Source organism: Aegilops tauschii, chromosome 7 (assembly GCF_002575655.3).
Source record: "Aegilops tauschii subsp. strangulata cultivar AL8/78 chromosome 7, Aet v6.0, whole genome shotgun sequence".
Taxonomy (NCBI): domain Eukaryota; kingdom Viridiplantae; phylum Streptophyta; class Magnoliopsida; order Poales; family Poaceae; genus Aegilops; species Aegilops tauschii.
Window position 1 is genome coordinate 388,189,819 of NC_053041.3, and position 72,089 is coordinate 388,261,907.

Here is a 72,089-nt window from a genome sequence, read left to right on the forward strand (position 1 = left end):
GTAGTAAACTGTGTTCTTGTTTGGAACAATGAATACCAATATACAGCGATTGCTACATATTAAGAAAGCCATGAACTTACGAATGATGTCAAAATCTGAAAGACAATCAGTGTATGCGTGGTTGTTTACTTCACTTACCCTTCATGATATGGCCAGAGAAATGATTCTGCATGGGACGTGTTTTCGAAGATACGGACGACCGTGTTAATGACCCAGTCCCGTCGGACCTTTTCATGTAATGTTGTGCCATTTGCTAATGCAGGATCTATGAAATACACACTCTCACTTTGTCTTCTCTGCGCGTTCAATCCCCTGAGAGGAATAAAATGTAGTTGGTTGTTTATCATTTACAGCCTTGTATGGAGAAGTTGATCAGGGTTTGTTAAGTACTTACAAAATCACGCATCTAACAAGAGTGGCATCGAGCACGTTGAAGTTGAAGAAGAGATGTAAGTCCTCGAAACTCACAATGATGGAACCAACATCGTGTCGGAAATGATCTCTGTTGTAGTGGACTAGCAAATGGTGATGACCTTCTGACATTTGATCCATGCAATATTCATGTAACTCGCGGCAACTGGAGCTGCACTCATCAAAGTATTCGCCAACAAGAAATGGATGGCCATGGACGTAGTTGCGTGCTTCAAGTACGTCTGCTTTTCTTTAGCAAGCAACAATTCTACTTGTTCATCATCCATGGCGTCAGAAATAATATTACTCCCCGGTTCGAACAAGCTGCTATTAATTTGGTTCTGGGTGATGAGTGCTTTAAGTAAGAGGCAATCGTTCTCTTTCCTCTTCACTTTCCCGTTGCGCTTCCTCGTGGTCGTGGGTGTAGACTTTTTAGCCACTTCCTTCTTGGTACTTGAAGCATTTCTGGCAGAATGTCTGGTTGTCTGCACGGTAGACTGCCGAGCAGACGGTGAAGCTTGGACGGACTTCTTAGCAGACTATTTATCTATGCCGGACCGCTGAGCTAGCGGTGCTCCAGTGACGGACTGTTGGGCTGTAGGAGCAGAGGCATCGGACTGCGGACCATGCGTTGAAGCTATGTGTTTCTGCGCAGGTGGTGCCAACTTGTCGGTGTGCTGAGGAGGCCGTGCCAACGCGTTGGTTGCTGAGCAGGAAGTGCTGACGCATTGGTATGCTGATCACGCGCCTGCGGACCGACGGACTGATGAGCAGTCGGTTCTGGACCTACAGACTACCTAGCAGGCGGTTCCGAAGCATCAGACTACTTAGCAGTCTGTTCCACCAGGTTGGTCTGTTGAGCATGTGCTGCAGCTGGGTCTCCCCCCGCTGCTTCAGCGGCCGGCAACTGAACCAGTGGTGCATCATCAGCAGTTGTAGGCCTTGCCACTGGCTGCTTTGGGGCGGAGGATGACATGGCCTGTACGCCACAAAGTCGGTCCGACTGATCACAGGTTGATGCATCAGCCCGCGAGAGCTGCTCTAGCAAGGAGAGCGTCACCAGTTGAGGGGCGATAGTGGTTGCTCTTGGCGGGGCTTCAGGAATCTCATCGATGAACTCTATTTCCTTTCGTGGCCACTGGATGTGATGTAATAGTGTTTCTCCCAAGGTCCTTTGCTCATCGAAGTCTCCTAGGACATTCTTCAGGGCAAATTCATTGAATCCAGGCTTTACTTCAGTCACGTAGCACTTCACACAGCCCGACTTCAATGGCACATTGTCCAAGAAGAGGCCATCTTCCAAGAAGGGTGGGCAAACCCAGGCTGTTGCACATTTTTAGCTGCAGTCTCAGTGTCGCTGGGGTGAGCTGATGCACAGCTACTCTTGTGTAGTGTTGTCGCACAATAAGCTGCATCATCCATGCCCGCCTCCCCTCCCATCTCCTGGCTATCTGTCAGTGCTAGAGTCTTTTGCATCATCATCATTGACTCCTCAACATCCTTTCAAACAGCCGGATAAATCTCCTTCTTCAACTTTTCAAACAATGCATTCTGCTTCATTTCACTCCTTGCTTTTTTCATGATGAGCCTCTCTTCTTTGCTGAGTGTGAAAGCCCTCTTATGTGGGACATTAACGCATATACCCCTTGCACGGCCAGGGGGCTCTTTTGTGTCCAAAGCAATGGACAGAATGTCACATGGCCCTGAGCTCCTGTAGAACCTTCCAGGGATCTTGGAAGCCTCTACCATCACTTCATACAGTTTGGCGTCACGTGCATTTTCAAAGTAATAAGTTCCGTCATCACGCCTCTTTGCACGTGCCCGCAAGTAGTCTCTGGCACGTTCGCCCTTGATTTCACTAAAGGTCGGACTCCCACCCGCCGCTACTGCTTCTTTGTCCTCTTGTTCCCATATCAGTTTCATGCTGTAGTATCCTGCCACACCCATATGGTGGGGGTGTATGTTCTTCTTCTGAAGTTCCGATTGCTTGAAACTCTTTGCAGCAAACTCTGGAGTTGCCCTGACCCTTTTGAATTCTGCCCAGTCTGCCTTTGTAATTTGGGGGTATGCGGGGATTGGGTCCTTGCCTTCACTCAAGTACTTCTTGTACAACACGTGCTTCCAGTTTCTCCAAGCATTCCTAGCCTTCTTCAGTGCAGCGTGTTCCACCTGCATTCTCCACTGCTTTGGAACGTTGAAGTGATCCATGATCTCCTGGACTATCCTTCGCCGTGTTTCTGTGTCAGCCTTCCGAAACCCCGGCAGATTAATGTTGAGCCTTGCCCTGCCAACAAATCCACACACACTCCTGAACCTCATGCGTGCTTTATCTAGTTTAGTTGGAGCCCAGGACTTTAAACTAATCTCGGTTACTTCATATACACCTTTAGTCTGGTGTGTGGGCTTCCTTGGAGCGTTCCTTCGTGTCCTCACCGGAAGGGTAATTGCTCCAGCTCTATCCCGTTCAAGACTACTGGATCCCTCACAAGCTGCTGAAGACCTAGGGTTGTCCGAATCAGATGAAGATACATGGCCTGAATGAGTGCTATCGCTGCTACTCGGCATCTACAGAGAACACATGCGAAACTCAGGAAAGGATGATAAGCATAAAACTAACAACTTGGTATCAAGCTTTCTAAACATGTCATGCAATAATTTAGAAAATGTACGGCTAATTTGTTAAGTTTGTGTGACTCGGGCGCCCGCGATCTGTAAATAGGCAGTAACTTATTGGAACAAATACAACTTATATGTAGTAAGGAAGGTAGATAATGAGCATATATACGCTCTCCGTTATTTTATAGCCAATTTGGGAACATACGGAACAAAATTGGAAGAGGGATTGCAAGGAAATATGCCTCACCGCGATGGAGAGCAGTAACTAATAGGCTTCTTAATGCAAACCTGGCCGGACCACAAGAGAGGCGAGGGTTACTGCATCGATATGCTCGAGGGTGGCTGGCGAGCAAACGAAGACGGCGAGGCGCGGGCCGTCGCGTGTTGGGAACGGCAGTGGAGGTAGGCTTGATGCCGAAGAGCGGGCACACGGTCGGGGTGAGCACGGCGGCACCGGAGAGGGTTCTGCTGTGGATCTGGGGGAGGGGGGAGCTGGCGAAGGATATTGGGTGGACTAGTTGAGTGAAACGCGGGTGAACGGTGGGGGGTGTTGGCGGCCTAGGTGAAAAGGGTGAAAAATATCCCCGGCCGTCGCGTGCGCGGAAAGGCCTATGCAAACGGTTGCCTCTAAGCGCTCGTGTGCACAAACAGAATAATTTCATTTGAAATGAAGACGTACTAATTTTGAAATGAAGACATGAGTTCATCGTTTCTCATCTAAATTTTTCGCACGTAAACCAATCACAATTTTACCACGGGTTTGATTTGCTGGCGCATTTCAGGTCTCGTGTGCTATATGTAAGACATTTTTGGCATTTACCGTGCATGTTTGCATATAAATAAATTCCTAGCTGGACTGCATTTCCTGTCGAAAGGGATGAGGATTGCCATTCGATCTGGGAGCATCCAACGGTGCAGACGTATGATCCGTGGGGTTTGGGTTCTGGCCAATCAGAACGCACGACTCAGATCACACGCGCAGCGAGGGGGGGCATCGGCCGCGGTTTGGTAGGCACACGGCTTTCATGTGTGAACCGTGTGCTATTTGAAAAATATTTTTTTGGTAGGGGCTATTTGAAAACATGTACATGTGTTGTCGAAAGGGATGAGGATAGCCGTTTGATCAAGGAGAATCCAACGGTGTAGATGTACGATCCGTGGGGTTTGGGTTCTGGCCAATCAGAACGCACGACTCAGATCGCACGCGTGGCAGAGGGGTGGGGGTGCATCGGCCACGGTTTAGTGGACACACGGCTTTCGTGAGTGAACTGTGTGCTCTTTGAAAACATTTACATTACCTAACATCATATTTTTGTTCGAATGAAAACATGAGTTCATCATTTCGCCTCCAAATTTTTTCCACGGTAAGAAATCATGAGTATAGTGGAGAGTGTCACATACTAGTATCATGAATATACAGTAGATATGATACTACCTTTAATTAATTATGCGCATAGTATAATACTAGAGTATAGTATATCATATTTACTGCCATGCATGACACAAATTAGCATCGCATTTAACATGATACGGTATCTACCTACTATATGTTACTCTATCCCTCTTTATATATATTTAATTCTTTGCCACATCAGCATATATACTTGCTATTTCTGAGTGCATGACATCGTTGGCTATGATACCACCACTATGGCCAGCCTTATATAAGGAGTATCATATAGTACTATATATATATATATATATATATATATATATATATATATATATATATATATATATATATATATATATATATATATATATATATATATAGTATCATGCATATGATACTAGTGTATGATACTACGTATGTACCTTCATAGTGCATATATAGTATCATAGAGTAGTACTAGCTCCCTCTGTAAACTAATATAAGAGCGTTTAGATTACTAAATAGTGACCTAAACGCTCTTATATTAGTTTACGGAGGGAGTATATATCATAGATGACCGTATTTATGGCCATGCATGACACAAAGTAGCATAGCATTTATTTTATATATATATATATGTTACGGTATCTACCTATGTTACTGCTTCTTTGCCACATCATCATATTTTCTATTCTCGGGTGCATGATACCGGCTATGAGATACCCCCACTATGGCCACCCTAATAAGGTTGGTCGTAATATTGGAGTATCAAGCGGTATGATGCATGCCAACTAGACTTTTTGGATGATGTGGCACACAGTTAAATGATGAAAGAGAGGGTGTGTGGTATCATATCATGATATTGTATCATATTAAATGTTGTACTACTTTGTGTCATGCATGGTAATTAATAAGGAACCTAAGATACTAACTCATGATACTATGCATGCGCGCATTACGGAGGTATTGCCGATCATATACTAGTAGCATGCATATATACTCCCTCCTTTCCGGTTTATAGGCTTATCTCAAAAATTTAGTTTTTCCATTTTATAAGGCTCAATTTGGTTGTTCCCTATCACATGTCCAGATTCCAAGGTGCATTAAATCATTGCATGCAAGTATTAAGAGAAAGTTGACCAATGCATGTACTTTATATATGCATGCATGCATTGCAATTAATACATTGGAAAACATAAATTTTTGAGGAAAACAAAAGCATTAATTGGGTGTTCTTGCAAACTACAAAAGGTATTCCACCACTCACCATCTACCTTGGTTGGTGAGATTTTTGAATTGAGCCCTATAAGGCTGGCCATAGTGGGGGTAACATAAGTAGTATCATGCACTTGGGACTCGCAAACATGCTTATGTGGCAGGCAATTAAAGAAGAGAGAGATGGTTATAGTAACATAGGTAGATACTGGAACATAATATGTGATGCTACTATGTGTCATGCATGGCAATAAATGAGACCACCTATGATACTAATATATGATACTATGCACTATAGAGGTAGTAACATAGACTAGTAACATATGCATGTTACTAGTCTAAGTTACTCACCACTATGACCAGCCTAAGGCTGGTTGTAATGGGGAGTATCATATATATACTAGTAGTATCATGCATATATATGATAGTGTAGCTAGGATACTAGCTACTTCCGTAATGCATAGTATCATAAGTTAACATCTTAGGTTGCCTTACTAATCACATAAAGTAGTAGTACAACATTTAATATGACACGGTATCACGATATGATACCACATCCTCTCTTGTGTGTCACATCATCCAGAAAGTCTAGTTGGCATGCATGATACCGCTTATGATAATACCATTACAACCAGCCTAGCTAAACCGGAAAGGAGGGAGTATGAGACTAGCTAACCACAATGGAGAGTAGTACACTGGTAACATACACATATCTCTAGACTATATATGTTACTACCTTCATAGTGGGTAGTAACATAAGTGTAGTGTCATGCAAAGCTTCATTTCTTAGGTTACAGACTCATATTGCATTGGGACATGTGATGCTACAATAACTATCTAAGTTACTGAAACTATCTCTCTCCTCATTAACTTATTGCCACATAAGCAAGTTTGTTGAGTTGGAGTCGGTGTTACTGCTGAAGTTACTCCCACTGTGGCTAGTCTGGTACTAGCTAGTCGTCTATGATATGCTAGCTGCCTCACTAAGAGCATGGTTAACAATACAGCCAAGGGTCGGCTATAAGAAGTTGACATGTCATATACAGCCAACCTCTTAGCGGGTATGTACAATAATAAGTTTTATATACGTACTAGTTTATCAATAGTTGGCCCACCTTACATCCTCACAAAGTGTCTTGGGTCTCCTGTTGCAGCTGGCTCTACTAACCAAGAGCCCGCTTCTCTTCTCTTTCCTCGAACTAATAAGCACATATATATTATTTTATTCCTTATAGCCAGACTACCCACAGTGGGAGTAAAATAGGTAGTAACATCACACATATCTAGATAAAATAGATGATGTGGCAAGCAATAAATGAAGAAATGGAGGAAAGAGGATATGTGTGATGTTACTACCTATGTTACTCCCAGTGTGGGTATAGTCTTACTATAGTATGAGACTACCCACAATGGGAGTAACATAGGTAGTAACATCACACATATCTAGATAAAGTAGATGATGTGGCAAGCAATAAATGAAGAAAGAGAGGAAAGTACTAACATAGCTAGTTAGTAGTAGTATGAGTAATATCACATGTACATATCAAGGCAAGATGTGTCTATAGCCTAATAAATGAAGTGTTGGATGTTACCACACATATATGTTACTCCCCACTATAGAGGTAGTAACATAGACTAGTGTAACACATGGGCATGTTACTAGTCTATGTTACTACCCATTGTGGCTAGTCTGAGTAACATCACACATCTCAAGGCAATATGAGTCTATAGCCTAATAAATGAAGTGTTGCATGTTACTACACATATGTTACTTCCCACTATAGAGGTAGTAACATAGACTAGTAACATTCTATGTTACTACCCATTGTGGCTAGTCTTATGTCACTCTATTGTGTACTTACTTGCTCTAATAATGCATAGTATCATAGAGTAGCTAGTATCATATGGAGTACTTTATTTATATTGTCATGCATGACACATAGTAGCATAACATTTATTATGATACGGTTTCATGATATGATACTTAACCCTCTCTTTCTTCATTTAATTAATTCTATGACAGCTCATCAAAATTGCCTAGTTGGCATGCATGATACTAGCTATGATACCCCCTTACTATCAGCCTAGCAAAGGTGTACAGATCATTTGTGCGTCACTTTGTGAGTTTTCATCCGTTTGTTCGAGAAGCAGGGAGAAGTTTCAAACATTTCGGCCGCGAGGTGCGGCCACTGGCGTAGGCCTAGTTGGTATTTTAATTACAGAAAATTCACATGGAGTTCAGACATCATCAAAATCGATTTATGCCTGTGGCGTGCTCTCGCGACCCCGTGGAAAAAAATGGTAAAGTTTGGCACAAGTTTTGATGACCGCTCCTTCCAAACCGGAGCATCTCACATGAAGGATCATGGTTTTCCAAAAGGAGACGTGTCAATTCAAACTCCTGTGGCTGGTGACTTCATCGTTTGGCCTCATAAAAATTTCGACGGTACGCAATCACCATTATACCACGGGTTTGATTTTCTGGCGCATTTCAGGTATCGTTAGCTATATTTAAGACATTTTTTATATTAACGTGCATTTTGTGCATAAAAATAAAATTACAACCGGAACTGCATGCGCTGTCGAAAGGGATGAGGATTGCCGTTCGATCTGGGAGCATCCAACGGTGCAGACGTACAATCTGTGGGGTTTGGGTTCTGGCCAATCAGAAAGCACGACTCGGATCGTGGGCGGGGTGATGGCGGGGTTTGGTTGGGGCACACGGCTTTCATCAACGAACCGTGTGCTATTCGCAAACCATATTGCATATTTTTGTTCACATATACTGTAGTGAGATCGATTGAGTGTGCTACCTCTATGATATAATAATAATAATAATAATAATAATAATAATAATAATAATAATAATAATAATAATAAACAGTTCATATTCATTGCCTTAGCTGACAGCATATCAAGGTCAACATATTAACGGTTCTTACATCAACAGAAAACCGGGCATAACTCACAAATTCAGTACATGCGACAGTTCTAAATTGAACGAATTAAGTTGTAGGTAGGCATAAAGACTAGTCTTACAGCTTAATTCCCATGTACATGTGGGAACTGGGATCATTAAGTTGACCCCGAATGAACTTGGGGTTTTTGATGATTTGAAACTTCTTCTCTGTTGCACTGGTGCGTGATCCCTTGGCTACAACTCACCAAATTCATCGTACTCGTCCTGATCGGCGACATCGTCGACACCCAGTACCTTCTCTTCCCATGCATCGCTAAATGGCCGTTCCTATGCAAGGGGTCTTCCACAAAGAAAATATGGGTAGCATCGCTGGCAAGAATGAATGGGTCCGCGTGATATGCCATCATTGTCATGTTAACACAGGTCTTCCTAGACTCATCAATCCTTACCTGACCAAAAGGGATCCATGCGCACCTGAATAATGCCACCTTAACTTTCACATAGTCAAGCTCCCAAACCTCTTTGATGGTTCCATAATATACCCTTTTATCAGCTTCATTTACAGTCATGCATTCTATTCGGACAGAGCTGTTCTGATACAAGGTCTTCTTATCACATTCCTCAGTGTAGAACGTGTATCCATTTATGCCATATGCTTGGTACGTCAGCATCGTAGGTGATGGCTTTTGTGCCAACCACGTAGCAATGTCATCGATGGATCCTTGTGCCAAACGATTCTTCAGCCATTCGGCGTAGTTCTTAGTGTGCTCCTTCATCTCCACCTTTGATGAAGGCACCATTAGTAAGAATCTTTGGCGTATCTCCGCCAAGTGTTCTTCGGCATAAGCGATGAGAACTGGGCTGTTAAGCAGTACCGTCAAATGGGCTTTCTCTGCCAATTCTCCGGGTGCAGCCATTTGCGTGCCAGCAAGGACTGGCTTACCTTCCAGCCTTCCCTCGTGGCGAGAGAGGGGCAAACCTATAGGTCTTTGTTTCATGTATTCGGTGCAAAACTCAACCACCTCCTCCAGGGTATAACCTTGTAGGATGCTTGCCTCTGGATGGTTTCGGTTCCGACAAAAGCGCTTCAGGATTCCCATGAACCGCTCGAAGGGATACATGTTGCGAAGAAACATAGGACCACAATACTTTATCTCGTCGACAAGGTGCACAGTGAGATGGACCATGATATCAAAGAATGACGGTGGGAAAAACATCTCTAGGTTGGACAATATTCTTGCAATATAATCTTGCATATGATCCAACTCTTCAGGATCTACAACTTTCTGCCATAGTTGGTTGACGAAATCACAGAGGTCAATGAGTGTGTTTCTTATATCTTTGTCCATCAGATTCTTGATGGCCACCGGGAGGATTTGTGTCAACATTACGTGGCAATCATGTGACTTCGTGTGTCCCAACTTCATTTTACCTGAGCTCACATCCACGAGACTTCTGATGTTTGCGGAGTAGGAAGAGGGATGTCTTAACTGACAACAAATAGGTGAAGAACTGTGTTGCTTCTTTTGTACTGAAATTGTAACTCTGGCGAGCTTTGATGAATTTGCCATCATCTTCTGCTTCACTCTTGCGTTGTGATTGGTCAGCAAGCATATCGAGCCGTGAACCGTCACCATCCTTTCTTTTACCTTTAATTTTGAGCAGAGTACCAAGGATGCTTTCACATACGTTCTTCTCTACGTGCATGGCATCGATGCAGTGACGTACACGTAGAATCTCCCAGTAAGGTAATTTCCAGAACACCGATTTCTTCTTAAACACTTGATCCTTGGGTGTTAGTTTCACCATCAAAGGGTGGTTCTTGCCAAGCACAACATTATTTTTTTAGCCATGTTGTGGACCACCACCCCTTCATAGGGTCTTGGGGCTGCAGCTGCCTCTGCTGTACCATCAAATTCAGCTTTCATCTTTCGGTATGGGTGATTTTTCCGTAAGAACCTACGATGACGCAAATACACTATTTTGTGCGAGTTGGGAAGTCTTCTGCTAGCTGTCCTAACCATGCATGTGACACACCCTACTTCTCCCCTTGTTTTCTGCCCCGATGTGTTGCCTAATGCCGGCATATCTTGAATGGTGTGCACCAGCATGGCATGTAGATCGAAAATCTCCTTTCTGTAAGCATCATAACATTTTACAGCAGGCGCATCTATCCACACTGTCAACAGTTCTTCTACCAGTAGCTGAAAGTAAATGTCGATGTCATTTCCAGCTTCGGGCCTTGGATAATCATTGACATCATAATGTATTTTTTCTTCATACACAACCAAGGAGCTAGGTTATATATGCACCGAAGCACCGGCCATGTGCTGTGGTTGGTGCTCATATCGCCAAAAGGATTCATCCCGTCAGTACACTCCCCGAGCCTTATACTTCTAGGATCCTTGGCAAAATTTTCAAACTTTTTGTCGATTAATTCCCACTGAGCCCCATCTTTCGGGTGCCTCATATACCTATCCGCAATTTGCTCATCATGATGCCACCGCAACCTCTTTGCTTCTCTAGGGTTTGCAAACAAACGCCTCAACCTTGGAATTAAAGGCAAGTACTAAACAACCTTGAACGGGACTCCTGTCTTGATCTCGTCGTCCAATTTGTACTTGTCTTTTGCTCTCCTGCGCTTGTATCGTGCATGCTTGCATGTGGGACATGCACGATAATCTTTGTACTCACCACGGTACAATATACAATCATTCACACAAGCGTGTATCTTCTGTACTTCAAGTTCCAATGGGCAAACAATTTTCTTTGCTTCATTCGTGCTTCTGGGGAGTACATTATCTTACGGATCTTTCAAAAGACCTAACATCTCTGTGAAGCCCTTGTTTGATAGACCGTTTGCTGCTTTAAATCTGGGAAGCGCCAGGGTGGCACTCAACCTGGAATATTTCTTTTTGCAACCTGGATACAATTCTTTCTTGGAGTCTGCATCAATGGTTGGCAGATCCTTGTACCCAATCATATGCTTATCTGGGCCCTTGAAATCTGCAATCATAGCAGCAAAATCTGGCATATCAAGATCGTCGTCATCTGCGTCGACATCTTGGTTTTCCAGTGGCGTTTCGGCTTTCCGGTGTTCCATTGGTAGCTTGACGCCTTTGCCCCAATGTTAGATTCAACATCCATGTGACACTGATCGGGGTTTGGCATCTCGCTGCCCTGGGTATCTTCATCCATGACCTCCTCTTCACCGTGTCTGGTCCAACGTGTATATCCATCCATGAATCCCCTAGAGACTAAGTGCATCTGGACATCTGCAACTTCATCTGACTCTGTATTTGCACAATCAGTACATGGACACAGGATGTAATCCGCATCACCACTCCTCTTTGTACTTTCAGCCAAATTCATGAACTCTGTCACGCCACTGATAAAATCTGCAGTTTTCCGATTCTTCATCCATCGAGATCGTTCCATCCGCAGCACACAAATGGTAATTAAAAACAAAACAACAACAATAATACACGGATTAACTGCTGTCCAAATATGCGTGCATAAATCACAAGGTTTTATTTTAATAATTAATGAGGGCGCTCCATGTTGTTATCCAGACGTGCTATGACAAAAATTAATGGTCAGTCAATTTACACGCAGAGTACTAGTACAACACTACACTTAGGAATTGAATGCCTAAATTTAGCCACTCACGAAAAGAATACCTTAATTAATTAGCCGCGCGGCGACCTCCACCCAGCAGACAGACAAGCGCGATGCGGCGGCACCAGGGCTGTATATGGGCATGTGCAACAGGAGCTTCCGAACAGGGCCCCCAGCACCTGAGGGGTCCCATTTTTTGTTAATCAACGTGTTAACTAAAGCATTAGGTACTAGAGTAATTAGTTGTTTGAAATATTTTACACCATCCCACCCTATGCATCTCTCTAATCACGATCCATCATTTCCTCTCAGCTTTCTCTCAACCTCACAGCTCTTCCAAAACATCATGGTACAAATAAAAAAGCAGATTAAGTACGTGCTATCTACATGCCTTTAAACCTTCTGCTTTCAAATGGTGTAAACTTTTTGTGGAAGACTACACCGGTTGACACTTTTTTTCTTTCATACATAGGGCCTAATTTTGATTTGCACAGGGCCTCCGATTTCCCCGGTACGGCCCTGGCGGCACGCCGAGACAGCAGGGTTGAGGAGCAAAGCTTAGTGTGGCTGCCGCCTGAAGTTCGACCTCCATTATCCCGCCATCGACCGCGATGGATGTGCTTGAATCACGCCACCGCCGACCTCGATGGTTGAGCTCCTCCTATCTCCCGCCACAGAACGAGGATTGACCTCCTATGACACCGCCACCGGCCACCGACCAAGGATTGACCTCTTCTCCGGTAGCCGCTGCCTAGGCCGCCGCCGCCATCTCTATATGCAGAGCGGCTGTTTTTTTGTACGGATATCCGCGGAGCGGCTGTTTACGCGGTATCGCATCGTAACTCAATTATATGGACAGGGTAGTACATCACATATGGTTATGTAACGGCAACCATGTCTAACCTATGTTGTCTTCTCACACGGTTTGGTGCGGAAATCGTGTGTGACATTGTAATACCTAACACAAACGACATGTACAAACAGTGTGCCGTATACAACATATATATAGTGCCATTAGTAGTTCCCGACAGATAGCTTATCTCCATAGTTTCCCCATTTCCCCCAAATCCCTAAATAGCCTCCAAATTCCCTCGCGTGGCGCTGACATTGGGGGAATGCGGACAAGTGGTGCTGATGGTTTCGGTGCGGCTGCTCCTGCTCGTATCGCCGCCACGATGGCGGTCGCCGCCGAGCACTTGCCTAAGGTCATCAGAAGGCAGATGTACTACGGATCCGAATCGTCCTGTCAGGTTCCAATCTATCCCGATCTTTTTTACCATGTCCAAAGTATGGCTCCTTGCTGAATCCGTCCTGAATGACCCCCCAGGAAAGCGATCTGCCGCCGAATCTGGAGCTTGACTCCAGACTCCCGCAACACGAGTTCGACTCCGAGTTTTGCGCCACCGAGAAGTACCAAAAGCTGAGTTGTGTGCACGGGCACACTCCTGCTCGACGTGTATGCACGGAGGGATTCGACATTGGCAGGCGGTTTCTCAGTTGCCCCTTAGAGGTTAGATCTAATTAAGTTCATCATTTTACTTCAGTTAATGCCACTGCTCATCCAGAATACTATTTAACATTGGCAGGGATATGAGGCTTGTGCCTTTGTTAACTGGCTGGATGAAGAATGGCATGGCAGGGCTCGGAGTGTTATCACCAAGCTCGCAGAAGATAACGTAAAGCTGAAGAAGAAACTGGCTGATCTGGAATGTACAATCAGTACGATGAAGCAAGAAATAATCAATCACAAGCAATAGATGAAAGCAAGAGACAAGAAGGAACAAGCATGTGTAGTTGTGGTTGTCGCATTAACCATGTTCTATGCGCTGTTTGCAATGATGATTAGGGGTTTTGTTTGACAGTATTGCTAAAGCAGATCTAGATGTGCTCTAAGTAATGCACATCTAGGTCCTATATATGCCATTGATGTTACGCGAAGATTTGTGCAGATATTTTTCTTTGTCTTTTTTCTTTTCCTTTCTAGTTTGATTATTACTGGCTTTATCAATAAGAAGAGCTCAATGTATTGCTTGCCAACTGTCCTACTCCGTTCGTACCGGTACCGGTGCATAATCCCAAAACTCATTCCTTATTTTTGTCCTGAAAAAGGAAACCAGCCAAATAGCCAATAGGAGTCCTACGCAACCCCGGGAATTTGGAGTGACTGGGTACAAATAATCACGGTTGATTATATCAGCGGTTAGATAATACGTCAACCCCCGCTTGAATCCCCGCTTCAATTGGCAGTTCCTCTTCTCTGCACACCCCGCTTAAGTGTCCACCATCTTCATCGTCCCCGGCAGGCCGCACTACACACTGACACAGACTCTGCAGCCATGTCGAGCGATAGCGAGGATGACAGTTCGGCCAGCAGTCTGGCGCCCGATGATAGGTCAACATAGGAATCATCCCGCTCGTCTTCCATGAGTCCGGCGTCGAGCCCAGACCTCGATTATATCCGGTTTATGGAAGGGACGCAGCCTCCGGAGTCGTCAGACGACAACCAGACGGACGAGGAGCCGTCGGAGGACGAAGAAGAGGATGACGAGGATGAGGAGGAGGAATGGTCGAACAAGGAGGAGGACGACGACGACAGCAACGACGATGATGACGGCGGCGGCGACGAAAAGCCAACGGTCAGCGGCAAGAAGCGTCCTCGCCAAGACGATGGGCCATCCAACAAGAACAACAAGAAGAAGAAGGACTAAATTAAGCAGACTGTATATATCTCTGTTTATCCTATCAATCTCATCGCATGTATTCGACAGAGATCTTCTACATTATCGCCAACAGGTTGGTTTGTTGAACTGCGTGCCCTGACGAGCACACAATTCACAAAAAAAGACCGTATGGGCTGTCTATAATGATCGCACACAATTCTGATTACCGACATGTTTGCCAGGTATCACACACATCTTGTTACGCCGAATCGTTTGTGTTCACCTCACTCATCGCAAACGGTTCATCGGAGTGAACTGTATGCCGTATATCGCACACACCTTGATCTGGCTGCCCGTTTCTGTTGTTCTGTCTCATCGCAAACAGTTCGTACAAATCAACCATATGCCCCTCATCACACACGCAACTATAATCTGAACCGTGTTTGATGTATCATTCATCGCAAATGTTTTGCATCATTTCTGACAGTTGTCATACACCACCGTTTGTGATTGTTGCATTGCACACAGTTTCTCGAAGGGTCTCTGATCGTAGTGTCGCGTTAGCAGCATCCTGCAGTAGTGAGGGCACAGTTGATTGCCGGCAAAACGATGAGATACTTTGTTTTTAAATTCTAGTAAATCCAAAACTCATCTGAAATTCATGAAACTTGGCATGCTATCATGGAATGGCACCTGACATGCTGTGGTATTTTTCGTGTCCATTTTGAGAGAAGGCGCACTCGAATAATAGCCAACAAAGGCATTTTGAAAAAATAGCTGCGACTTTAATATCTCAAACATTTGTATAATTCAAACCGTGTGCGTTCTGTTAACCATTCATGTGACGCCACGTGTCTTGGTTTTAATGGCTATAGGTTTTAATGGCTCTTGATCACAAACGTCTTAGATAGAACACCCATATGTAAAGTGAGAGCAAGATTTGTGCATCTCTTGAACGCAAACGATTCTTTTGGATGACCCGTGTGCAACCACTTACAAACAATTTGGTAAGATTTGCATCTGTCATATTGGGTATGTTCTCATTTGTCAAACTGGAAAGATTGACATTTGTTGATCTAGTAACATTGCCATTTATCAACCTTGTAACACTGTGATTTGTCAAAATATGAAGCTAAAAATCACTAGCAGTATCTAATTTTTGCAACTAAAATTCAGTAATTAAGCATAGATGGAGGCGAGAAGGCATGTTCAGTCGGGCATGCAGTGGGTAGCACAGTACTATTTGATTTGACAGCGGGTGGCGCAGTTCCCGATATGGCTTTAATGCAGACGAGGGAGAGGGTAGCAGTTCCCAAAATGTTGAACGACCAATGATGCATCCTCCTTCAATTAGCATCGTGTGAATGCATGAGGGAAGTAATGGGAGGACGACCAGGAGAAGAGGCAGCACGAAATGAATGCAACGCAGTTTGCACTCATATAAAGGCGCCCCTCCATTCCAATGCATCTACCACATAGTACGCACCTAAGCATTTGCCTAAGCACCTACACTAATAAGCACAAAAGTGCTCACTCCAGACCCATGGCGGCGATGCGCGCGAGAGGCCAGCGGCTGTGCCAGATGGTCCGCGACGCCAGCCTGCGGCATGGCACCGAGGATCGTCTCCAGATGGTGTTGGTGACCGGCTGGTGGATGGTCGCCGTCGACGCCAGCTAGGACTCTCAGTTGGACCAAATGATCGTTGCCACCACCAACAAGTTCACCATCGTCAAGAGGCTCACGGACGACATCGCCGTACTCCTCCAGCCCGCGCGCCCGGGCTCCTCATTGCCTGCCACCCTAATCGGCCTCCATGGTCGGAACCTCTTCCAATCACTGGTGGCCCTGTGACTGCCCGCCAACGCCACGAAGAATGTCCACCTGGAGGTCGCGCTCGCCGCGAGGCGCCTCGCCCTGCAAGAATACGTCGACCTACACATCCACGTGTACGAGCAAATCATGTACATTGGTATCTACAAGGCCAGTGAGGACGCTATGACGTTGGCCTTCTTCAACCGCCTGGAAGCCTTGGATGCCTTTGCTGAGAAGCACCTTGACCTCGCCACAAAAGTCGTCGCTCCTTAGCCGCCAGTCGGTGGCCCGGCGCACTGAGTTGAGAAGGAGGAGGTCGTACGTTGATGGATGCATCTTCCTTCTTGCCTCTTGTAACCACCACTGTGATCGCATCATCGTGGCCTTAATTCTTATTGTTCTATTGCATTCTCGTTCCAGTCAATATAGACATGTGTGATCCCTTTGCTTAATTATATGCATCACTATAACTAGTACTCCATCTGTCAATTTATAAGTTGTGCTGCCAGTGTCTATCTCGTTACTTTTTGATAAAAAATTTTGAACACATGTTGATTGGCTTGAATGAAGGTCTATCCCGTTACTTTACGACATGTTCCCAAAACATGGACCTCCAGGTTAATTCAACTAATAGGACGGAGCACTATATACATTCAACGCAATTAAATGTTATCCAAAAAAAGTGATATGATTTCTGTAAAACTTATAAGTCATGTATGTCAAATTAACCTCTGTGTACTTGTTCTCGAATTGACCTCCGGGCCTTTTTGCCGCGTATCACACACATCTTGTTAAGTTGAACCATTTATGTTCTCTTTCCTAATCGAAAACAGCTCATTCGACTGAACCGTATGCCATATATCACACACACCTTGATCTGGCTGACCGTTTCTGTTGCTTTCCCTAATAGTAAACAGTTCGTCGGAGCAAACTATATGCCGTATATTGCACACACATTGATATGGCAGCCCGTTTCTGTTGGTCTGTCTAATCGCAAACAGTTCATCTGGATCAACCGTATGCCCTGCATCGCACACGCAACTAAAATCTGAACCATGTTTGATGGCTCCGCCATCGCAAACGTTTTGCATCTTTTTTGATGGTTTTTTACACTATCGTTTGCGGTTATTGCTCGCACACAGTTTCGTCGAAGGGTCTCTGATCGTAGTGTCGTGTTAGCAGCATCCTGTAGTAGTGTGTGCCTAGGTGGGCATTGAGAGTCCAGTCGTTGGGCTTCATCCTTTGAGGGGCCGCTAGCTAAAGACCTCGTTGTTTAGCCTACGCAATTTGACTGTATGGTCTTCGTCATTTTCCTTAAGCATCATCATCAACCATTGCATGTTCGGAATAGTTATTGTTAGGATCATTATCAGGATGTCAATGAAAGGGAACATATGAGAAAGTATAGTATCTGCTACTATGAACTATTGTCCTATTGACCTATGTTTAGTGATAAAGCCATTATGTTTGTCTCTTTGTGCAATATTGTCTATCATCATTTTTTTTGCTGCAGCACACATTACTTACAAATTATACCAGGCCAATTGTATGTAAACTAAGATTGCTTATTAATACATCACGGGGCACGTTTTCCATTCATCATGAGGACTAAAGCTTTATACAAAGCTAATTGAATGTAGCTTGCATCTATTGTATGTATTCACTACTTTGTGGAGAAACCACTTACATAACAAACCAATGCAGCTTATGATTAACATCACATTATTTGGCATTTAACGCCAACAATGAATTGCATACAAGATGATCTCCTATGTGGCAGACTTCTGAGTTGCCAAGTTTGACTTTGACACCCGTGGTCGAGCCCGACTCTGACATCCCATGACCGACAGTCCTCCCATGCCCGAGGCATGGCCGAGTTTGACTCTGACACCAATGTTTGAGTTTGACTCCCACAAGTCGAGCCTGCCTTCCATATCCTACTCCGTCTTCCACAGGCCGGGCTCAACTTCCACAGGCCGAGTCTGATTTCCACCGCCTAAGCCTGACTTTATGGAGGCCGAGTACGACTTCCATAGCCCCGTCCGACTTCCCTAGCCTGAGCCCACTTTTCATAGGCCGAGTCCGACTTACACACGCCGAGTACATCTTCCAAACGACGAGTCCGACTTCCACCTCCCAAGCTCGACTTCCATATGCCGAGTCCGACTTACCCAGGTCGGGTCGGACTTCCACGACCCAAGTTCAATTTCTATCGCTAGTCTGACTTCCACATGTCAAGTCCGACTTTCACATCCCGGTTGCGATAAGGAAATGTTGGTCCCCTCTTGCATGCAAGCTATTCATGTGGCTGGCAGTGTAACATCGCCTCTGGACATCTGACAGAAGGACAAGGCACGGACTGCAGGACCAAATCTCGCCATGTTACTTATGTGAGCAAGAAGTAGACACTTTGGATCACATTTTGATCCAATGCTCCTTCGCGAGACAGGTGTGGTTCCGATGTTTTTTGCGGTTGAGGATTGACCTAAGCTTGATCCTGATGTCTACTATGCAACTTTATTCTTGTAGACTCGTGTTGGGCCTCCAAGCGCAGAGTTTTGTAGGACAGTAGCAATTTTCCCTCAAGTGGATGACCTAAGGTTTATAAATCCGTGAGAGGTGTAGGATGAAGATGGTCTCTCTCAAACGACCCTGCAACCAAATACAAGAAATCTCTTGTGTCCCCAACACACCCAATACAATGGCAAATTGTATAGGTGCACTAGTTCGGCGAAGAGATGGTGATAAAAGTGTAATATGGATGGTAGAAATATATTATTATAATCTAAATAAATAAAAACAGCAAGGTAGCAAATAGTAAACAGGCACAAAAACGGTATTGCAATGCTTGAAAACAAGGCCTAGGGTCCGTACTTTCACTAGTGCAACCTCTCAACAATGCTAATATAATTGGAACCACCCCTGAAAGTTCGATGAAGAATCACTCCAAAGTTCCTATCTAGCTGAGAACATAAGAATAAATTGTTTGTAGGGTACGAAACCACCTCAAAGCTATTCTTTCCGTTTGATCTATTCAAGAGTTCGTACTAAAATAACACAAAGTTATTCTTTCCGTTCGATCTATCCTAGAGTTCGTACAAAAATAACACCAAAGCAAATTCATATTGATAATACTCAATCCAACACAAAGAACTTCAAAGAGTGCCCCAAGATTTCTACCGGAGAAACAAAGACAACAACGTGCATCAACCCCTATGCATAGATTACGCCAATGTCACCTCGGGAATCCGCGAGTTGAGTGCCAAAACATATATCAAGTGAATCAATACGATACCCCATTGTCACCACGAGTATTCAATTGCAAGACATATATCAAGTGTTCTCAAATCCATAAAAGTATTCAACCCGATAACAACGAAATCTCAAAGGAAAAAACTCAATTCATCACAACAAGATAGAGAGGGGAAAACTCATATGATCCGACTATATTAACGAAGCCCACGATGCATCAAGATTGTGACATCTCAAGAACACAAGAGAGCGATTAAACACATAGCTACTAGTACTAACTCTCAGCCTCGAGGGTGGACTACTCCCCCCTCATCGTGGTGGCCGCCGGGATGATGAAGATGGCCACCGGAGATGATTCCCCCCTCCGCAGGGTGCCAGAAAGGGTCTAGATTGGTTTTCAGTGGCTACAGAGGCTTGCGGCGGCGGAACTTCTGATCTAGGTTAACCCCGAGGGTTTTCGGAATATTTGAGAATTTATAGGGTAAAGAGGGGGTGCGGGAGGCCACTGAGGTGGGCACAACCCACCTGGGCGCGCCTGGGGCCCCAGGCGCACCCTGGTGGATTGTGCCCCCCTCGGGACACCCCCAGGTGCTGCTCTGGCCCATCCTGGGTGTTCTAGTCCATAAAAAATCTCCAAAAAAATTTGCGGTGTTTGGACTCCGTTTGATATTGATTTCCTGCCATGTAAAAACAAGCAAAAAATAGCAACTGACACTGGGCACTAGGTCAATAGGCTAGTCCCAAAAAATGATATACAGTTGCTATAAAATGATTGTAAAACATCCAAGAATGATAATAAAACAACATGAATACTTCATAAATTATAGATACATTGGAGACATATCAGATCACATCCAATGAGGCCACCATGGAGGGGTGGTGGTGCACTACCTGCAAGCGCGTCCCAAAGGTGCACCGTAAGGGGTTCGACACCATAGTCATACTTATCTGCTGGTGTCTTTGGAAACAACGCAATGCTAGAGTATTCGCGAGTGGCATCATACGCAACGACCGGGACACGATGGACTGGATCTTTCAAGAACTGAGCCTTTGGAAGAAGGCGGGAGCGACAGGAGTGCCAAACTTTAGCGAGTAGTTGCGTGTTTGAGTAGGAGTGGAGGTGGTGTTGCGCGCCGAGCTGTGGTCCGCAACTAACATGTAATGTCTTGTACATATCTTTCTGCCTTCTATAAAGTTAAGGTACGCCTTTGGCGTACTCTCGGAAAAAAAACATGCCGAGTTCAACTTTCACATCCTGGATCCTACTTCCACATACTAGATTTAGAGGAGGCCAAAATTGACCATTTCGATTAGAGGTGCTATCAGGCAATGATTTTCCTTTCAATTGTGGCTCCTTTCTATCTACGTATAATTGTATGAAAATGTTAGATTTAACTCAGCCATGTCTACAAATAAAAATGTGTCAATTTCTTGCCTCACTTCTTAGCTGTGTTTGGACTCTGCGTCATTTGACTCAAGGGGTCATCTAGTTTATCAGAGGATCCCCAGGTCGCGCTATGAAGCAGCAGCCTGATTAAGAGTTAAACTGGTGATAGTTGATAACAGCGAGCAGACGGATTTAAAACGTTGCTACGTGCAATTGGATGGTTGAAGATGTCAAATTGTGAGGGCCTCTTGTAGCTACTGGGTTTTACTATTTTTTAATTCCTCAGCAAAACATTCTTCCGAACTCATTCAAAAATGTCAATCTATTTTTCAGAGAATCTTGTAACTTTAAAAGTTACTAGCAAAAAGGCCCGTGCATTGCAACGGGTGAACAAAAACCTTACATGTACCTAGCGACACATCGGTCTTGCCACTTCTTCCGTTTGTCGATGGTGGTCATGTATATTTCACCTAATCATGGCAAACACTTCTCCAGTTCGTTGATGATGGTCATAATTTCCACCTAATCACGATAAACATGATCAGTTCCGAGGCGATGACATTGGCCATTACACTATAGCATGCTGCATTCACGTGCCCCTTTTTTCAGACTTGTAATTCGGCCGCATGACATGTCCCCTTTAATGTATGCATGAGTACAATTAAAATGTAATATTGTAAGATACACAATTTTACTATTGTTTACTTGCGTATTAATTCTGCACTATGGCTTTAGTATATTACAATCAAATATAAAATAGTTTAGAATCTCTCCTAGAATGGCAAATGCCAGTAGCAAAAGTTTCAAATTTTTCCTAAGAACATCAATAGTCATGTTCGAAATTTAATTTGCCAATCTTAAATACTATATGATGCATCAGACAACTTAAAATCAAATAATAGGCTGGGTCCTTCATCTTTCCCTAATAATAAAGCACCGGTTGAGTCTGTCGGATTCACCGTCGTGGGACTTCTGCAGAAAAGCCCTTATGTTTTCGGGTCATTCAACCCGCAGTCCTTTCTTAAGTGAAAAAACGCTGCGTATAAGAATTTTGCTAACAATGCCCTATAGTTTTCGGTATTTGGTCCGCAGTCCTTTGTAAGGTGAGAGAGCGTTCTCCTCCTCCTCCGCAGCCCCTCTATCATCGTCTCCCACAAATCGCCGCCACCGACCAACTCCTAACTCCCACACCTCGGCGCCGGCCCTCCCCTTCCCCTCCTCTTACCTCGCAGCTTCGGCAGCTGTCGGATCCGCCGAATCCCCCACCGATCCATCCCTCTAGCAGCACATCTCTCCCTCTCTCATGTGACCCCTCGTGTCGCGGCCAACGCCGGCCAATTCCGCCAACGTCCACCACTACGCAACAGACTCATGAGCTGCTCTCCGACCCCTCCGTCTGCCAAGATGGCTGGATCCGCCGCTCCCGGTCACCGGTGCTCGCCCCGCAACACCTCGCCTGTGGCTGGGGTTACAGCCATGGGGTCGCGTACATCACGGGCGTGTCTCCGGTGGTGACTCTCCGTCGGAAAAAGTGCCCCCTCACGCCCTCTCCACCTCTTGGATGGCGCTCCCTAGCTCGGCGCGCTCGCATGCGTTGGACTGGACGCCGGCGATGCGTCCTCCTCTGTCACGTCTCCGGCGCAGCTATGCACATGTGGCGACCTCCTCTGCCTCGCGAAGCCGGTGGCCAACCTTCGCTGCGAGCGCTGCATCGCCTACAAACCGAGCAGAACATGGGTGTTCTGGAGCAGATGCTACTTGGTAGAGCAAGCACAGGCGCCATGAAAGGGGAAGAATAAGAGTTCTTGCACATAACATGTTTGATGAAATACAGGCACCACAAATTGAACTCATCTCCAAGCTATGCTTTATGAGAGGCTACAGATTGTTACATTATTTTGTCCAGTCCATGATGCAAGATTCATTCATTTGTGATTGTTGCAATAACAATTATTGGCCAAAAGCATGGTTGTGTGTGGTTCCTGCTGCTGTACTGTGGTATTGGTTTTCTTCCGCCTGCCTGATGTGGTGATGCTTTGGTGTGCCTATTGTTCGCAGAGATTAACCAATATTTGGGAGATGTGGTGGCTCACCCGATCGGAAACAGAACAAGATGAAGGAGCTTAAGTATAGCCACATCAGGGTGACCTGGGAGGAAGGAAGTTTACGTGTGATAGGAGATGATCGCCATAATCTGGGTGCTAAAGGCCTTTGGAAACAGAACAAGATGAAGGAGCTTAAGTACAGCCACATCAGGGCGACCTGGGAGCAAGGAATTTTACCTGTGATAGGAGATGATCGCCATAATCTGGGTGCCAAAGGCCCAGGGGATTATAACATGGTTTTTTTATAGAAAGGTGACTAAAACTTTTTTTTTACTTTCTGGGTCTAATTTAGTTTTCCTATGTTTATAGTCTCTTGTCTGTATAGAGAGACCAAGTCGAGTAGGCCATCAGTATTGTCTTTATGGTAAAATTAATTAAATGATCATAAGCTCTAATTTTTTGTTCTACGATTCTTATGTGCATCCAGGTTGTGAAAACCTTCCGGCATTGCCACAGGAAGCTTACACATCTGCTCATGTCATAGTGTTCTCTGTTTTTGTTGTTGTTGCTGCATGATGATTATGTTGTAGCTTACAGTACCAGGCAACAATCTTCTGTTGATTACAGTGCCAAAAACTCCAGCAGGCCGCAGGACTACTACGCCGCTGGTGCCTATCAACGTCGCTGCCGATGCCCTGCATCCGATTGGCTGCCAAGGAATCCACCAACACGTCCCAATACACGTCTGTATCCCACATCATGAGCTCCTCGAAGGTGAGCAGCTGGCCCAGCCTCGCCATGTAGCACACGGTCTTGGTAGTGGAGATGTTGTCATTGTCATTGCAGTCGAAGGTGTGGAGCATAGGGCGTGAGCACCGGCATGATGGTGTGCGCCAGCTCGTCGAACTCGGAGGCCCGCTGACATTTGCATCGTGGCCAGCAGCAGAAGGACTCCTCACCCGACGGTCGCAAGCTTAGGGGGTGGAGCGGGGCATCGAGCTTGAGATCTCTTGGCACTTGTCACGTCATCACTGACTCAGACCAGAAGAGTTCTGTTGTGTTCGGTGTCACGCCCTCCACAGCCTGCGATGGTGATCACGATGCCCCTGCGGAACGACGCGCTGATACGTCTCCGTCGTATCTATAATTTTTGATTGTTCCATGCCAATATTCTACAACTTTCATATACTTTTTGGCAACTTTTTATACTATTTTTGGGACTAACATATTGATCCAGTGCCCAGTGCCAGTTCCTGTCTGTTGCATGTTTTTGGTTTCGCAGAATATCCATATCAAACGAAATCCAAACGGGATAAAAATGGACGGAGAATATTTTGGAATATTTGGAGAATTCTGAAAGAAAAATCCATGCGAGATGGTGCCCGAGGTGGCCACGAGGCAGGGGGCGCGCCTGCCCCCCTGGGCGCGCCCCTGACCCTCGTGGGCTACCCGTAAGGCGGTTGATGCCCTTCTTCGACCGCAAGAAAGCTAATTTTTGGTAAAAAAATCACGGCGAAGGTTTCAGTCCAATCCGAGTTACGGATCTCCATATATATACGAAACGGTGAAAGGGCAGCAGAACAGAACGCTGAAACAGAGAGAGACAGAGAGACAGATCCAATTTCGGAGGGGCTCTCGCCCCTCCCATGCCATGGAGGCCAAGGACCAGAGGGGAAACCCTTCTCCCATCTAGGGAGGAGGTCAAGGAAGAAGAGGAAGAAGGGGGCCCCTCTCCCCCTCTCCTTCGGTGACGCCGGAACGCTGCCGTGGCCACCATCATCATCACCGCAATCTTCACCAACACCTCCGCCATCTTCACCAATATCTCCATCACCTTCCCCCCTCTATCTACAGCGGTCCACTCTCTCGCAACCCGTTGTACCCTCTACTTGAACATGGTGCTTTATGCTTCATATTATTATCCAATGATGTGTTGCCATCCTATGATGTCTGAGTAGATTTTCATTGTCCTATCGGTGGTTGATGAATTGCTATGATTGATTTAAATTGCTTGTGGTTATGTTGTTGTCCTTTGGTGCCCATCATATGAGCGCGCGCGTGGATCACACCATAGGGTTAGTTGTATGTTGATAGGACTATGTATTGGAGGGCAAAAGTGACAGAAGCTTCAACCTAGCATAGAAATTGATGCATACGGGATTGAAGGGGGACCAATATATCTTAATGTTATGGTTGGGTTTTACCTTAATGAACGTTAGTAGTTGCGGATGCTTGCTAATAGTTCCAATCATAAATGCATAGGATTCCAAGTAAGGGATGACATGCTAGCAGTGGCCTCTCCCACATAATACTTGCTATCGGTCTAGTAAAGTAGTCAATTGCTTAAGGGAAAATTTCGCAACTCCTACCACCACTTTTCCACACTCACTATATTTACTTTAGTTGTGTTTTTATCTTAGCAGCCCCTAGCTTTTACTTTCGTGCTCTTTACTTTCTTGCAAACCTATCCAAGATCACCTACAAAGTACTTCTAGTTTCATACTTGTTTCCGGTAAAGCGAACGTTAAGCGTGCGTAGAGTTGTATCGGTGGTCGATAGAACTTGAGGGAATATTTGTTCTACCTTTAGCTCCTCGTTGGGTTCGGCACTCTTACTTATCGAAAGAGGCTACAATTGATCCCCTATACTTGTGGATTATCAAGACCTTTTTCTGGCGCCGTTGCCGGGGAGCAATAGCGTGTGGTGAATATTCTCGTGTGTGCTTGTTTGCTTTGTCACTAAGTAATTTTTATTTGTTGTTCTTAGTTGTTCTCTATCTTTAGTTATGGATATGGAACACGAAATACCAAAAAAATTAGGTATGCTTGCTACTCATGGAGATGAGGAACCTCCTAAAACCCTCGATGCTCGCTATGTGACATAAATTATGTACTACTTTGATAATCCTGAGAAAACCCCATTCAATCTAGTAATGGGAGTAACGTTGGATCAACGTGAATACTTTAGGAATTATCGCTTGACTCAATAAGGGAAACTATTATGGGATCAAATTTATATGTTGAAGTGGTATGCTCGGCAAGTATGCTTGAGTTATGATTATACTTGTTGCTCTAGGATGAAGGATCCACACCTTTCCTTTTCATGCAAATTTAATGATAATGAAACCTTAGCTTCTTATGCTAATGGTATATATGATTACTATGATGTGGAACAAATAGAAGAATTTGTTGCTTTTAAGGGTGCTTATGAAATTGAATCTTTGTTTGAAAAGTATGAAGCTTTTGATGATGATCTTTATAGGCCTGAAAATTTTGCTATATTGAAATATTGGTATGATAATTATGAATATAATTCCTATATTGATGCGCTTATTAAGAAAGTCTCCGCTGTCCAAGAAGAGACTAATATTTTGCAGGAATCTATGAAAGAAGAAATTGATGAAACTGTGAGCTCATTGGATGAAAAAGATGAGGAGAAGAGCGGAGAACAAAAGGAGGAAGAGCGGATTGATCACCCGTGCCCACCTTCTAATGAGAGTAACTCTTCAACCCATACATTGTTTAATTTCCCTTCGTGCTTACCGAAGGATGATTGCTGTGATGACTATTATGATCCCGTTGATTCTCTTGAAATATCCCTTTTTGATGATGCTTGCCATGCTTGTGGCCAAGATGCCAATATGAATTATGCTTATGGGGATGGACTTGCTATAGTTCCTTATGTTAAACATGAAATTATTGCTATTGCACCCACACATGATAGTCCTATTATCTTTTTGAATTCTCCAAACTACACTATATCGGAGAAGTTTGTGCTTATTAAGGATTATATTGATGGGTTGCCTTTTACCGTTGCATATGATAATTTTGATGAGTATAATATGCATGTGCTTTCTGCTCCTACTTGCAATTATTATGAGAGGGGAACTATATCTCCACCTCTCTATGTTTCCCACACGATAAAATTGCAAGAAACTGTTTATACTATGCATTAGCCTTTACTATGTGTGCATGAATTGTTCTTTTAGGACATGCCGATGCATAGGAAGAGAGTTAGACTTCGTTATTGCTTGATATATGTTGCTTTGTGCTCACTACTAAATGCCAAATCATTGCTAATTAAAATTGGCTTTGATATACCTTGGGATCCGGGTGGATTCACTACTCGAGCACTATATGCCTAGCTTAATGGCTTTAAAAAAAGCACTGCCAGGGAGACAACCCGGAAGTTTTAGAGAGTCATTTATTTCTGTTGTGTGCTTTTATAAAGTTTAAAATAAAAATAATGTGCTAAGGTTTGCCTTTAGGATGTTTACAATGCTTGTTGGTTTGTACGGTGTAGGACAAAAACTTTGGCTGTAGTGCGCGATTTTACCTTTTTAACTGGAAAGTCAAATGGTTCTGATTATTTTTGCACTGTCTTTCTATACAAATTTTTTATTTTTCCTAATTTTGGCAGAATTTTTAATGTATGATAAGTATGGTGAATGTTCGGATTACTACAGACTGTTCTGTTTTAGACAGATTCTGTTTTTTGATGCATAGTTTGCTTGTTTTGATGAAACTATCGATTTATATCAGTGGATTAAGCCATGAAAAAGTTATACTAAATTAGACACAATGCAAAAACAAAATATGAATTGGTTTGCAACAGTACTTAGAGTAGTGATTTGCTTTATTATACTAACGGATCTTACCGAGTTTTCTGTTGAAGTTTTGTGTGGATGAAGTGTTCGATGATCGAGAAGGTCTCGATGTGAGAAGAAGGAAGAGAGGCAAGAGCTCAAGCTTGGGGATGCCCAAGGCACCCCAAGTAAATATTCAAGGAGACTCAAGCATCTAAGCTTGGGGATGCCCCAGAAGGCATCCCCTCTTTCTTCAACAAGTATCGGTATGTTTTTGGATTCGTTTCGTTCATGCATTATGTGCAAGTCTTGGAGCGTCTTTTGCATTTAGTTTTCACTTTTCTTTTATGCACCATGCTGGTATGAGATAGTCCTTGGTTGATTTATAGAATGCTCTTTACACTTCACTTATATCTTTTGAGTATGGCTTTATAGAATGATTCATGTGCTTCACTTATATCAATTGAGGTTTGGATTGCCTGTTTCTCTTCACTTAGACAACCGCCATTTGTAGAATGCTCTTTTGCTTCACTTATATTTGTTAGAGCATGGGCATATCTTTTGTAGAAAGAATTAAACTCTCTTGCTTCACTTATATCTATTTAGAGAGATGACAGGAACTGGTCATTCACATGGTTAGTCATAAAATCCTACATAAAACTTGTAGATCACTGAATATGATATGTTTGATTCCTTGCAATAGTTTTGCGATATAAAGATGGTGGTATTAGAGTCATGCTAGTGGGTAGTTGTGGATTAGTAGAAATACTTGTGTTGAGGCTTGTGATTCCCGTAGCATGCACATATGGTGAACCGTTATGTAACGAAGTTGGAGCATGATTTATTTATTGATTGTCTTCCTTATGAGTGGCGGTCGGGGACGAGCGATGGTCTTTTCCCACCAATCTATCCCCCTAGGAGCATGTGCGTAGTACTTTGTTTTGGTGACTAATAGATTTTTGCAATAAGTATGTGAGTTCTTTATGACTAATGTTGAGTCCATGGATTATACGCACTCTCATCCTTCCATCATTGCTAGCCTCTTCGGTAGCGTGCATTGCCCTTTCTCACCTCGAGAGTTGGTGCAAACTTCGCCGGTGCATCCAAACCCCGTGATATGATACGCTCTGTCACACATAAGCCTCATTATATCTTCCTCAAAAAAGCCACCATACCTACCTATTATGGCATTTCCATAGCCATTCCGAGATATATGGCCATGCAACTTCCATCATCATCATATACATGACTTGAGCATTTATTGTCATATTGCTTTGCATGATCGTAAGATAGCTAGCATGATGTTTTCATGGCTTGTCTTTTTTTATGTCATTGCTACGCTAGATCATTGCCCATCCCGGTACACCGCCGGAGGCATTCATATAGAGTCATATCTTTGTTCTAGTATCGAGTTGTAATATTGAGTTGTAAGTAAATAGAAGTGTGATGATCATCATTATTAGAACATTGTCCCATGTGAGTTTATCAAAATAAAAGTGGCCAAAGATGCCCCCCCCCCCCAAAAAAAAGAGAGAGAGGCCAAAGAAGCCTACAAAAAAAGAGAAAAAAAGAGAAGGGACAATGTTACTATCCTTTTACCACACTTGTGCTTCAAAGTAGCACCATGTTCTTCATATAGAGAGTCTCTTGAGTTATCACTTTCATATACTAGTGGGAATTTTCATTATAGAACTTGGCTTGTATATTCCAACGATGGGCTTCCTCAAATGCCCTAGGTCTTCATGAGCAAGCAAGTTGGATGCACACCCACTTAGTTTCAGTTTGAGCTTTCATACACTTATAGCTCTAGTGCATCCGTTGCATGGCAATCCCTACTCCTCGCATTGACATCAATTGATGGGCATCTCCATAACCAATTGATTAGCCGCGTCGATGTGAGACTTTCTTCCTTTTTTGTCTTCTCCACATAACCCCCATCATCATATTCTATTCCACCTATAGTGACGTGTCCATGGCTCACGCTCATGTATTGCGTGAAAGTTGAAAAGGTTTGAGAAACATCAAAAGTATGAAACAATTGCTTGGCTTGTCATCGGGGTTGTGCATATGTGAATATTTTATGTGGTGAAGATGGAGCATAGTCAGACTATATGATTTTGTAGGGATAACTTTCTTTGACCTTGTTATTTTGAAAAGACATGATTGCTTTATTAGTAGGCTTGAAGTATTATTGTTTTTATGTCAAATGATAGACTATTGCTTTGAATCACTTGTGTCTTAATATTCATGCCATGATTAGACATATGATCAAGATTATGCTAGGTAGCATTCCACATCAAAAATTATCTTTTTTATCATTTACCTACTCGAGGACGAGCAGGAATTAAGCTTGGGGATGCTGATACGTCTCCGTCGTATCTATAATTTTTGATTGTTCGATGCCAATATTCTACAACTTTCATATACTCTTTGGCAACTTTTTATACTATTTTTGGGACTAACATATTGATCCAGTGCCCAGTGTCAGTTCCTGTCTGTTGCATGTTTTTGGTTTCGCAGAATATCCATATCGAACGGAATCCAAACGGGATAAAAACGGACGAAGAATATTTTTGGAATATTTGGAGAATTCTGGAAGAAAAATACATGCGAGACGGTGCCCGAGGTGGCCACGAGCAGGGGGCGCGCCTGCCCCCCTGGGCGCGCCCTGACCCTCGTGGGCCACCCGTAAGGCGGTTGATGCCCTTCTTCGGCCGCAAGAAAGCTAATTTTTGATAAAAAATCACGGCGAAGGTTTCAGTCCAATCGGAGTTACGGATCTTCATATATATACGAAACGGTGAAAGGGCAGCAGAACAGAACGCAGAAACAGAGAGACAGATCCAATCTCGGAGGGGCTCTCGCCCCTCCCATGTGATGGAGGCCAAGGACCGGAGGGGAAACCCTTCTCCCATCTAGGGAGGAGGTTAAGGAAGAAGAGGGCCCCTCTCCCCCTCTCCTCCGGTGACGCCGGAACGCTGCCGTGGCCACCATCATCATCACCGCGATCTTCACCAACACCTCCGCCATCTTCACCAACATCTCCATCACCTTCCCCCCTCTATCTACAGCGGTCCACTCTCCCGCAACCTGCTGTACCCTCTACTTGAACATGGTGCTTTATGCTTCATATTATTATCCAATGATGTGTTGCCATCCTACGATGTCTGAGTAGATTTTCGTTATCCTATCAGTGGTTGATGAATTGCTATGATTGATTTAAATTGCTTGTGGTTATGTTGTTGTCCTTTGGTGCCCATCATATGAGCGCACGCGTGGATCACACCATAGGGTTGTATCTTGATAGGACTATGTATTGGAGGGCAAGAGTGACAGAAGCTTCAACCTAGCATAGAAATTGATGCATATGGGATTGAAGGGGGACCAATATATCTTAATGCTATGGTTGGGTTTTACCTTAATGAACGTTAGTAGTTGCGGATGCTTGCTAATAGTTCCAATCATAAGTGCATAGAATTCCAAGTAAGGGATGACATGCTAGCAGTGGCCTCTCCCACATAATACTTGCTATCGGTCTAGTAAAGTAGTCAATTGCTTAAGGGACAATTTCGCAACTCCTACCACCACTTTTCCACACTCGCTATATTTACTTTAGTTGTGTTTTTATCTTAGCAGCCCCTAGCTTTTACTTTCGTGCTCTTTACTTTCTTGCAAACCTATCCAAGATCACCTACAAAGTACTTCTAGTTTCATACTTGTTTCCGGTAAAGCGAACGTTAAGCGTGCGTCAAGTTGTATTGGTGGTCGATAGAACTTGAGGGAATATTTGTTCTACCTTTAGCTCATCGTTGTGTTCGACACTCTTACTTATCGAAAGAGGCTACAATTGATCCCCTATACTTGTGGGTTATCACGCGCCGACGCCTGTCGCTGCCCTGCATCCTGCTCCGTGCTGTGACCAGTGCTGCCACCCTGCTCTGCGTTGTGCCCTCGATAGGCGCCATCCTTGGACGCCATCTCTTCCAACCTCTTCTTCCCTTCCGGATTGATACCAGCGCCCATCTTAAAAAATGATCCGTGTTGTTGGCACCATTCCAAACTGAAGTCAATTACATACTCAAGGCAGTTCTAGATGTCTGCAAGTTTGTGATCTGCAAATATTATAGTCAAAAGTATTTCAATTGTGATAGGCCGTAGCTTCACTTTACATCCTCAGGTCAGTTCTAGATCTCTGCAAGTTTGTGATTTGCAAATATTATATTAAAAAAGATTTCAATTATGATAATCCATAGCTTTACTAATCCCACTGTTATACTATGTGTTCTCACTGATGCATGTGTCTTCAAATTATGATAGGCTCTGTAGCTGGATCAGGTGAATCTGTTTTGTCGTGTGAATACCAGTAAAGTGAAACAGAAGCAGCACACAGGCGCGTCTTCTTGCTTTCTTTTACTTGCCGTAGCTGGATCATTAGCTTGAACGCACAGCAATCTAGCCTATTCCTGTCCCCATGATATCTCTTCTTAATTTGGTAGATCATGTTTTTGCAAGATGACATCACCATATGTGTAGCTGGATCATTAGCTTGAACGCAAAGCAATCTAGCCTATTCTTTTCCCCCATGATATCTCTTCTTAATTTGGTAGATCATGTTTTTGCAAGATGACAACACCATATGTGTAGTTGCTGACTGTGTTTATATCGCAAAAATATTATGGTTTCAAGCATCTACCTGTCTCTTATTATTAATGAAGGACCCAGCCTATTATTTGATTTTAAGTTGTCAGATGCATCATATAGTATTTAAGATTGGCAAATTAAATTTCAAACATGACTATTGATGTTCTTATGAAAAATTTGAAACTTTTGCTGCTGGCATTTGCCATTCTAGGAGAGATTCTAAACTATTTTATATTTGATTGTAATATACTAAAGCCATAGTGCAGAATTAATACGTAAGTAAACAATAGTAAAATTGTGTATCTTACAACATTACATTTTAATTGTACTCATGCATACATTAAAGGGGACATGTCATCCGGTCGAATTACAAGTCTGAAAAAGGGGCACGTGAATGCAGCATGCTATAGTGTAATGGCCAATGTCATCGCCTTGGAATTGATCATGTTTATTGTGATTAGGTGGAAATTATGACCACCATCAACGAACTGGAGAAGTGTTTGCCATGATTAGGTGAAATATACATGACCACCATCGACAAACGGAAGAAGTGGGAAGACCAATGTGCTCGCTAGGTACATGTAAGGTTTTTGTTCACCCGTTGCAACGCACGGGCCTTTTTGCTAGTTAATAATAAGAGACAGGTAGATGCTTGAAACCATAATATTTTTGCGATATAAACACAGTCAGCAACTACACATATGGTGCTGTCATCTTGCAAAAACATGATCTACCAAATTAAGAAGAGATATCATGGGGGAAAAGAATAGGCTAGATTGCTTTGCATTCAAGCTAATGATCCAGCTACACATATGGTGCTGTCATCTTGCAAAAACATGATCTACCAAATTAAGAAGAGATATCATGGGGGACAGGAATAGGCTAGATTGCTGTGCGTTCAAGCTAATGATCCAGCTACAGCAAGTAAAAAAAGCAAGAAGACGCGCCTGTGTGCTGCTTCTGTTTCACTTTACTGGTATTCACACGACAAAACAGATTCACCTGATCCAGCTACAAAGCCTATCATAATTTGAAGACACATGCATCAGTGAGCACACATAGTATAACAGTGGGATTAGTAAAGCTATGGATTATCATAATTGAAATCTTTTTTAATATAATATTTGCAAATCACAAACTTGCAGAGATCTAGAACTAACCTGAGGATGTAAAGTGAAGCTACGGCCTATCACAATTGAAATCCTTTTGACTATAATATTTGCGGATCACAAACTTGCAGACATCTAGAACTGCCTTGAGTATGTAATTGATTTCAGTTTGGAATGGTGCCAACAACACGGATCATTTTTGAAGCTGGGCGCTAGTATCAATCCGGAAGGGAAGAAGAGGTTGGAAGAGATGGCGTCCAAGGATGGCGCCTATCGAGGGCACAACGCAGAGCAGGGTGGCAGCACTGGTCACAGCGCGGAGCAGGATGCAGGGCAGCGACAGGCGTCGGCGCGTCGTTCTGCAGGGGCATCGTGATCACCATCGCAGGCTGTGGAGGGCGTGACGCCGAACACAACAGAACTCTTCTGGTCTGAGTCAGTGATGACGTGACAAGAGCCAGGAGATCTCAAGCTCGATGCCCCACTCCACCCCCATAAGCTTGCGACCGCCGGGTGAGGAGTCCTTCTGCTGCTGGCCATCGATGCAAATGTCAGCGGGCCTCCGAGTTCGACGAGCTGGCGCACACCATCATGCTGGTGCTCACGCCCTATGCTCCACACCTTCGACCGCAATGACAATGACAACATCTCCACTACCAAGACCGTGTGTTACATGGCGAGGCTGGGCCAGCTGCTCACCTTCGAGGAGCTCATGATGTGGGATACACACGTGTATTGGGACGGGTTGGTGGATTCCTTGGCAGCCAATCGGATGCAGGGCATCGGCAGCGACGTTGACAGGCACCAGCGGCGTAGGAGTCCTGTGGCCTGCTGGAGTTTTTGGCACTGTAATCAACAGAAGATTGTTGCCTGGTACTGTAAGCTACGGCATGAGCGTCCTGCAGCAACAACAACGAAAACAGAGAACACTATGACATGAGCAGATGTGTAAGCTTCCTGTGGCAATGTCGGAAGGTTTTCACAGCCTGGATGCACATAAGAATCGTAGAACAAAAAATTAGAGCTTATGATCATTTAATTAATTTTACCATAAAGACAAAACTGATGGCCTACTCGACTTGGTCTCTATATACAGACAAGAGACTATAAACATAGGAAAACTAAATTAGACCCAGAAAGTAAAAAAAAGTTTTAGTCACCTTTCTATAAAAAAACCATGTTATAATCCCCTAGGCCTTTGGCACCCAGATTATGGCGATCATCTCCTATCACAGGTAAAATTCCTTGCTCCCAGGTCGCCCTGATGTGGCTGTACTTAAGCTCCTTCATCTTGTTCTGTTTCCAAAGGCCTTTAGCACCCAGATTATGGCGATCATCTCCTATCACACATAAACTTCCTTGCTCCCAGGTCGCCCTGATGTGGCTATACTTAAGCTCCTTCATCTTGTTATGTTTCCGATCGGGTGAGCCACCACATCTCCCAAATATTGGTTAATCTCTGCGAACAATAGGCACACCAAAGCATCACCACATCAGGCAGGCGGAAGAAAACCAATACCACAGTACAGCAGCAGGAACCACACACAACCATGCTTTTGGCCAATAATCGTTATTGCAACAATCACAAATGAATGAATCTTGCATCATGGACTGGACAAAATAATGTAACAGTCTTAGCCTCTCATAAAGCATAGCTTGGAGATGAGTTCAATTTCTGGTGCTTGTATTTCATCAAACATGTTATGTGCAAGAACTCTTATTCTTCCCCTTTCATGGCGCCTGTGCTTGCTCTACCAAGCAGCATCTGCTCCAGAACACCCATGTTCTGCTCGGTTTGTAGGCGATGCAGCGCTCGCAGCGAAGGTCGGCCACCGGCTTCGCGAGGCAGAGGAGGTCGCCACATGTGCATAGCTGCGCCGGAGACGTGACAGAGGAGGACGCATCGCCGGCGTCCAGTCCAACGCATGCGAGCGCGCCGAGCTAGGGAGCGCCATCCAAGAGGTGGAGAGGGCGTGAGGGGGCACTTTTTCCGACGGAGAGTCGCCACCGGAGACACGCCCGTGATGTACGCGACGCCATGGCTGTAACCCCAGCCACAGGCGAGGTGTTGCGGGGCGAGCACCGGTGACCGGGAGCGGCGGATCCAGCCATCTTGGCGGACGGAGGGGTCGGAGAGCAGCTCGTGAGTCTGCTGCGCAGTGGGGGGCGTTGGCGGAATTGGCCGGCGTTGGCCGCGGCACGAGGGGTCACACGAGAGAGGGAGAGATGTGCTGCTAGAGGGATGGATCGGTGGGGGATTCGGCGGATCCGGCAGCTGCCGAAGCTGCGAAGTAAGAGGAGGGGAAGGGGAGGGCCGACGTCGAGGTGTGGGAGTTAGGAGTTGGTCGGTGGCGGCGATTTGTGGGAGACGATGATAGAGGGGCTGCGGAGGACTTAACTAAGAAATAAAGGAAATGCTTATTCAACTACGGCACTGTCGGACAACCGACCGGATTCAAGCCCTAGCCCCTCAACTCGGACGGACTTGTGGAAATCCTCGAAAACAAGTATTGCTCAACTCACCTATCTATAACATAGAAATGTTGCATCCAACCCTGGAACGAGAGGTAAAGAATAGGCTACCATACGAGATGAGACGACTTCATTCTTGGCTTTCATCCCTACGCTTAAGAAAGATAAGGGATTGGATTTCATACCTTTTATTTAGAGCTCCGTCGTTCCGACTGGAAAATGTAACCTTCCACCATACGTAAACCAAACCTCTTTGCTTTCTGGCTTTTCCTTCCAATAAACATCAGGGTGCGAATCTGAGTAGTTCCTTGCTCAAGACCACGAAGCAAGAGCGAAGCAGAACCGGTTTTAAATTCATCGAAACTCTTGAAAAGTTCCTTTGCTTTTACAGCGAAAGCACCTGCCAACAAATTGGAACCATAATCCCCTCCATCTGCCTCGCTCTCTATCTGGTAGTATATGCTCTGATCGAGGCCCTATTCTTATTATGATGATTTGGATATTGAATTGCCTTTGACTGATTCATCTTACCATTTTACTAGAGTTTTTTTCCAGTAAGTTTAACATGAGCGGAATTGGTGTACTTGACCAGTAGTGAACTCTCAGTTGTGTTCGATAGTCGGTTACGAGTTCCCATATCTTACGCAACCTTACCTTTTCTTACTATGGGCCAAATTGCGGAGGAAAGCAGAATCACTGTTTTTCGTAGAACTCACTTTTGCTACTGGAGAGTACCTTCCACCAGGTCAGAGCCATGGATCCAAAGCCTACTAGTTAGCTTTGAAGGTTTAGGCTTGAGAGAAATCTTGAACAGAACACCGCACTCCCTCCTATCAACTTATTCAGATTTGCTTATTTCTTTCTCTTTCGTTTTTGTAGATATAGGCTTTGGCGGATTCTCTCAAGGCTCGAGTGAAGTGACAAGCACATATTACCGGAAGCTAGTGATCCCGCCCGGCCAGCTCAGCATGCTTTAGAGCTCCTTGATTGGTACGAGGTAGTGATAGCAAGAGGCAACTCTCAATTGTTGTAATATAGAGACCTCTTTCAATGATTATAGATCCAAAGGATCGTTATTGATAGGAAACTGCCAGTAGCCCTTGACTTTGACTTGAAGAATTGAATCCGCCTTCTTCTTCTTATTCTTCTGAAAGTCTCCCAGGCGTGGTATCATCGGATCCACAAGGTCAATTTGTATCCATTTGTTCGGAAACCGGAAATGCCAACTACTCACTTCTTGCTGAGGATGAAGGTGCCATGGGTGATAGCGCCAGCCATTCCCTCATTGAAAAGAAAGCGCCAACCCTGCTACTAAAGCTAAGGCCAACCGCAGCCCAGTGAAATGAAATGCGTATGAAAAATAACATAGATTAATCTTGATGCGATCGATGCAGACACACTTCTTTTCTTACAGGCTACAGTCAGAAACAACAACTTCGCAAATCACCCTAAGAGTGCCATACGAAAAAACAAAAGCAACTGTGGGTATAGACCAATTTCCTGCCCCAGAAGAGGCTCAGCCTACCAAACCCTGCTCTTTGCCTGCTTACCGAGCTCTCCTCATACCGAGTATCTAGGCATTTCTTCTCACAGACCGGTTGGGAGAAAGTTGGCATTCTTTAATATGTCACTGGGGACCCGTACTTACTTGATGGAATGGATGGGATGATGTGTTTCAGTTCAGCCAGTAGTGGAGGTTTCCTCGGCCTAGTCGCGTAAGAGCCCCCTTCTTTTTCTAGTTAGTTGAAAGAAAAGCAATGGGGAAGGTTGGCTTACCAGTTAATTGGTCTGTATCATATCTTGCTATGGTGGGACATCCTCTTCAGTTTAGGTATCCGGGCTGGCTGTTAGCTTTAGTCGTTCGGCACTCTTCCTTCATTCTCATTCAACAAGGAGAAGTGTCTAATCAAAATCATTGGTTGAGCCTCGCGTATATTATATGATGTCGTCCTGGAATTGAACTAGCGTTTAAGGTCGATCAAGTTCAAACAATTCGGCTCTGCAAGATCAATCAGATATCAAGTAAGAGATAGGCGCTTCCTATTAGTTATAGACTGCTTCTGTGACAAGTGGATCCCTTTAGGTTTAGTTGTTAATTGTACTATTCTCTTCAATAATTAGGTCTTCCGTATTCCTATTGGGGTCAGTGGTCTTCACCACTCACTGAGTCTGGATTCGTTTCATGGGTATTATTTGATGAGTGATCATCAATCTCTTCCATTGCTCCTATGTGCTGCTATACATACAAGGTACATGGGCCATGGGGCCTAACACACACTATACAGCCCAGCCCAATACTCAACACTCCCCCGGCTAAAGATATCTAACATGCCTATCTTGTTACAAATTGCTAAACCCTCACAAGGACCTACTCGTTTAGTAAAACAATCAGCTACCTGTTCACTATACTTAATGTTACCCCCTTCTTCGACCGAACAATCTCAATCCGAAGGAAGTATCGAAGAGGTCCAAGATCCTTTACCTCAAATGCTTCTCCCAGTCTTGCCTTCAAACATTTGATTTCTTCAACATCGTCTCCAGTAATCACAATATCATCCACATACACCGCCAAAATGGTGATATGGATTCGTCTATGCCGGTACTGTATGATCGCCATTACACTGAGAGTAGCCCATACCACAAACAACTCTCCTGAACCTGTCCACGCCCGTGGCGACTGTTTCAAGCCATACAAAGATTTCTTGAGCCTACACACCTTCCCATCAGTCTGTTTGTTCCAAAACCTGGAGGAATGTCCATATGGATCTCTTCTTGTAAATAACCACCATGAAGAAAAGCATTCTTCACATCTAGCTGATGTAAAGGCCACCCAAAGTAAGTTGACTGCGCATGAGATTAAGGTTCTCACTGTGTCCATCTTCGCCACTGGTGCTTTGGTCTCATCATAGTCTATCTCCCGTCTTCCTATAACCTTTTGCAATTAGCCTTGCCTTCTATCTATCCACCTTACCCTCTGGAGTCTGTTTTACGGTGAACACCCATTTGCATCCAACTGCTCTTTTTCCTGCTGGGAGTGGAAGAAGATCCCACGTCTTGTTCTTCTGAAGTGCACCAAGCTCCTCCTTCATTGCGTCTTTCTTTCCACCGGGGATCCAGCTTTGCAGCCTTCCAATCCTTTGGAATAGACACTGATTGTAGAGATGCAATGAATGCTTTGTGTGCGGGTGAGACATAAGAGTCTGAAACTCAATTTGCAATGTCATGCTCATAGCCATATCGGACCGGAGGCTTTCCAGCATTAGTCCTAGTCTCTCTGCGTAGTGCAAGCGGCAATTCCAAAGAAGTATTACCACCTGTCTCATTTTAACCTCCATCTTGCTCTTGTGGCTCCTCCTCGACTACCTCAGGTTGCTCTTGTGGTTCTTCATCCAAGACCACTAGCGGTACAAGAAGAAGGGGTCCCGGCTCGGGGGCGGGGGTATCTTACTTCTTTTCCTCTGCGTTCGTGACAAGCTAGTAGGCACTCTTGTGTGGGTTGGCTCATTCCCCTGGAAAACGAATATTAAGAAGATAGATACCATTCCGTCGATACTAGATTCATTCTTTCTGCTCAAAAAGAACAAAGCCTCTATTGTGGGAAAAGTCTTTGAAACCCGAAGTTCTAAAATAGAAAATGGAATGAAGAAGGGGTGTGACCTTATGGCCAACTATACTAGCTCCCCTAGAGGGATAATATAGCTCCTAAAGGATGATTGTTTATGGTATATTACCGTAATTGGAGAATTTGACCTGGTGCTGACTTGCTGCTGTTCTGAGAAGGGGACCTTGCAAAGCTTGACAAGTTTTTTTTATATTTATTGATCCAATCTGTCTACAGATAGGCGCCTGTTGTGGCAGCAATTAATTAATCTCCGCCTTAGCATACAAGGACCATGGCTCGCAGCGGGTAGTTACGGTGGTTTTGAGGAGACCCGCTCAAGGTCGCTGGTTCGGAGCTATTCCGAGATCTCAAGGAGCGCCAAGCTCAATACGTGCAAGAAGAAAGAAAGGCTTCCACCTACGACTGCAGCTGCTGGTACTTTATCTCTGTCGCTTTCAACTCCCACTCCTTCTCCCTTTGGTTTCTAGAGGAAGTGATAAATAATAATATATCTTGTGTAACTAATCTTTCTTATCGAAAGGTTATAGTTCGTAGATCATTTCTATAAGGACTATTTGAGCCATATCCGGTGCTTTGGACCTCTTTTAGCTGCTAGGTATCTACTGGGTTCAATCCCCACTTCCGCTTGAAATGAGTAAGTCAATCCTCTTGCTCGGCTGTGATACGAATACTATTCATACGCAGACCCGGATCCAAGATATGGGGCATAGACAGATAAGAATGGCTTCTGAGTTGCATTCATTGCACTCTGGAATGTGGGGCTCCTTGGCTGATGTGATGGAGCGGTATCAGCAGATACTTGCAAAGATCAAATCAAGCAGAAGAAACAAGGAAGTTAACTCAGCGCCATCGGCCACCTTAACACGAACAGCTTGGGACAGAGGTGTAATGCCTGACAGAGAATCAGCAATAGAATGCATTTTGCATGCATTTTTCATCGAGTGAAACTACTTGAATAAACTGGAAGTTTTAAACCAAGTACTCTTGAAATCGCTACCCCCTGGGATGGAAAAAGAGGCTCAGGTTTTAGCCCTCCGTTTTACCCCGGAAGTCGTTGTTCGTCTTTCGATATGAGAGGATGGCAAGTGTCCGCAATGACTTAGCGACTTAGCCAATTGGTTACAGATTCTAGACTGATCGATCAGATCACATCATCTCGAGCAAAGAGCTGAGAGCAGAGAAGTGACATCGCTTCGACACTCCTTCCTCTTTTCATTATGAAACCAATATCAAGAAAGATATGAAGAAGAGGGCGGCTCCCTGGATTGAACACATAAAGTAGTGCCAAGATCTCCTCTATGCGAGAGAGAAGTTCTCAGAAATGATGGAGCTGTTGGTTTCGGTCATTGTACGCTTGGTTGCTAAACCGCACCCTTTACGGTGTCTGTAGGAAGAATTCATTCTGGTCCCAAAACTTATAAGAGATCTCGGTAGTGAATATGCAATGCTGAATTCCAATAAGTTGGTACTTCGCACAAGGAAGAAGCTCGTGTTAAAGATAGTTTCATCCAGACCGAACCCTACCTTAGCGTCTCATCCCCACCCACCAAGTCTTTATCCGCGGTGAAAGGAGTGGTTTAATTCGATGCAAGGTGCAAACGAGCTTTTCCAAAGATGGAGTCCTTTCAGAAATACATGTGCCAGAAGAAAGCAGATTCTTTTTCTATCATAAAATGAATCTGCTTTCTGATGGCCATTTCGGTCCGTTGTGGGACCATGGCTTGCAAAGAAGGTATTTAGCGCAAAGAACTTCTTCCGCTTTTGGGGATTCCACTAATTGATAGAAGGAAGTGGATGCGGCAGGATTGGCCCCAATTGAATCACTAGTAGAAGAGATCCACGTGCAGAGACTGTTAGGGAGATGCAGATGGAGGGACGTTTGGATTGCTGCTAGAAGGGCTTACGACGAATAGATTGTTGGAATGGGATGTAAATTGGTATACAAGATTCAAAAGAAAGCGGATGGTTCTATTGAAGAAGAAATCAGTATCCAAATTGGAAGAGAAAAGGTTCTGTAACCTACATATACCATATGGGAACACATTACACCACAAGGAAAATGCCACTTGAGGTACATGTATGCATCCACTTCATCGGATGATCCAACGCAAAAAGTATGATATTTCTATTCTCTAGCGCTCGTCATATAGAAAAGGTATCTAGCTCGTCCCTCTAGCGCTCGTAAAAGAAATCCTTCTTGTCCGAGAAGGCAACAACCATTTCATTTCTTTAACCCGGATTGCATTATTTAATTGATTTACTACGTCGTGTACTACGTATTGGTTCGCGAATGCGTTGCTTGAAGGAAGGAAGCAGCTTTAGAGGAGGGATGCCGTCAAAGGGGTATGCCGGATTTTTTATATGCTAAAGATACCGGTTCAATATGTCATTTCCGAAATCGAGGACCACACCGCTGGGAGGACAACTCAAGCACCAAAGACAAAGGTATCACTCGTAAAAGTGATTTTCATCGTAGTACTCGCTCTTGCGTTAGGTGAAATCCAGCGTTAGGTAGGATAGGCAGGTATTCTAGGGATATGCTCATCCGCTGCCCGCGTAAGGTTCATATCTGTCCAAGGACAATGGTATAAGGTTCGCATCTTCCCAAAGCCGAAGAACTTCTTTGAACTACAGCCAAGGCAAATCTCTAGTATTGGTATCGGGGGCCGGTGTCTAGGGATAGGAGCCGTCAAAAGGAAAGGCGAGAAGCCCTGGCTTTGATGACATCCCGACCTGTAGAAAAAGGATCAAGCAGAAGGAAGATCTGCTAAAGATTTTGATGCCTCAGTCCTTGCAAAACAGAGTCCTAAAAAAGGAAGTGGGTTGGGCTCTTATCTTAAGTGGGATGTTCGGCCATTGGTTTCAGCACTGACCGTAAGTCTGAATCTGATGAAACTTAAGTGCCTTTTACTTTGGTTCGAAAGATGACCGTCCCATTAGCCAGCCTCATCCACAGCTTCGCTAGATTTCTTTGATCTCGTGCATTTGCAACGCGGTGCTCGTAATTTCCCCAAGAGGTTGCTATGGCTTGGAGGCTCATCAGGTCTAACGGACTTTCGTCCTTCGACTCCTATAGGCGGCTTCGCTATCGCTCCTGACTTAGTATAGAAACCGGTATAAAAGACAAGTGCTCACCCTCAACTCCAAGGAATGGGAGTGAAATTCATTCCATTCCGTATAAGTAAGTTGATATGATAGGCTTTTCGGCACATCCTATGAAAGGCTCTCACCTAGCAGGCCTCTTTGACCCAGTGCTGGTACATTCTACAGTGGGAACCACCAGCCCCAATTGCTTATCCATTCAGTATTGGGTGCCATACTAGGAGTTATTATCATATAGTGAAGCGAGAAAACGACATATGCGACCGGTTTTGCTTTTAAGAAGAGTGTCATCCCAGTGTTGAAGTAAACCACGAATCAAAGCCTAGGCTAGCCTATCAGTAAAGAGCTTCCTTCTAGGAAAGGTTTCATGAGATGTTGATGTGCTACCTTCTAGCCTACACCAATGTCTTAAGTTTCCTCATAATAATGACATCGTTGTTGTTTTGGCCGAACCGGAAACGGTGGTACCACCATAAGTAGGTTCTTTCGGTATTGACCAACAAGTCCCTCTCATTGAGATTAATACCAGCTTGGTGAAACCGGAATTTCCTAATCAATCAAATCTTCTTGTAAATTCATTGTGTAAAATAACTCGTAAATTCATTGTGCCAGAATTGATCACTGATCAGGTGTGATCAGTCTCATCCGTCTAAGGATCCGGTGCGATGAGTCTCATCCGTGTAATATTTTGGAATTCCTCTTCCAACTCGTCCCGGAATGGGCGTTATGGCAAAGAACAAGAAGAAAAAGACAGAAGGAATTTGTCCAATAGTAACAAATGGTGCCTCCACAGGTTGACATCCGATCCAACCTAGTAGTAAGCAATCCGCCAAAAGCAACCAAAATATTCCTTGGTGAATCGGTCGAAAACTTGAACTACGCACATACATTTCTTTAAAAAAAGGTAAAGCCAAGAGAGATATAAAAACTGGTGCTATTGCGGCTACACCTCCCGCTTTGTCAGGTATACTGCGAAGAATGGCATGGATCGGTAGGAAATACCATTCCGGCACAATATGAGGCGGGGTGGGCATCGGATTAGCAGGTATATAATTGTCGGGATGCCCCAAAACATTAGGAGCAAAAAAATTCCAAATGGAAAAAAGATAGCAGAAGCTACCCGACCTACAAGATCCTTTACATAAAAATAAGGGTAAGAAGCAATTTTATCCATCTCAGAATGTACACCCAATGGATTATTTGATCCATATTGATGCAATGCGGCCAGATGAAGAAGACTGGCGCCTACTAAAATAAGGGGGAGTAAATGATGGAGACTAAAAAAACGATTTAAGGTGGCATTGTCCACGGAGAAACCACCCCAAAGCCAAGTCACTATGGTATCTCCTACTACTGGTATGGCGCTAGCTAAGCTTGTAATTACTGTTGCTCCCCAAAAGCTCATCTGACCCCAAGGTGGTACGTATCCTATAAAAGCTGTCACAATCATTAATAGGAATATGACAACTCCGAGACACCGAACAAATTCCCTAGGACTGCTATAACTCGCATGATATAGACCACGAAAAATATGAAGGTGAACCACAATGAGAAACATACTTGCCCCATTAGCATGCATATAACGGAGCAACCAGCCCCCTTCAACATCTCTCATAATGTGTTCTACGCTGTTGAAAGCTAGATCCACATGAGGTGTGTGATGCATAGCTAAAAAAACGCCAGTCACTATCTGAATGACTAAACAAATACCTGCTAACGAACCGAACCCCACCAATAACTAAGATTGCTCGGGGTTGGATAATCTATCAAATGCTGATTAAGTGTGGAGTATATAGGTTGTTTAAGAAGAGAGAATCGTTGGTTCCTTATAGTCATTTCTCTTTTCTATCGTTACAACTCCTCTTCCCCCTTATTTACCCCCTTGCCTTGATGGAAATTGGCTTCGCTGCGCCCTGAATAATCAAAAAGCTGCATGAGAAGATTCATCCCATTTTGGCGAGAGGGAGGCAGCGAATCACCTGGGCTACGGATTTGTCGGTTAGTTGATTCTCGAAATAAGGTCATTCGGAAAAAAAAACTGCCGCTTTCTCTGCCGGTTTCTTAAGGCTTCAAACGAACGACTAGTCATTAAGAAACCCATGAAATCCAAGTCTATTTTGGACCTTTCATGAAGAAGTTTTGCCTGCGCGCAAACTACCTAGCCCTTTTCAAAAGAACGTCGATTTCCATCTCAACAAAGAAAGAACTCAAAATAAATGAAAGCAATATTGTTGTCCTATTACTCTTTTTTCCTTGTGGAGCTTTGGAAAGGAGAGAATTTGAATAAAGTAACTCTCGGAAACTCTTATTGGACGAGAGAGAGTCAATATGATATTGGCGTGGGTTCTACCAACTAAACGAAGAAGTTTTTGATTGGATAAACAGCGTATAATGATAGACGCTTCTTCGGCACACATGGAGACATACCTCCCGTAGCTGACCCCTGAATTCAAGGATACTGCCGGCTTTGTTACTAACTGATAGAAACCCCTTAATACAACGTTCGTTTTTCATAAATGTCATAAGGTAGGTAGACCCGGTCTTGCGCTCGTCCGGTTAAGTGGCACATTGTGCTAAGTGCTCGAACCGTTGGCTGATCTCAGCTGTATCGCCTCATACAAATTAGTTAAGCGAGAAAACAAACGGCTACATAGGAGCTCTATGGTGGACCACCAGCAGGAAGATCGAATGGCTTAGCGCATCCTGCGCCTACTGGACCTGACTTAGTAGGATACTCTGATAGACTAGTCGAATGGCAATGGCCTAGTGGTTGTATCTGCTTGCCGATTCCTATTAAGAATACGAGAGTGACAAATGAGATGGAGATCTTGGCTATCATCAAACCATCCTCCCTCCGCTTATCTCTTTCCTTTCTATATGATAAGTCTACTCGCGCCTCAAGGGCCGGTCATTTACGCTCTCCACTGCATGAACAGCATTCCCAACTAGATTTGTACGGCTTCCGTTGTCTCCTTTTCGATTCCCGACTCTAGCTCACAGGTATCCATAAGAGCGACCAGCCCTGAATGCTTAAACCTATCAATCCTCTCCTAAATTTCTTTCTTTTTGTCGTTGGGCAAGGAGCAATCCATTCAGCACTTTCCGATGGGGACCAAAAGCCACTGGGCTACCAAGAAGTCGGATTCAGTTCAGTCCCGTTTTCAAGATCCGGTTCAGTGTTTGGGGATGGCTTGGTCCAAGCCCACATCCATAGTAGATAGACTTGAGCAGGCAAGTATGCCACCTACTGATATGATTGATTATGACAATTATGATATGGACTGGACGGTTGTGCAACCGATTGTACTAACTCGCTTACCCCCGAGAACACCTAAGACATGGGGGTTATTTACGCGAGTAAGCCTAGCAAGGACCAAGATCTCGATCTAGCCTAGTTGGGGCTTTAGAGTCACATGACACAGTACCAAGAACGGGAGAACCAGTAACAATTGATACGGATTTCCAACCAACGGATCTTCTTACCTTTGGACCGGAACCTTTAGCTGTTTCCTACTCGGTCTACAGCTTGGTTTGAAATGAGGGAGCCATACCGTGTGGTTGAAGCAGAGTACCGTTTTGCAGTGGATAGGGCACTATCTCTATTCGTAGCAGCATTGCGTATTGCTCTCACTAGGAAAGGGGGACATAACCCCTACTATAGAGCAGGAATGGAAGGGAATGAGCTCGGCTGCTTCTCCCCCACACTTCTTTATTTCTCCGTGCCCCTATTTAGTTAGTACTTTCGAGTTAAGAGCGAGAAAACAAACTATTTCATTTAATAAAAAAAGTGCAACGGCTGTAGGGTGAAAAGGCCATGAGGATGGCTACGGCTTTGAAGCTCCTTTATCTACCATAGATAGAATGGAAGAGTTTTTTCTCACTGTTGTTTCTGATGTAGGAGTTGGGGATGGAATGATTGATTCAAGCTCTGGTGGTACTAATCATGTCTCTGGGAGTAAACCAACTGGAGCGGCTAGGGAACATGCAGTACTGGAGAGGGGATCTCATAGCAATACTGATTCAAGTAATTTCAGAGTTACCAGAGATGCAATTGGTTTAGAAATATGTACTAGAAAATGGTAAACTAATACTGACTATTCTCTGTGGATATCTGGTTGGAGACCAAGCATTTTGACCCCTATTTGAATGCAGAGTCAGAGTATAGACAGCTAAACAATGTTGTAATATATTTCTCTACCAAATTAGAGTGCACAGTCATTTTTCTATTGATGTTCCCAGAAATTCAGTTCACTAGGGAACACCTTACAGGTTGGTCATGGGTATGGGTATGCGCCATACCCCTCAGTATGGAGTACATTGGGTCAGGATTGGATAGCAAGAGTTGTCGGTAGCCGGCATTAGGTAAAAGGAAAAGCTATATAAAAGCGAAGAAATGAAATCGAAGGCCGATGGTAAAGCTGGGGCGGATTTTGAGTCGACCAGTTCGCTGAGGGCAAGATTGGAAAGAGTGGTAGATGATATCAGGTACTCCGTATGAAGCGAGGCGTGCGAAAAGAAATAGCAAGCAACGGGAAGAAGATGATTTTAATGGTAAGGTATCTTTATCTCGAGACGAATCGCGCGAGATTCCAGATGATGCGGAGCAAAGCGGAACCAATTGTATGGGCACAAGAGGAAAATAACTAGTTCTCTGAATTTTGCTCATGCGAACGAGAAGAGAATTGCGGAGGAGAATAGAGCTCAGCAGAATAAGGTGAGGGAAAAAATTATGATGGACTCTCAAATTGTGGTGACTACACTCAGGTAGGCCACGTCGCCTCAATACTGCTGCCCGTTGGATGCATCAAATTGGTTTCGCAGATCTCGCCTCGCACTCTCTTAGAGGTCGTGTCCTTTCTCTTCTCTTGCTCTTGCGGCGGACACAGTGATTCTTCGTTCTCTGGTTGATGGCTTTCAAAAGTCAATTCCAGAAAGAGCCATTTGATCCCCATCAAAGTCTGCATTGAAACCCTTACACACTAATATACTTGATACTCGATCTATTTCACCGTACTTCTACTTCCTGACATTAAGAAAGTTTAAAACAAGGTCCTTCAAGAAGAAAGGAAGCACATGCTTGAGACCATTACGATTCCTGTTAGTGATGGTGCACTTGCAGCTAATGTTAGCTGTATTCAGTCTCTGAGTGGTCTACCTGTTGCTGCATCATAACCGGCTGACTCCTCTACTGGTTGCTGCTGGTTTATACCTGCATTCCAATCCGGTTTGATTTAGAGAGAAATCTCAATCCAGCCTCAATATTTTGGATTGATCAGACCGCCTATTGTAGAAGAGATTGCTTGCTAAAAATAGTACCGCATTTGTGCTTAAGAAAAGGCTTTCTTGTCCGGGGTCTATATCCACTTTTAATACACCACGCACCCCACTACCAAAAACTTCTCTTTCAATTCTAAACAAAGAGAAAGCTCAGGCGGCTGCTCAACGAGGAGGTTCATGCTCGTTAACTTACACTTACTTTTAGCACTTCTCTACCAGTTCTCTCTCATAGATAAGAATATCCTGCTCTTAGCACCGGTTTTCACTTCGTGTAGCAGCTTCTTCTTCTTTTGTCTACTCAAACACTTCATCCATGAGAACCAAGTTTTGATCAATGATATATTCAAAAAGTAAGAGCTACTCTATTAATCTACATACCTTGTCTCCGGCCACCATGTTTTCTCCGAAGGGTGAAGGCGGATTCTCTGAACTTAAAATAAGGGCGAAGGATACATACAATATGCCGGGTCTAAAGTGAAGTAGTACAGACACAGGAAATCAGAGAAAAACTTAGAGAGTCTCCATAATCTAGACTTCTCGGTTTCTTAATCGGTGTCTATCTTACTAAGATACTGGTGCAGCTTAAGGTGCTGGTGCTCCACCCCGCTCTAAGAAGTATGACTGTGATTTGCCAATACCCAAATGGGTAGTGTACTGCTCGCTCCCCTTCTTCTTAATTCAGACTTGTTTGTGCACACAACCTTCCTATAACTTTCTGACCTGGATCCAACCAAAGAAGGAAGATGTATGGCCTCCCTCGAACAAAAGAAGGAAGTATGGGAGTTTACCGGTAGGCAATGACCACAGCCGAAGTAAAGTGCTCAGCTCAAAGAAAGAAGGTGGTGGGGGCTTCGAAGAGTGAATAAGTTCGTTCGCAGTGATGTGTAATCTCTTCAAATCGAGAGAAGAGGTGTCAAAAAGAAATGCTTTTAGGCAGGCTTACTTGCTTAGTATGTATTTTTTATACAATCAAAGACCAAGGTCGTACGGATAGCAATTCTGGACCATAGGCATAGCAGCACATAGGTATTCTCTCTTCTTTCTCAATTCAGGGAGGACACTATCTTAATTCTTGTGAAAAGGCAGAAGCAAGTGAAAGGGCAGCAGTATTATATGAGTTCTAAAAAGAAGGGCGAAAAAAAAGTCATGTATGATAGTGGTAAAAAGCCTTCAATAGAAGGGAATAGCAACCTGACTAGAAATTCATAGCTGACTAGCGTACGAACGAGTTGGTCAGGCTATGAATGAAGGCTACTACTCTTCAGGAAGAAGGTACTAATAGCTCGCTCAGAGGTTCAGTCAAGCTCCTCACTCTTGGTCTGGCGGGGCATATTAGATATAGTAGTGGTGTTTTGCAAGCTTCTTATTTTTTCTAATACTATAGTAGGAGTAGGTCAGGTACAGCTTCTTATACTAGGGATGCTTTTATGAATCATTGAAAAAGCTTTCAATAGTCTTAGTAAGTTTCAGAAAGGAGAATACCAAGGTTGAATCGAAGATAAAAGTCAAGTAGGTCACACCGCCGATGAGTTGTGTAGGAAGGATTGCTTGTCAAGCTCTTGCGGAATTTGGACTTATTATTTTGACTTATGGCTCTGAGAAAAACCCTTTTCTAGATTAGGCTTTTAGATCTACGAATTACGAGAGAGATCTCCGAAAGTATAAGCGAGATGCTCTTACACCAGAAAGATAGTATAAGCTAGTTCTCACTAGCCGGGCCCTTACTCCTACTACTCACCAGCCGAGCCCTTACTCCCATCTACTACTTCTTATTAAAGCTGCAAGTGCAGAGGGGAATTTCGCAAGCTAGGAGGAATAGAAAATCCTAACTAAGAAACAATCAATCAGTCCACTAAGTCTGTTAAGTAAGAGTTATACGAAATACTCTGATTCAATGTACGAGTGACTCAATCCCAAAGGTCAATCCAGCCAGCCGATTTTCAACAACAAAGGAGTTCACCGTGGAAAGATAAAGTCTAATGACAGACACTGGTAATTCTCTCACTGGGCCAGCCACTAGAATCAGTCAATGAAAAAGCAAGCAAGGAGATGTCCTCACTGGACATTTATCCTATTTGTGAAATCCTTTCTATGTTTCTGAGACCCGGAAACCTGTCAAGTAAGTAGGGATTTCTTTCTCCCCATCCATGGTTTCTTTTACTTTTTTATAGGCGTCCGGCGCATGCATACAACCATTCCTTCTTCTCCTCGGAACGTCAGGTCGGTCGGAAAGAAAGCGCGGTGTAGCTGGCATCAGCATCTCTTGTTAGGTTCGCACGCACAAGGGTGGTGGGTAGGTCTCTTTACGTGTCCCGCGAGGCAAGGAATTCTTCGACCAATGATATCATGGTATCAGAGTCGCCGATCGAGATTTCTCATGGCTACCCATTATTTTCGCTTGAAAGATCTTCACATGTAGGCGGAGCCGTCCCTTTTGAAAAGTGGATCTTTAGTCCATTCATTCTAAGTACTTTATTATTTATTCTGTAGAATAAGAAGGTTTCGCAGGCATGTGCTTCATGGCGACAAGTCGTAAAGCATGGATAGGTGGAAATGCGCTATAAAGATTCGGCATCGCTCGATCAAACAAAGGGAAAAATCATCAAGAATCTGATCTTGCTCTGAATCATCTACCAAGGGTTCGCTGTCAATGCAATTTGAGTTGGCCAACTCCGGTGCCTCTAAGTCAGAAGTATCTCTATTGGCAAGCTCTCATTGACATAATCCGGTGTAGGTGTAGGGAGCTGACTCTCATGTGGATCAAGAAATATCTCCGTAGTGCTCAGGACAGGCCGTGAGCATCTTATCTGCTTGGATCAGGTAACAGCTTCATTTCTTTTCAGAAGCTCAAACACAGTGTTTTCCAATATAGAAGCGGAGTAGTTCTTGTGCAATCTAGGCATAGGGCTACTAGAATCCATCACTAAAAGAGGAGTTTTCCGAGCTCTATCGACACAACAGGACTCTAGATATTGGCAACAAAAGGGCACTTACCCCTAAACTAGATTACTCTTCTTCTTCCTATGATAAAGCGGGGGCTGAAAGGGACTCTTTAAAGTACTTCAACGTTATCACTGGACTTTCGTGTCAATCCAACTGGAGGAGGGAAATCGGGAGGATAAAGAAGTCTTGCACGAGGGCGGCCTCTTTCCATGCCTTCAAATCCATTTGCCACACTTTCAGATCTCGGATATACAATGATGAATCCTGACGATCTACGATCACAGAACGCAGTAATATGAATGTCTCTCACGAGCCCCAAAGAGTCAATCAAGTATGCCTGCTTTGTTGGCACAGGGAAAGGTAGAACGACCTTCCGCCATGTCAACCGCTCACTAGGCTTCTTGCTGCGGTGAAGTTGCTTCATCACCCGGCTCAACATCAGCCTCATCCCCCCCATTTTAAGCTTTGGTTATAGTATCCTTTAGTTCCACTTCTTCACCGATCTCTCCCGCAATCTTCTTTCCCCACTCCTCATCCAAGTGAGGAGCTACCCGAGATCATCAAAACCCACCACACAAACCCTAACTGGCAAAACCGATCTACGAACACCAAGGGCGGGTAGAGGCGTCAGATGACAATTGAAGTAGGGGTCTGCCTCTTTCAAAGGGAAGCAAGAGTCTCATAGGGAAGGAGATCCTCCGCGGTATGTATGTTTTTTCACACATAAACTTACTTACTTTGTTATGCTTTTCCACTGGTTACTTTTTTTCACACATTTTTATTAACATGCCATATGTTTCATCTTATGTTCTAGACGGAACAGAATGCAAAATAAGGTATGCCATCTTGCAGACATATCTCGAATGTCTAATTATTTTTGATCGATGTATAATGTGGACATACATGTATTAAACCACTACTCTAACTGCTATAATAAGGTTTTTACTGCCTGTTGTGACCACATCCGCGCAACCAATCGGTGATGCCGCTGGCACGATCGCAGCAAACTGTGCTTGACGAGCGTCGTTTTTACTTATTTATTAGCGAGATTCTTCATTTGTTTTTAGTTTATGTTGTGATGGAATGCTAAATTATCTATCCTTGAGTGTGATTGACATGTACTGACATTATGTTTGTTTCATACCTCCTATATCTTCGCCTCGTACATTTATTATATTGACTGCAAATTGAAATCTGCGTTACCTACTTGCTTGCGATGACAACAAGCAAAGATTTGCTTGTATAGTAAATTGTTCATATACTTATTTATAATCAACACTTTTTTGCAAGCATTAACTTTATGCAAATAACTGAACGCCAAATGGAACATTTATTGGCCATAGAGAAACACGTGGGATCAGTTGGTGAGGACTCAAGAGGCCAAGGATGAAAGGTAGCCATGTTGACAACGTGATCGGGAAAGGCGCGAGGCTTGTGAGTATTATCCCGTGTACGAGTAATCGTAGGATGAGTGGATTGAGTTGATGAAATGGGGGCTGATGTTGTCGGATCAGTGGAAGTAGAAGGTGCTGGAGTTAGTGGATCAGGACCAGGGGTCAAGGGCTGCTGTACTGGGTCCGCGGGTTGAGCAGGTAGGCTGGAACCTGAGGAGGTATAGGTAGGCTTACTGAATTGGTAATCGTTCGGGCAATTCGTTAAACGATATCTGTATTATGAGTACCTCTTCTGAACCATACCGCTCTTCTGGTAAACGGTCTGAATCAGTAAAAAATGAGTTCCTTCTTCAAATCCATCGGTCACATCCGCCCTGCTGTCTCAATCGGTCGAACTGTATTGGTCAACTACAGGAAACTGGCTTGGTAAAGGTCAACGGTCCTGTTCAAGCATTGGCGCATAACGGGAGGCTAGCTCAGTAGATTAGTTCTTTAGTTTAGGAGTGAATGCTTTGCTTTCTTTTCTTTGATCTACTCGTTCATGAATTCCATCAAAATAGTAAATAGAAAGAATTTCAAATCACCAATCATACATAATATGCAATTCTTGTGAACGAAAGAGATATCCGATTTGAGAGTCAGGACCTTAAAGCTGATTATGGTGAATCCGGTGATAAGACTGGCAAAGCTTCTTTGCTCTAGGTAGAGGCGGTTGTGCTTTTCATTTTCTTTGATCTTTCCGTGATGGCCTCCGCTTTCCTCGAGGGAATACGACGAGCACTCATCTCCAGCATTCAGGTGGTCCTATCATCTCTATTTCCTCCCGACATTTCCTTCTCTAGTCAGGGAAGCCATAATCAGTCAGTAAGAAGTATATCTATAGGGAGTTTCTAATAAGAGAACTGGATGTGCGAAACTTGTGTCAAGAGGGGTGTAGAAAGGAGAAAAAGCATAGTTCAAACTAGCCTCATCACAAAAAAAAGCCCATGATCAAATGTCTTCTTTGAGGTGGCACAAAGACGAAAGTAATTAGTTCAACAAGGCCGATGATAGAAGGGCTGGGCCTAATTAATTGTTCTGGTATAGAGATGAATGAGAGGATGGAGATAGCGCATTGAATGGTTTGAGGAAGTAGTTAAACAATGATAAAATTTTGCACAGATAATGCGGGATGAAAGTTCGATATGTTCCTAAAAATATGCAAATTTGAAAGGTAGGAATTTTTATGGTGACCTATGAAATATGAACTCGAAAATGCCAACCTCGAGAGGAGTAGGCGATCTCACTGCGTAATGCGAAAGTGCCCGTCTGGTCGAAGTAAGAAATAGCATTAGATACTGGTCAAACAGCAGACCCGAGCATATGGAGGACAAGTGGAAAGTGGATTCCAGGTTCGAGAGGTTCCTCCTCCGTCTGCCTCGGCTCCAAGGCGGCTACCAAGCTCGTAAGCAAGCGGTCTGTTAATGATACTTAATGAAAAAGAGATCGGCTCTTGGATGATATATTTGGTTATAATAACACATTCCTTAGGTTAGAAACCGATTCAATCGACTACTTACTGAAATGAAATAAGAACCCTCTTTGGGAGAAGTTCTCATTGTGATTAGAATGACCAGCACGAAAGCAGTGATCTTCTAGGTCTGGCTCATAAATAGGCCTTGGCTCCGCGGCAAGTCCTTCTTAAGCATGTGATGGAGCTCAAAAACGGCGTTAGGCCGTGAGGGCAACTGATGACCATTCGGTCTATTGATAGGACAGTCACTACCGAAACCCCTTTCTATGTCCTTACGAAGATGGAATACGATCTTAAACTTAGACGAGTTGCTAACCGAAGGCAAAAACCAGGGATTTTTGGAGTATGTACCTCGATTTCCAACGGGAAATTCATATCTAATAGAGGACTAGATCGATGCTTTAATGCGAGGGCAGGGTATCTACTCGCTTTCTTGCCTTATCACGAGCTATTGAGAACGGATCTAAGGGCATCCCTACCTACAATCCTTCCTTGGTGCCCCATTCCTATCTTCTTTTCCAGATCCTTTTTTTACATTGAGCAGGGCCTTTATCTCCCTAGCTAAGGTTGGTACAATCCCTCTATAAGTATTTGTTAGTGGCTTCGCCCTTTGTAAGATAAGTGGGTCAATTGGGCCAAAGCGGAAGAGAAACCAGTATCTATTGATGGCGAGCCCGGATAATTGAAACAAGCAAGATACCATCTCTTCTTTAACTGAACTGAACAGAGCAAACCTCAACCGATGCGGCCAAAGAGCAAGTAGACTGAACTGCTCTCCCTTACTATGAATAAAACGGAGAGTAGAACCGAACACTTGAAGCTCTAATTACCAGTATCTTTGGATACGGAGACCGAGGAAGAGTTCCTCCAATCTCTTTAAACACACTCTAATTGGGGGTCCAGATTCCAGGTCGGAACCCACGTTATCCCTTGTTTAAGGGGAATAGATGAGATCCATGATACCTCGTAACTAACAGAGGCAGACCCGGTTTAATGACACCTTTCACAATATCATTAACCCAAACCTCGTCCTCAGCAGTCAGAGGCGTGATAATTGACGCGAACGTCCTCTTATACTAAATATCTTTTTATCAAGCTATTATGATGCTCGCTTCTCTTCGGTTGGATTCCTCTCGAAGAAGGAAATTGTGCTTCTTCAGTTCTACATTCAAATTATTGTGAGTAGATGGATACCAGGCCTTTTCTGAGAAACTTGGTTTCGGGAACTTTGTGGGATCCTTGGTAGAGCCATTTGGAGCGGAGGGTAATCGGTTTATGACAAAGACTGTGCTTTCAAACACGACACCCAGGGGAATGGAGGCTTTGTACATAGTTGCAAGACGTTGCTCTACAATGTCTCGGTGTTGACGCTCTGCGAGGCCTTACTGCTCCTTATCTCATTTCTTTGGAAAGGCAAACCTAATTCATACGGAACTCTTGGTACATTTCTTTTTCACTCTCGCCCCGGCGAAAGCACACAATGCAGATCCATGCATGGGAGCTAGTTCAATAGGCCTCTCGGTGAAATCGCCTACTTTACTTTTTATACGAAATTCGTTGCACGTAGATCTTCCATTTATTGGGAATTCGTTCGACGACCGTCTGATTCTAATTCACTTCCATCCTTTAGCCATGTCTCTTGATCGATACCATCCACGTGTCTTTGATTCTTTCTAAAAATAAAATGCATTGCGACTTCCTCTTTTCTGATTTGCATTCAAGTAGATAAGAGAAGCTTGTGGGGATCGTCAAGAACAAACTTAGACCAGTTCATATTTGTGCCTGCCCATACGGATGCGCTCACCTTGGCCCAGGGTTGGCCCTTGAAAAGGATACAAAAATCTGAGATAGAGTGGAATTCTTTTCGCTATTGCATTCCCTGTAGATCGGTTCAACCCATTTCTTGTAGCATACATTCGAAGATAAACCATTTATCCAATCTGCAGATGTACGCTGAGAAGGAAGGGGCAGCAGACCCGACCGTTGCTCGTACTCGGTTTTCTATGGAAGGTCCCGAGTCAGCTAAAAAACTAGAAAATCAACAGCGATCGATCTCAGGGATCAGCCCATCTGATCTTTTATTTGATTGGGATTGCGGTTTCGCTGGGCTTACTTTCTTGATGAGGTTTAAGGTATAGCAAGTAAGGCGATGCCTCCTCCCTGATTGCAGAAATTGTTGACTTTAGAAAAGGTTCAACAAGAACTATAGCAATAAAGGAGCTTCTCCAGTTCCACAGGTCAAGGTACAATGGTAGAACTTGTCTCCTTGAATGGCTACTTTGGGAAGACAGACCTCTCCCTCGCTTATCGCATGGCTGTCTTTCCCCTCTACGAATGCCCAGGGTCGATTTTGAAAAACATTCCCTCCGGCTATAGGCCGAAACCACGCTCAAGTGCTTCTATAAGTTATTTTTTACTCGAAAGCCGCCTCTACTATGCTCGCCATCAACTGATACTGGTTTAGCTTCAGCGGAAGGATGGGGAATCAGGAGAACATGGGGGGAGGAAGTAGCTACGCCTAACTCAAGATCTAGGAAATGCTTAGTAAGGTATCCCCGGTTTTCTTCCTGGCTCGGACTCCTTGTCTGGAATAGGTCGCGTAACAACCCCCCAGAGGGAGACTCGAGTTATTTAGTTCTTTGTTAAAATAGATTATATAGCCATGATGGTTGGTCAAGTGGACAATGCCCAGGTGGGTAGACCCATATAGTAGGGGAGATAAATGCCCTGCAGTGCTATTGAGACCGATCTAGGTTATTGATGGCTTTTATTTAAAGACAAGGAGCTTAAAGGTGATGGATAAGGCTTTCACCCATCCGATACTGAGTAATCCGTTAATCGATCCCCAAGGGAAGGGTACTTGTATCTATAGCACATTGGTGTTTCAAGCAGGCCAGCCCACTCTTAACAACAATGCAATCAGTCCATTCACTCAAAACCGGAACCCACACTCAAAGTTAAGGTCAATACTCCATTTATACATACCAGCCTCGACAGAGGGGAAGCACCTACAGCATAATCACTCATGAACACATATTGACTCACTTCTAGATAGATTAGTTGATTCACAATGCCCGCAGATACCTATATATGTTATTTAACCTTTTTATTGGAATATGTTTATCTAAGGCAGATCGAACTAGTCTTAATATATGGAAGATCTTGGGGACAAGGAGCTTAAACGTTATCGATCGACATATTGGCTCGATCGGGGCCCAGGCTCTGCCCTCCGAGCACTTAAGCATGCATCCGGATTCGGGCTCTGGGCTTGCTCATCAATATGTCAGTGTGGCAAGTGCTTAATGTAGCATTCTTGTCAAGGACTTCCCAATGTTTAAATAGAGTCCAGGGATCTGCAGGCTTGTATTGGGAATGCCATCCGCTTCCAGCGTGCGGTTGACCGGGCTGCCATCACAATAATCTAGGATTTGCATATGCTCTAGCATTCATTCTTGTTCTTGGTCTTGCTTGTTCTCCCTGGATCTCACTGCTTCCTTCCTACCCCCGGTAGCAAAAGTCACGAGATTAGTTATTTAAAACGGGCCTTCTGCCTTGGATTGCTTTGGCCCATTTGACTGGATTCCCAGTATGGCACCTTGCCCATAAAAGCTAACTACTAACTTCGGTGAAGGAAGAAGCAAGTTCCCAAGAGAAGTGAAGTCATCAACCTGGTATTAGTTTGCCAATCTAAAAGTCAAGTGATACAGGTCGGGATGGGAAGAAAGAAGCGATTTCCTCGAATTTGCTTTCGAAAAGGTGTAGCTGCATGGAACAAAATCCACATTACCAGTTCTCAATTATGAGTAACTTGCAGGATGAAAGATTCTTATTATTGTTAGCACCTCTGCTCTACCTTTTCAGGCTAGCTTCCCATCGCTCGAAGTACACTTCCGGTGCACTTCTCACTGGTCAAGCACTATCGCTTGATTTCTCTCATAACTCTTCCACCTACTCCTTTGAGTAAAGGAGAAGATTGTTGGATTGATCCCTCGATTTGGACACTGTAGGGAGCTTCTTCAGTCAGTGGGCAAGGAATTCTGCGGCTCAAGTCTCTGAGCTTGATTGCACATAGGGTGAGAGAAATCTACCTTCTACTAAGGTGTACTGTGTGTAGGGCCCTGCTAAGTCTTAAAGACCAACTTGAGGACTCAAGCCAACCGCTGACTGACTTCTCGATGGCCCGAGAAAAGCAATTCGAAAACAAATCTAAGTAGTTCCACACACAGGGCTTTGTTTGAAAGACAGAGGTATGTTCGTAAAGGTAGGCTAGGCGCAGCGCAATCCTTAGAAAGCATACCTAGATTCAAAGCCCACTCTTTCCTTCAGCTTCCACCGCTGTCTTATGCGGCAAATAACCACCTAGGGAGTAGAAGTTTCTTATTTCGGTCTTTTTTTCGCCTAGTTGTCTCTATTTCGATTGCATTCTATGTCAATAGGTTCGTTTTTGCTTTATCGATAACTATCTCCTCTTGATGGAAGAACAGAAATCTCATTTGATTCGCTAGGAATAGGAAAAATTGGAATAAGTAGAAGGGAGATTGGATTGGGACGACCAGTCGGTATTCGAAGATCCTTTGGGCTTAAATGAAATAGACTAATAAAGACATTCGCACAGAGCACATGATTCGCTAACTAGTCAGGATTCAGATTTGGTGTAGCATAGTTTGGATCAGTGATATCATGACCTGAGCAGGCATCCTTCACCTCGGAATTTCCCATATTATGAACAGTCAAAGTTCACGTGGATGCTGCTTTCTGTCTCGGATACTGGAATTGGCGCAACTGGAGCAATTATCCGAGATGCGGCGGGCATGTTCATTGCGGCCTGTAGTGTTATGCTCCCTCGGGCAATTGACGCGACATCAGCGGAAGCAAAGACAATATCTGTTGAGGGCGAGCCCCGCTCCCGAAGATACCTGATGATAAGTATGTTATCGAAGCGTTAAAGCGAGAATTCACATCTGTAAAAGATTCCCACATTCCGTGAGATTCGTTGCCTACCAAAGAAAGGTGCAAATAAGCCATTTTATTCGATTTTGCCTCTGCTGATCCTGCTCATGCTTTTTTTTATCAATTGGTAAAGTCTCTCAGCCTTGCAAAGTGGAAAAAGAGATGGGCGTCGGATCCATGTTTCGCTAATCCCGAGCTTGAAGAGAAGTGAATGCCCGTGGGGAAACGAAGAAGGCCTAGGGTTATCTATTGAAAACCATGCATGCCCAGATCTATTACGAAAGTTGGAAAAACACAATGGCCAAATGCACTTATTTTCGAAGAAGAATGAGGCAATCGATCATCCGGACGAAAGGGATATGGAAAGTGGGCTTGTTCTTCACTCTATAAGTCAATATAACAGGCATCCATGGTTAACAAGTAGAGACTTCGCCTTTCTCTAAAGAGCCCAGAGGTCCTGCTAAATAAGATGTATTGTGAGCACAAGATGGACCTGAGCTCCTCTCTTAAACCAAGGCATACTCTACTGGCTTTCCCGTGGAAGTTTTAGAAGGCGGTTAGGTTAAAGATAAAGTGGTTGAGCAGTGAGAAGTGCACCGGAAGTGTACTTCGAGCGATGGGAAGCTAGCGTGAAAGGTGCTCCAGCTTGCTTGCTTGGTCAAAACAGGCTTTAAAGACAGCTTTCTCTTTCGCTATCTTACTTGGATAGTTTAGGCTTTCTTTTCCTTCCTCATTCACCAATCTATCATGACCGTCTTCTTTTCCTCCCTGAACTTATTTGAGTTGGTTTCGGTTGGTGAAGTCACCGGTATGGTATGATGGTTTAGTACCGTGCTCCTATAGTCCCATTGCCATCTCTTGGCTTAGAATTTGACACTTGATCATCGGTCTTCTAGGTCAAATGGGTGTCATCCCTTCTCAGCTTCTCACTTGAAGAACTATGAGATCTCTTGGTTCCAAACGTTAGTTATCCTGTTCTCAAACTTTTTTTTGCCTGCTTTGTCTCAACGAAAGCTTTTAGCCCATCCAGCTCGAATGAAGCTAGCTCTTCCCCTATAATATGCTTTCCTTCGGGGCAGGTTCTTTAAAAAGAAAAGAAGAAAACGTGAGACTGGTTGACTTCTCCGTCCTCAGCTTGTTGAATTGCATGGTGGAGTTAGGGCTCCCATATAAAACGTATAGTCAGTGGGTTGAGTGCTATCAACCAGATAAGATGCTGATAGTCTCGCAGAAGTACTTAACCTTGAAGATCAAATAGGATTTACCATTTATAGATCAGACCCGGGGTCAGTTCGAAATACGACTCCCGTAAATAGATCTGGTCGAGGAAAGCATGTTGAATATCCGGTTTCATAAAAATAACTACATTCTCGCATTTATCGATCAGAAAACGAATAAGATCAAAAACGCCATCATTCTTATTTTAGAGAGGTGTCCCCAGAAGAAGATTTCTTCAGTATTAGCTGAATGTCTGACTTATGGTAGGAAGCTGTAGTTAGGGACGCCCCTACTTTATTTACAAGATGAAAGAGATCCGTATCAAGAGCTTATTCTTTTGGCTTTAAGCATGGCGTTTTCATTCATTTGTAACTATATAGATATATAGCCCTTGCAACCATGTCCCGGTCTACCCTTTTCCCTGATCTTTGGACCCGTCCACTTAACTTGAGCTTACATCTTGACCCTTGTATGTAGATTTCTGATTTCCTTCGCAATGAACAATCTATTCTCCACTTTTGAATCAAAACACTAACCACAACCGACCCAATAGTAGGAGTAGGCGGCAGTGAAAGTGCCACAGCCAGGGGAAGTGCCAGAGTCTAGAACCGAAGGTGGTTGCCACCTGATAAGATCCAAAGCGCAGCAAAGCCCCACGAAAGCAAACAGTACGGGTGGAGGAGTTACCGTGGGCACCGTGTTGGTTCAATCTCTCTATAGGTAGTGTGAAAAACCCTCAATTCAAGAGTTCCTGTTGACGGTCCCATTCCTTACTCTCTTTTTCAACTAACTTAATTGTAGTCCGCATTTCATTCTGCTGAGGATTTTGCGTATCACAGCTTTCGATCGACCAATACCCAATCCGCTATTAACAAGCAGTTGGATAGAGCTTCACCAGAGGGATTTGGTGTAACAACCCCCTTTACTGCACACTCAATTATAAGGAGATTCTTTCGGGTTAATGCAAAACTAAGTTCTTTTCTCATAAATCAGGTCAAAATCTTGAAATCATGCCAAAAAAACGGGGGGGGGGGGGGGTTACGCAACTTTTTCCAGTGAGATCATCTATTCCCTTCTCTTTGGCGGATTCAATCATGCCTTGGTAATTGTGGCTTGGCCTAAGCGCTCACCTGAGAGTCCAAGAAAGAAGGCAAAACAGCTATATAGAGCCCCTCCCTCGAGTCGAGCAATGAACAAGTAAGTAGAGACAAGGAAGAGGGGAAATGCAGTATCGTTATGTTATAGCAAGATCATTAGATCATGGGTGAAGCAATCGATCATCAAAAAGTTCTTTATCAGCCGGCGGAAAGCGTGGTAATTCATTCATTTCATCGGAAAAGGATCGAACAGGAGTCATCGCATCGTTTCTAGATCTTCGATACCTCTATATTCTGAAGAATAGGTCCTAAAATGGTCAATCGATTGTTTTCTCAACGGGAATCGAGGAAATGGCAAGGGTTTGAGTATAGCGAGCAGAGGAATAGTTTCCTTTATCAAAAGAAGCCTATCGACTTGGAAACAGAAGATGTTGTAACTTAACTGCACCCTTCCTCTTCTGCCGATCTTTACAACGCTATGCACATCTCCTTCTTAGTTTTGAAAAAGAAAAGGGCCTCTTTCCTTTTCCCAATACTTGACCAAGATTTCTGTTTAGTTTAGTTCTAGATTAGGAAGCAATAGATGTTCCATTGGCCGAGAAGGAAACCAGTAAGCAGATTGAAGAGATAGATTGAATAACAGGCAGATTCCCCTCGTAACAGGCATATAAATAAGTCCCATTAAATTGATTGATAGACTACGCATCGATGGTGTCGAGTCAATCCTTGTAAGCTAAATACTACACAACCCTTACGTATCCGTATTTTGTAATCACCTTTCCCTTCCCGTCGCTTCCTTATACTAGAATTCTGATGACGCGTGCAACCCCGGCTACTTCGCTACCCTACTATTAACAATTACGGAGTTTCGATTGTTTATCCAATGCAGCTTAATATGGTTATGCCAGCAAGGAGCATGAAATGAAGATGGTTATTTACTTAGAAGAGGAAACGGCTAGTCAGCAGAGCAGCGCAGCGGAGTCATCATATTATCATATTCTTGAGTCTCTCCCCACGGGATGACCGCTTCCACCAGACTCTATTTCTATTGGTTCACCTTAGATTTCTTGGTTGTCTACATCCGTCTAATCCTTATCTATAAGAACATAATCGCTAAGCTATGGATGCTTCGGCCGCACTCTCTACTCAGCTATCTGTTTCTACTGCGTTGCGTTTTGAAGGCCCGATACAAAAGAAAGTGGCCTTCCTTATTAGTAGTGATGGAGACGTCAGGTCCGAGAAGGAATAACCTAAAGCCAGTGATAGAATCTGTACAACCGGCAGGAGCGATTGATCAGATATCGCAGGAAGAGTGAACTAGTAGGCTTCTTGATCCTCCAATCAGTGGTAGTCACAAAGCCCGCACATTCCAATTCGATCATAACATGACTAGTTTCCTAAGGCATGACTTATCTTCCCAGAATAGCAAGCATATCGTAGCTATTTCACATAGTGTCCCGAGATATCAGTAACTCTAGTCAATGCTGGCCTTACTCTTCCCTTTCCTTATGCTAAGTGGCAACCTCTTGTTTAAGAGTGCGGAATCCTATTTGTGTATCAGAAGACTATGGTGACCCGTAGATCTTCTATTTCGCCGGAATTCGTTGATTGTCATTTACAATGTTCGTTGTAAGATCACTGAAGGTCCTAAATTGGGAGAGTTTGCTTGCTATCAAACAAATAGTGGAATCTAAAAAAACAATGAAATCCATTCACACAAGCTGGACCATTGCCTTCGGCAACGCCCTAATTCCTTTCCTATCTTTCTTCTTTTTCTCAAGGACCTGTAAGAAGAAGCAAATCCCTTTCTTGAATGGCCGAGGAAGAGGCGGCACTGAACAGAACAAGATCCCCCTCTACCTATCCTTGGGGCTGTGCGCATTCTTAAACTTGAGCTGGGTAGGACTCAGGAGAAGGGTGCCTCGGGAGATAAGTAGTTCCTCACCTAAAGCCCTCGTAGAGTCTAAGTAGTGGACCAGAAATATGACATCCTTCCCGCTGTACTAGATTTTATCTGGTTAAAGCCAGGTGTGCACATTATATTCATTATAGAAGATATAGAAGATACTGCCATGCCAGCTGTTTCTTATTGGTAAGCTTGCTTTTCGTCGAATGTCTCTAAAGAGTGATGGTGGGGGAGAAAGAAGAGTTGGTATGTATATTTCTGGTGCCAGTTGACTAGCTTGATAGAAAGAGGAATATGTTGATCTATCAAATCTAGATTCTATCATTTGTGCCATAGCTTTTTGATGTTTAGTTATCGAAGTCAGTATCTTTTTCTCTCCTGGTTCACAAAGCAAGGTTTTTTCCTTGCGCAAAATAGCTAGCTTGCCGGAAGTCACCTAGCTGGGCCACTGCCTGGATACATTACTAAAGTGATTCTCTGGTTTTGCTTGCGGTATAGGAACCCTTCCCGTATAGGAACTACTGCCGAGGCGTACCGTTGTTTCCGTAGAGGAAGCCGCATCCCCGAAGTGCACCATTCCTTCGATCAATAGAATAGGTTATTTTCTTTTTTGCCGTATAGTTATTGTTGGTAGGAGCCGAAACCCTGGATAAAAACAAAAGGAACCGGATTGCCGGTAAATCTCAATTTGCTCCAGAGTTTTTTCTAATGACCTTTCCACACCTGTTGAAGGGAATCACTCCTGGCAACTCCTAGAATGCGGTTAGAACTTGTTTTTCTTCAGAAATATGGGGAATCAGCCATCGAACTACCACTGCTATGATCCGTCTTCGATTCACCAGCATCAGCTATCTTAAAATGGCATTTTAGAAAGCATCTCTTCCCTTGTTGGCTTGGGTTCCTATCGTTTACTAATAATAAGAGGAGTGGTGCCTTTAGATTTCTTTTCTTGAAATTATGCATCTCTCTTATCAAGTGATTTCTGACATCACCCTGCTCGCGAACATAGATCCAGCCCTTCCTATTGAGAAAAAACACCTTGTATCCCCAGCTCATTGTGAATAAGCAGGTGATACATAGGAGTGAAGAAAGAAATTCCCCGTGCCGCTTGCCGTTTCAGGTTCAAGGAATGGGGAAATGTTCTGTTGAGAAATGTTTTTTTCACTCATGGGCGTAATTCCCTGCATTGGTGTGTGAGAATTCTAAAGCTAGCTTTATGGGAGAGCAGGTTAGGGCGTACCCCCGGTGGAGCATGTAGGTGGTGAAGGAGGATATCGTTCAGTGATGCTATGACTACTGACCATAAAAGAAAGAGTTCTTTACGGCGCAGATGTGCGTTAGGTTTCCTAAAAACGTTATCATTGATAGTGGGGGATCTCTAGGAGGGAGGGTTATTTCTAGAAAAAACAAATGGATATCCATTCTATCTAGCCGAGGGATATTTCAAGAAGGTAGGAAGTTTCTCCTTCCGGCCAAGGAGAAAGAGACAAGTTTCCACCTCATCCGAGTTTTCTCAGTGACTTCCCCATAGCAACGGGAGAAGTTTTTTCACCCTAAAGGAAAGGAAATTCGAAGAAATCAGATCTTTCAGTGAAATTAGCATCTACTAATCTAACTAGCGAACCAATATTAGTATCATTTTTGGGTTCTTACCTTTTAGTGACTCTTCACCGAGTGATACACTACTACTTTTGGTTCGAGTGATACACTACGGCATGTTACGAACATTATCAATCCTTGAAAAAAGGAAGAAATGGCGAACGTACGCTATCCAACAGAAGTCCCGACCGATATGACTATTCCTATCCTTTCATCCTTAAGCGAATGCTGGAACGAAAGTAATCCCTCGAAGTTCAATAAAAAGGGTATTGCAAATCAACTAATTGTTTGCAAAATACCACCTCCTCCTGTATCTACTATTGGTTTCCTGAAAATCAACCAAAAGAAAGGGTATCCTTCGTTGCACATCTTCTGAAAAGATAAGGGCTCGGTATCGGCTCAATCGAACAAGCTGAGGTATATAGGGAATAGTATAACATATTGATTATCCTATTGGATTGGTTCCGCTCAGTCGAGATATGATGACTCAATGGGCATTGAGAGTGGAGATGAAATGCACTATCGTTATGCTTTGAGGTGAAGAGATTTCGGTTTATATATTATTGATGCCCACCTCTTTATCCTTGCTATCCCTCTCGCTCTACCCAACTATCTATAATGGGGCAGAGAAGGATAAGCAAAGTAGGCGCACGAATATTTATTAATTAAGAGTTTTCGAGACTTCATTCTCTTTTTAGTTTTGACTCTAGGTCCGGTACAGGTTGACGCGGAGGATAGGGATGGGAAAAGAAGCCCTAGCTTTGGGAAAGACCGGATCATAACATGAATTTCAGGGCATACTTAGTAGATGCAGATCTAGGTACTCTTTCTTCCTCAGATGGGGAATGGGCCAAGCCGATCCGTTGTTGGCTCTGAAAGTGCATTTGCTAGTTCGAAAGAAGCTGAATCCAGGTGCAAATGGGATTCAAAATGATTCTTATGTTTCGTAGCATGCTGCGCAGACTCACTTGGTAAATAGCCTTCCCTAAAAGAGGCAAGGTGCTCACACATGAAATTCCCTTTTGAAGGATATCCTATTTGACTTTTATGCCATACTTGGGCAAAGCCATCGAGACTATATCCATCACCAGGAAGAAGAGAAGCGAAGCCATAATTTCTTTAGGATAAGCCTGAGATATCTAGTACAGTAACAGTGGTCGAATTGCTGCATAGCCCCCCTAATACGAATTTGGCAAATCCTCGTTCTAAAGTTAGCGCACCATTGAGGTAAGTAAATATTAGTAGGCACACAGGCAGCCCGTTGCAAGGAAGGAAAGAGCAAGAGCTAGGGCTAAGTGCTCGAGTTACGGTTGTTGACTCGGAATTGTAAGCCGAAGAAGCATTCCTGTGACCTGGCCGTATGAATGGTTTCTTTCTCAATACCAGAGCTAAATAATTAGGCATCAAAATTCAAAGAAGGTTTGCCTTCACTTCAACCTTAACCATTGACGGAAGATTCATACCTATGAATATTCCCCTCCTCATTTGCTGAAAGCACTTCCTATAGCGAACCAGGCAAGGAACATATCGAGTAGGCTAGTACCAATTCCTCCACATCAACAGCAAAATAGGCATATGAATCTTAAGTAGGAAATTCCTTCATCTCAGATGAGGTAGGTAATCTACCATAATTTATTTCCATTTCCAGGTAAGATGAGCGGAGACGATTTTATCAGCACCGATACCCCCACGCATCGTGGCCGGTTCCCTCGGGGGTAGAAACTTAGCTTGGAGAAAGATCCCGTTGATCTTCGGGCTGGCCCTTGCCTATTGAAAGTATGGTGTCTCATAAATGCTTTGTTAATGCCTCTTATTCGTAGGATTGGTCCAAAGCGCGGCTGAGTTGACGTTGATAGACTTGTGCGTGCTCTGCCGCTCGTAACCTTTTTTTTCTCCCATCGATCGAATCGAGGAGGTCAAGTTTCGAGAGCAGAGCCTCTCGCTTCTGATTATCAGTCATATCGTCGTCGAGCAGAACGCACAGGGAAGTAATGTCAAACCTGAAAAAGAATATGGCACGAGAGATTTAATATAGGGAGGAATGAATCGGGCATCAAGTAAACTAAGGCATCAAGGAAAGTAAGACTTGAGGATGGAAGGGAGGAAGGAACCAATAAGCCACCGTCAGTGTACCAGTCATTGGGACAGGTGCCGTGTGTTCGGTCTACCTGCCTTTAGTACGACCCGGATGAAAAGATGCTGACTTTTCTTAAAGGTTAGGCCAAATGATTCTAAGCTTGAGGACCCATTCTATCCGGGCCTAAATGCTGGAGTTTCAGAATTCACTCTACTTCTTACTGACTTTCGCCGAATATATCCTATGTGCTTAACACATTGACGTCGGCGGCTAAGCTTTCTTTCTAATGGTAAGCCGGGGATCTAATAGTCCACTTCACCCTATCAAACTTGACCTCGATATAGGTTGCTTTTTGATGACTAGTTAATAGAATAGACGGTATCTATTATTTTCTACCTCCTCTACCTAGATCTCCTTTTCCTAAGGAGGGAGAGAAGACGGTTCTCCGGGACGGAAGACATCTCTCACTCGTACATATATGGATGGGTTTTCTACCTCAGAAAGGGATGAAACTGAGCAGCAGAGATTGCTAAAATAGCAAAGGGGATCCAGATTATTTCAGAACTCCAACTGAATGATGCTATACTCGAATCTGATTCTGCTGCAGCTTGACAAGGACCTGTGAAAATGCTGATATCTCGAATCCCTATCTTATTAAAATGGGGTAGCTTTACTGAAGTACTGCAAGAAAAGTATGGAAAAAAGCATAGTCGGTACTTCTTAATGCGGTACGTAAGCTGGTTATCCTGACTAACAATCATGCCTTGCTTGGATTTAGGGATTAGGAATTCTTATTGGGAAAGAGATTGGATTGGCATTCAAGTAGGAGTAGATCCTATTGGTCCAAAGTAGGCATTCTTGTATCAATTAAAGTAGCTATCTTCATGAAATAAGCGCTAAGATTCTAGTTCAAAGATAGGAGCATTAAGCTCTAAATCCAGTCAGTCCAGCTGGAAGTTTCACTAACTACTTAGGGAACTAGGGACCAGACCAGAGTTATGATTGGTGTATTCCATTCCTACCGTAATTGAGACTTGCCCTCGCTCGCGGGTGATTCCTTATAGCTTGATCCATGTGATGGCTGTTCTCTGCAATGAACCACAACATGTCCATGGACTTCACAGAGAATTGAGTGAATGCACTAAAAACCAAGAAATGACATAGCGAGAACTGAGCAGCTCGAAAAGCTCGGACTTCGTATACAGAAAGTAGAACTAAAAGCAGATGAGTAGAGATTGAATCGAGCATAGAAATAAGAGAGTTTTTCTTTGCTTAGCACTGTTCGGTTCGTCTTTCTTTACAACTCAATCTATGCATAATTCTATTTCTTGCAGCGCTGAATCCGCTTTTGAAATACAGATCAGGGGGTGGTATTCTTATTCCTTGGCTCGCCACTTATGAAACAAAACTAGATATTTCTTATTATTTTCTTAGGAGCTGAGCTCCGCATGCGGTTCGATTAAGATGCGACAAAACCTTATCCATTAGTCTTGGCGATGCCAGGGATGGAGGGAGTCATCAGTCGCACAAGCTTATTGCTAAAGCCAAGACAGGACATAATAGCTTCTAAGTAATGCCATTGTACCCGCTTTCATCATGCCCAACTCAAAAACCATTTATCCCATACTTCTTCTTTTCTTGTTCCTTCGTATGAATAACAGGAATCCCGGTTCGGATGGTTGACCAACATTATGATTGTGTATGAACTAGGGCTTTGGCTCAACACCTGCTGTCTTTCTTGCCCATCCTTTTGTGGTATCGAAGCTGTTCATTGAGATCCATAGGTTCACGTTACAACCCACCAATAGTCGATTCCAGAGCGGAAGGCGAAAAAGATAGGACGGGGACCCTTCGGAAGAAGGTATATGCCCGTAGTATCTAGAAAATATTCATGGTTGCAAGAGCGAGGTTAGTCATCCTCACCGGGGTCTTACGGTCTCATAGAGGGGGGAGAACTACCTAACTAAAGAAGAATAGTGCTCTTTATAAATAAGAGTAGGCGTGGAGAGCTTTTTGCGGGGAAACTTGCAAGTCAAGTTTGGGGGGAGGCGGGCGTCGACCCAACCTTATGAGTATTCGGACTATAACAGTTCCGATGAACAGTCACTCACTTTTGACAGTTATACGATTCCAGAAGATGATCCAGAATTGGGTCAATCACGTTTATTAGAAGTTGACAATAGAGTGGTTGTACCAGCCAAAACTCATCTACGTATGATTGTAACACCCGCTGATGTACCTCATAGTTGGGCTGTACCTTCCTCAGGTGTCAAATGTGATGCTGTACCTGGTCGTTCAAATCTTACCTCCATCTCGGTACAACGAGAAGGAGTTTACTATGGTCAGTGCAGTGAGATTCGTGGAACTAATCATGCCTTTGCGCCTATCGTCGTAGAAGCAGTGACTTTGAAAGATTATGCGGATTGGGTATCCAATCAATTAATCCTCCAAACCAACTAAACCGGGGAAGCTGAAGCGGAAATGCAATTCTCGGGTGAGGGAAGGGGGAAGCTCCAGGAAGGCTTCGCTCGCTCGCTCAAAAAGCTCTAACGCTCGTTTACGAGTGGAGTGCATAAGCCCTTATTGAAGTAGGGTGAGGCCTTACTACACGAGCTCGTAAGTCAAGCACGGAACGAGCCTTGTCTACGAAGCTTCGCTTCATCATCTTGCTTGCTTCTGGCGAAGCTTAACGCACTATAACATAGGCATGCATGATGGTATGGTAGGAAGACTCCTTTTAAGGCCGACCACTACATAGGAGCGATAGGAAGCCAAGCCGTCAAAAGGAAAGGCGAGCAGCCCTTATTGCAATAGCAAACGGCCTACTTATAGCCCTATTTATACCCTTTCTCGGGGACTTCAACGGGCCTTACAAGCTCAATAAATTGCAATTCTTCACCTTTTCCTCAGACAGTGGGAATGCATTTTCTTACTTGATTGACATTGACAGATATGTGTACCACACCGAACAAGCAATATGTCATATGCTTGATGTACCAGCCAAGCCAGCTCTTTTTTTCTCAGTTCCCTTATCCTTAGCGCAAAAGTAAAAAGAAAATGAAAGAGAGTTTGTATTTGCAAATGAAAATGAATATGGATCTAAATAAATTAGATAATCAATAAATAAGAATTGGAATAATAGAAAAAATATCCTTCGCCCCTTATCTCTTCATCATCGTCGGTTCCGTCACTTGTGGTATTCGTTTAGAATCTTGTTGACCCTACTCGCTTACTCCTATTTTCCTTATTTCTTTTTCTACATAATTAATTAGAACTTTCTTGAAAGAATGGGGTTCTCTCTGGGGGGGGCGCACCCTCTCTTCCTTTTTGAGAAAGATGGGCTTGTTTTTTTTCAATAAGTTCTATTGCTTTGACACATTTAGTATATAACATAATATATATAAGAAAAGTACTAAAGGCGAAGGGCATTCTGTTGTACAGCTACTTTGGTATAGTTACAGTGAAGAACAAAGGTTGAAGAAGACCAGCAGGAAGGGTGTGCTCACTCTTGTTGAGTTGACACACATTACAGTGAAGAACAAACTTGGAGGGAGAAAAATAAACCAGAAGGGACCCATTGTTTCTGTGCAAGTCGAACAATGATGGAAAAGCATCCAGTATGTAGCCGACATATGCCAACAACCCAAATGCACATATGCTAGTTAAGTTGAAACTCCTAAATTAAAGCGCAAGCAACAAAACTACTTTTTGGAAGGCGCGGAGCGTTGAAGAAGAGCATAGCTCGATTAACACAACTAGGGGCAATATGGTTCATTTTCCTAGAACACCACAACAAATGTCCCTACCAGCTGTTGCCAGTGAAGCTGAAACCATGGCTACCCCTCAACAAGCCTCTAGCTCTTATCCTAGGCCTGAACCGCCTGAACCTCCAATTACCGTACCATTGGTACTGAATACGACCACCACTCACACCTATTCCAGACCTTTAAACCCCTGACCACCTAGACCTCTAGTAGCAAAGCAACTAAAAGACCCAATCACAAAAATAACCCTCTCTATCCCCCTCAAAACCTTGGCACGAACACTTGTTTCCAGCCACCTATGGCCTTCCTCACAGCTCAAAACATGATAATATTAGACCTAATCCTGCACCTCCACCACCACAACCAAGACCCAATTCAATACCAAATATCCAATTTTCCCAACCAATACTTTTGCCCTATGCTAGAAATTCCATGAAACCAGAAGTGCCAATATATACTTACCTTAACCAACCGCTTCCAACTCAACAGCATGACCCGTACCAATACCTGCAAGAACAAAGGCCGCAAAATCAATATCAATATGGGCAGCAGATACATCAACCTCCTAGAGTTTATTTTCCAATATTTGAAGGGGCCAGGTCTTGGATACAAAAGTGTGAACATTACTTTTCGGTGTACCAAGTTACAGATTGGTACAAGGTAGAACTTTCGGCTATGCACCTTAGGGGGAGAGCTGAAAGCTGGTACAACAGTTTCTTAGTGAATAGGGGACAAGTATCTTGGCAAGAGTGAATTCAAGAGATTGTAGAGAGGTTTGAGGTAAGAAATGTGGTTGGTGTAGTTGATGAGTTTAATCACTTGAGGCAAAGAGGAAGCCTAGAAGAGTACAAGTCACACACAATTGGCAGAATTGAGGGCTGCCATGTTGAGGTGCAATCCCTATTACGATGACAACCTTTTTCGACAAAGTTTTCTTGGGGGTAAGGGTATTGTAAATAGAGATAGATGTTTCGTCCGGCTCTGAGAAACAATTCGGCAACCCCGCTCTTCCCTTTGCCTCTTCCACATCTATTTTGGAAACTTGATTCGGTTGAGTTTGAAGCAAGGATCTAATCAGATAACGCTTTGTTCTCCAATGAATGGAGGTGGAATAATTTATTGAGATAGAGAAAGCTACATCTCGACTTTATTTAAACGAAAGAAAAAGGTTAGTCCTGCTCCTAGACTTCCAATTCCAAGTAGTAGTAACGGAAAGGAACAGGTTTAGGAGAACTTTTTTTATGTCTTTCTTATAGCGATCGCTGAAAGTCAGTCAATGCCCTGGCTTCAATGAATGAAGACCGATGGGCTACGAAGTGGAGATGATGTCGTCGTGTCATTGCTCGTGATGTCTTCACCAGGATTTGACTTACCAATGTGAAAGGTACCGTGCCAGTGGTTCTATCATTTAGATAGAGAGTGATCTTTCCTTCTTGTCGAAGAAAGATATGACGTTGGGAAGGGAAAGGGAGTAGAAACGTTTTCGTAGCCTTGGGGCGAAGGGCTGAGAG

The 72,089-nt window shown here is 43.8% G+C and overlaps 1 protein-coding gene and 2 long non-coding RNA genes across 8 annotated transcripts in view; 1 reads left to right on the top strand and 2 right to left on the bottom strand.

Annotated features, from left to right (window-relative positions):
* Positions 1 to 22,340: 22,340 nt before the first annotated feature.
* Positions 22,341 to 25,253, top strand: LOC141026608 (uncharacterized). Of its 2 annotated transcripts, none has more exons than XR_012188983.1 (3): positions 22,341 to 23,621; positions 23,937 to 24,083; positions 24,250 to 25,253. It is a non-coding gene; the product is annotated as an uncharacterized lncRNA (long non-coding RNA). The 2 variants fall into 2 exon arrangements; XR_012188982.1 differs by having other exon boundaries at positions 22,363 to 23,621; positions 24,253 to 25,253.
* Positions 25,254 to 33,184: 7,931 nt separating this feature from the next.
* Positions 33,185 to 36,080, bottom strand: LOC109775381 (uncharacterized). 5 transcript variants are annotated; one of them, XR_012188981.1, is made up of 4 exons: positions 34,805 to 36,080; positions 34,344 to 34,543; positions 33,696 to 34,173; positions 33,185 to 33,555 (listed from the first exon to the last, which is right to left on the bottom strand). It is a non-coding gene; the product is annotated as an uncharacterized lncRNA (long non-coding RNA). The 5 variants fall into 5 exon arrangements; XR_012188980.1 differs by having other exon boundaries at positions 33,696 to 34,176; positions 34,805 to 36,029; XR_012188978.1 differs by lacking the exon at positions 33,185 to 33,555 and having other exon boundaries at positions 33,611 to 34,173; positions 34,805 to 36,037.
* A 32,744-nt stretch (positions 36,081 to 68,824) lies between these two features.
* LOC141026601 (small ribosomal subunit protein uS2m-like) overlaps positions 68,825 to 72,089 on the bottom strand; it is an 8,163-nt gene continuing 4,898 nt past the window's right edge. The window contains exon 1 of the mRNA XM_073503413.1: positions 68,825 to 72,089. This exon is cut by the window's right edge and continues 4,898 nt beyond it. The gene's annotated coding sequence lies outside the window, so the exon portion shown is untranslated.